At 47.0% G+C, this 62,974-nt stretch overlaps 1 protein-coding gene and 1 non-coding gene across 3 annotated transcripts; one reads left to right on the top strand and one right to left on the bottom strand.

The window, feature by feature from the left end:
- The first annotated feature begins 8,960 nt into the window (after positions 1–8,960).
- Positions 8,961–47,505, top strand: GALNT12 (polypeptide N-acetylgalactosaminyltransferase 12). 2 transcript variants are annotated; one of them, XM_059411207.1, is made up of 10 exons: positions 8,961–9,340; positions 22,139–22,308; positions 27,203–27,392; positions 30,696–30,881; positions 33,805–33,922; positions 35,478–35,654; positions 37,729–37,860; positions 43,630–43,743; positions 44,712–44,858; positions 47,082–47,505. In XM_059411207.1, exons 1-10 carry the CDS (start codon positions 8,976–8,978, stop codon positions 47,220–47,222), a joined length of 1,740 nt encoding a protein of 579 aa, XP_059267190.1. In that variant the 5' UTR covers positions 8,961–8,975; the 3' UTR covers positions 47,223–47,505. The 2 variants fall into 2 exon arrangements, with proteins under 2 accessions (XP_059267190.1, XP_059267191.1); XM_059411208.1 differs by lacking the exon at positions 30,696–30,881.
- Positions 40,515–40,621, bottom strand: LOC132025247 (U6 spliceosomal RNA). The gene has a single exon (XR_009406507.1). It is a non-coding gene; the product is annotated as a U6 spliceosomal RNA (small nuclear RNA).
- Positions 47,506–62,974: the final 15,469 nt, after the last annotated feature.

Here is a 62,974-nt window from a genome sequence, read left to right as displayed (position 1 = left end):
TGTTCCTTCTTGGCCAAACCCAACTGTTAGCCAGAGGTTTGACCCTGCTGCTAAGGTCCCCCCAGTCATCCTCTCACAGTTCAGGGCAGGGAGGAGAGACTCAGTGGTGCATATAAACATTCCAGCGCCTTGCTACTCAAAATGGGGTCCTTGGACCGGCAGCCTTGGTACTACCCCAGAGCTTCTTAGAAACACAGCGTCTTCCAGACCTACTGGACCAGAATTGACATTTCAGCATGACCCCCCGGTGGTTCACGTGCACATAGTTTTCAAAGCATGAATCTGGGACATCTTTGTACACAAATCTCTTATACAAGTGTATCTGTAGTCTTATTATATGAACTCTCTTCCAATATTTTTTTATTCCCTGTGTTGTTTTGGGTCCTCTGAGAACCAAATGCCAAGGTGTCTCCCCCCCACCTGACCCCCACCAGGAGAGATGCTTGGATGAAGGAGGAAGGAGGAGGAAAAGGGAGGGAGGGCCTTCGGAACCTAATGCAGATGCTACCGCTGGGAAAAGAGAGTGGGAGGGAGGAGGCTGGGGTAGGAAGTCTCCAGAGTGCTCTGCAGTTCTGGAAATGTCTCAGCCAAGCCAATGGGGAGTCCCCAGGCAAAGGTGGCCTGCTAGGGTGTCCTGCATCAGAGAGAAGTAGCTGGGTTCTTATATCCCCCATCCTTAGTCATTGACTGGGAGAAACCAGGCGAAACAACCTCAGCAAGAACTTCATAGAAGATTGGAAAGCATAGAAGCTGGAGGCTCTCAGCCAGCCGTGCTCCCCGCAGTGGGTTCTCTTGAAGGGTGGTCTGAGCAGTGTGCTTCCATCACCAACACAGCCCTCATCCAACCAACATCTATTGGATACCTTCTATGTGCCAGGCATGGTGTATGTGATGGCATATTATGGATGAAAGTGATGGCCCCTGGCTCCCACGGAATCCCCACATGCTTGTGGAGAGGGTTGTCAATGAGTTTTCACTGTCAATTTAGAGGAAGGCATCACAGTTTGGGGATATCACTGACAGCTTCATGGGAGAGCTTGGCCACAGGTTGAGCAGAAAAACTGGGGAAGATCTGGGTAGGAAAAGCAAGGAAACAGGTTGGAAAGAGGGAACAAGGGGACTAGATTCCAGAGACCCACGCAGTGGCTTAGGGAGGAGGTAGGGAAGGCCTGGAAGTAAAATCATCTCCAGAGTATTTACTTACTTTTAAAGGTCTAACCTCTTTTCCCTAATATGATAATAATGTTTGTTGAAAAGAAATACAATGTTGTGCAAATATAGAATGCGAGGGCCTTGAGATCAATGATCGAAAGGTGGTAGGTAATCAATAAATATTTGTTGAAAAAAATGAATAAATTGAATGAAAAGAAAAGACCCACAGAATCTCATGCACCAGAAATAAATATAATAGTTAATACTTTGGTGAATATTTCTTTAGAGATTTTTCCTTTGTATATATATTAACATACCAAAACAGGATCATACCATCCATACAGTTCTACTAGCTTGCTTTTCTTAATAATGCATCGTAAGCACATTTGTATGGTAAACACCTAGAACTAGTGTCATTCTTGTTAACAAAACTGTGGTATATTAGTGTATGATGCACAATATTTTATCTTATAATCTCCTATTAATGGGCATTTGGGTTAACAACTTTTTGCTTTTATACACAATGCTCCAAAAAGCTTCTTGTAAGTGTTGGGCTGGCGGAAAGGGCTACTTAAGATGGCGGAAGTTCCCGCCACCAGACCTGAACTTGGGCAGGTGAACACAAAGACCCAAGATGGCGAAAGTTCCCGCCACAAGACCTGAGCTCAGACAGGAGAACAAAGACCCAAGCAGGAATCTGAAAACCCTCCTGCCCGGGATCCCATGGACCAATGGGACCCTGACAAGCAGGAATCTGAGACCCCCGCCCCAGGCTCCTGTGGACCAGTGGGATCCCGACGAGTAGGCGAGATATCTGAATAAGGGAAACTTGCCAAAAGATCCCTAAGCTTTCCCCAAGACCCCTTAAAAGCCCCCTCCTCCTGCCTTGGGAGCGACTTCCGCCACTCTGCTTTCCAAAGTCAGGGAACCTCGCGGGAGGGTGCCCACCTCCTCCCGGCACAACTTTCCTGGCTCCCCTTCTCTTGAGCCCTGAAACTTTGCTGGAGAGTGTTTTTAATAAATCTTGCCTTGCACCCACTTTGCCTGGTGTTGTGTTTATCTCGCCGGAAAAAACTTTACAGTAAGCTCATCTCTGAGCACTTGTGAATCTTTTTCTGTGGTTGTGACATTGCAGAATCAAAAGGATATTAACATTAACATTAACATTTCTAATAAATGTTGCCTAATTGCTTTCCAAAAGGTTATACCAGTTTGCCTTCCTACCAACAGTGGTAGGAATAAACAGCCTATTTATTCATATCCTTGCCAGCACTGGAATGAATAACCTTTTAAGTCTTTGCCAATCTGATAGATGAGAAAATATTTCAGAAAAAGTTTAATTTGCATGCCTTTTACATAGAGAAACTGAACACATCTTAATACATTTCTAGACCATTTATATTTCTTTACTGGGGAGCGGTCTCTCCAGATCTTTCAGCTATTTTTATTTTTGTTCTTTTTAGGTCCCTGTTGACTTAACTACTGGGTAGATGTCATCTGCAAATATCTCTTTCTGATTTGTCTTTTGTCTTCATCTTATTTTGGACCTTATAAAATACTAAAATTTTTATTAAGTCAACTTTATAAATCTTTTCTATAATGGTGCCTAGGTTTTCTTGATCCAATACTTATATTGTTGGATTTTTAAAATTATTTTAATCTTACATCTTTAGATCATTTGGAACTTATCTTGGTGTAAGGGTGAGGATAGTCAACAGCTATCAAGTTGCTCCAGTCATTGATTGAATCAGCCATCTTTTCCCCACTGATGTTTGAGATACCACATCTACCATATATCACATTAAACTCCATAAGGGATGAAATGATCCCTGTGAAGAGAGCTAATATGACAAATCAAAAGTGCCTTCTAGAGTGATCTGTCTGTTGGTTGAACAGTTGAGGACATGAGATGGTGTGGTAAAAGAACAAATAAGCTCCCCAAACAAACAACACACCCAAGGGAGGATAAGGTACAAAAAAGATTAAGGTCCTGGCTGAATTTGCCCTCTGTGGGTGCCAGCTTGTCATTGTTAATAATGATTCCTTGTGCTTTTCCTCTGCTAATGAGCTCTTGTATTTCCAATAGCTCCCAGGTGGTCCCAATGCTGCCGGTCCTTACACCACACTGAGTAGCAAGACACCTTCCCTTTGCCCTTGTAGAAACTCTTCCCAACCTGCTTTGAGCCTGGAGAGGCTGGCTCTGTGGACTCCATCACTCAGTCCTCCCAAAAACCCTACTCCGGAGGTACCATTATGATCACCACCATTTTACAGATAAGCAAATGGCCTAGGGCCACAGAGCCGTCTGTGACATCAAGCAAGCAGGCTCCGAGGCTATGCCCCTACATAAGCTGAGTTGACTTTTGCCCTGACAGCAGTTTGCCAGCCAACTGTGTGTGTGGAAAATCCTGAATTCAGTCAAGTGACCTGGACTCAGACTATTGCTCTGCCATGGCCATGTCCCTCGACCCTGGCTAAATAAATCCCTCCCTTCTCTGAGCCAAACTTTCCTCCTCTGTCTGCCTTGCAAGGTTGTCAGGAGAGTGAAATGAGAATGGGACATGAAGAGTGAAGTCGGGCGGTTTACGGCACACACGGATGCTCCGTAAACGACAGCTCTTACCATTAGCCGGGAACTGAACCCTGTGTTGTGCCAGGCTGACACTCCCTTCTCTGCCACTGAGCCTGTATCAGGAAGCATTCCAGTGTGGTAAGCTGATTCAAGACATTATGAGTTGTAATCCTTGTCTGTTTTCTAATCTGACCGCAGATCTTAATTGTGTTGAGCGTCTGGACAGAGGCCAGACGGCACAGCTCCAGGCCTTTCCTCTCACACCTGCCTTCTAGTACCAGCCGGCAGAATCTGTTCCTTGAGTTAAGTCATCTCCCACCAGGATGGTCTCCGTAGACGGTCGTCCTGTGTGGGAGCTGCTTTGCAGGTTCACCCCAAGCCCTTCACCTCCTCGAGCCAGTGGGGAGGGGTCCAGACCAGGGCAACTGTGAATCTATAAGGGCGACAGGTGAGAGCTTACATGTCGCTGAGACACCAGCTTGTTCAAAGGCCCTTTCCCTACTCTGTGTCTAGGGCTTCCCACCTATAAAGTGAGAGAATCAGACCAGAAATATGTCTCTTAACTTTTTTGGGCCATGGTCCCCTTGAGAATAGAGAAAAATTGATAAAAAGCTTTCGAGTAGTTTCCCAGAATGTAAAAAGTTAAAAAAAAAAAATACAGCTTACTTACTCTATCCTTCTATGGGCGATGCAAAACTATTCCTTGCTCTGAGCTGGGAACCAGCAGAGGGAGTTCCATATTCACCTAGAAGATGTTTTCAAACCTCTGGTATCACTTTAACATTCAGATATCCACGTAAACATTATTTCCTCAGTGAAGCCTTTCTAAACCCCTCAACTAAAGCACCCTGTAATTTGTCTTCAACACACTAACCACAACTCTGGTAAGTTACCTTTTTAATATCTGTCTGTTCCATTGCCCTGTAAGCACCATGATGTCAAAAATACCTCTTGCTACAAAGACTCTCTCCTTGATCAAACCCTAGCCCAGGCTCCTCTGAGCCTCCTTCTCAACTAGGGCTCAACCTTGGCCTGTAATGAGGACAGAGTCTGAACATAGATACTTCCCTTCACATTAAAGATGTAAACACTGACAGTTTTTAACAGCTCAAGGCTGCACTGGTAGGATATCCCTAGCTCCCTTACCTGCTAGAGGAAGCTCATGGCTGTCCAAAGAATTCACTGTTTATCATAGCTAACACCTAACTGTCGGCCCCTAACCATGCTTTCTTAGACAGTTTGCTAAGAAGGGCTTATAATTATAAGTCCTTTCTCTGTCCCTTTAAGATGTATGTGTATCTCCTACAAGTCAAGAGTGTCTTTCCCAAGGACTGAAAGCCATTCCTTTACAATATCATCAGGAAGGATAGGGGCTCTGCCTTACAAGCCTCTGGGAGGGTAGAATCCTCACTCTGATCCTTGCCAACCACAGATACAGCAGGCATCATCAGCATTTACGCTGATCACGCTTTTGTAATTTTTCACTTCCCTGACTCTATTTAAAATGCCCAGTCATTGTGGTCAAATCAAAGTGAATCTGTTCATGCTGGACCCTCTTCCCTAGTGCAGTCGTCCATTACTGATTAAGATCTGTCCTTACCACTTCAACTGGTGTCTGGTTTGTTTCTCTTTGACATTTGGTCATTATAGCATGCCTAGACCCTAGACCCTGGCACATAGTAGATGCTCAACAAATATTTCCTGAATTAAAAATATTGTTGACTAAAATCATCCATTAGTTCTAGCTATCTATTGCTGAGTGATGGACCATCGCAAAACTTCACAGTCTAAAATGCGAACCACCTTGGATTCTGCGCAATTTATCCTGCATATCATTTAGGATTAGATTTGGCTGCATAGGACAGAAGACCCATAGGAACAGTGGTGCAAACAAGACAGAAGCTTATTTCTCCCTCACACAAGCGAAGCCTGGAAGAAGCCCATTGGGACTAGTTCAATGTCTACAACGACCGGGACCTGGTTCCTAATGCCCTATGTTTTCACCACCCTCAGTGCACGCCTTTGACCTCAAAACCTGAGGTGGTTGCTTGAGCTCTAGTCTTTATATCCACAGTCCAGCCAGCAGGAAGAAGGAAGGGTAAGGAAGTTTCCTTTAAGGACATTCCTTAGAAGCACAGTCTGACAACTGCACTGACAGCCCATTGGCTGAACACTCAGTCACATGGCCATGCCTACCCATGAAGTAGGCTGGGGATGCTAGGCTGTAGAATGCCTGATCTTTACAGCATGGGGCCAGAGAAACAAAAAAGCAAAAATCAAGAGTTCTACTCTTAAGTAAAGAGAGGAGGGTGGATGTTGGCAGACATCCACTGGTGTCAGCCTCCTTTTTACATCGTTTTATTTCCTGTTCTGCCACTGACCTGCTGTGGGCTTACGCAACACACTTTCTCTGGTTGTTATTACCAGTTCCTCTGGTCATTAGGGAGGAGGGTACTATAATCTGAGAAGGAAGCTCAAAGTATTAAGCAGATAAGCATCAATGTTCTGATTTTAGGGAAGGGAACGGGGGTTCCACCCAGCCAGCCTCTTTTTATTTTCTTGGGTGGTTCCCTCAGATCTCTGGGAGCAGATTTTTGAAAACTCCCATACTGAGTTACCACTGAGGACTTTCTAGTAACAAGACCTCAAGAATTCATGTTTGTTACATTTTGGGAGTAACTCCCCTGCCCTTAACCAGGTTGTGCCTTCTGTCAGATACCTCCCCAGGGAGTTCAAAGAGATGCCAACAGAAGGCAGTATAAGAAACAAAGCCAGACATTAACTGAGCGTTCCTGTGTGTCTGACACTACTCAACTCTGCGATCATGAAGTGATCACCACTCATTTGTCCCTTACATTTGTTGTTGTTGTCATCGTCGTTCTAGGCTAGGGTTAAATAAAACACGATCCAATGCACCAAGCGTTTTAACAAAGTTTGATGGTGTTATGGAGTGAATTGAGCCCCCACAACAAGATACGCTGAAGTCCTAATCCTTGGTACCTATAAATGTGAATTTCTTTATTTGGGAAATAAGGTCTTCACAGACATAATCCAGTTAAGATGAGGTCATTAGAGTGGGCCCAAATCCAATTTGCCTGGTGTCCTTAGAAGAAGAGTAGAAGAGATGTAGACAGATGCACATCAGAAGAATGACAATGGGGCCAGAGGTTGGAGGGACACATGAGTAAGCCAAGCACTGACAAGGATTTCAAGCAACATCAGAAACTAAGAGAAAAGTATGAAATGGTTTCCCCCCACAGAGCCTTCTGAGAAAACAGGACCTTGGTGATAGGACTAATTGATTTTGGGTTTCTAGCCTCCAGAACTGAGAGGGAATATACATTTCTGTTGTTTTCAGCCACCCAGAGTGTAGTCCTTTGTTATGGCAGCCTCAGGAAACTGATAGAGATGGTCAGTTTGATGTGTCAGCTTAGCGAGGTTTTAAAAATCCCCAGTGTGTTCAACCAAACATTAACTTGGGTGTCACCGGGAAGATATTTTGTAGACATAACTAATGTCTATAATAAATTGACTGTAGCTAAAGGAAATTATCAAGGTGGGTCTGGTTCAATCTGTTGAAAGTCTTCAAGAGCAGAACTGAGGTTGCCTTAAAAAAGAAGAAACTCTGCCTGTGGACTGTAGCTTCAGCTCAAGCCAGAGTTTCAGCCTTCCCTTCCTGATGGCCCGCCCTAAGGATTTTGGACCTGCTTAACCAGCCCCTGCAATTGTGTAGATCAATTCCTTTCCGTAAATCTCTTAATATATCTCCTGGTTCTGTTTCTCTGGTGGAACCCTGACTAATACACAAAAGGAGGTCGCCATCTTGAAATGCATTTGCCTAAAAGGCTGTGGAGTTGCCCAAGTCTTCGTGGAAGAGGTGGCTTTTGGTAGGGCCTTAAAGGGTAGAGGGGTGTTTGCCAGGCGGAGCAGGGCATTGCAAGTAGGGAGAACAGCATATGCAAAGGTTTGGAATGGGAGACCCTGCTCCCCTTTGCCCCAGTGGCATGGTGGTAGGCCTTGCAGAGTATGGAGTCACATTCTGAGGACTCCTTCCTGTCAAGTTGAAGACTTGAGCGTTGGTGCAAGAGACAAGAGCTGCTCTCTCTCTCTCTCTTTTTAATTTCTCTTAGTTCTTTTTATTTATTTTTTGTTTTGAATTGAGATATAAGTTTCACAAGTCAAGTGCATATTTTTAAAAGAAGAAATTGATGATTTTTTTTATGTCAATCTCCATGTAATCCCCACTAAGATGGAGACATGGAAGCAAGGCTGGGGTTAGGGGGAATGAGGCCAGTGAGGTGAGCCGTGCAAGCACAGGGTCAGATTCTGTTTTTCTTTAAGATTTTGGTGTTTTGTTCAGGGATTTTTTGCTTTCATTTTGATTTTTTAAAAGTATTGTTTATTTTTGATTACTGATTTTGTTTTGTTTTGCCCATCCCTATAATTTTCTGTCTTGGAGACAGCCTCATGCCTCACTCTAGTTTTGACCCTGTTAAATATTTCCAGCACCCCCATGGCTCCTTCATTTCTTCAGCCCCCTTAAAGGAAGCCTCTGGCCAAGGTCAGGGGAACGCATGGCCTGGGGTGTATGCCATCATAGTTGGGGTGCCTATGCATGTGTGTCTCTGAAGGGGTTAATTCCTTTGATCAGTTTCTTGAAGGCTTTTGCCTAGTGAGGGCTAAGAAACGCAGAGTTTGAGAAACAGGAAGGCGGGGGGAAGGTTTGCTCTTGAGGGGATCTAAGCAGTATTACGTCTCTGGTAGGCCTGCAGGCCTCAGTGACACAGTCCGGTGTGTATTAGCCTCACTGTGCCTCAGGCCCCTCCTCTGTTAAATGGGTTGATAATCCTCCTATCCCTGTTATTGGACTGCTTAAGGGTCAGATGAGATAAGGGAGTAAAATTCACAGCACTCCTGCAGGGCTCACTCTGCCACTATTTACTGAGCGCTTAGGATGTGCCAGGCGCTGAGCTGAGGCTTTTACGGCTGTCACCTTGATCCTAATGCACCCAGCCCAACGAGGAAGGTGCGAGTCTCGGCAAGCCCGCGCGTGTGCCCAGTGAAGATCAGCCACCCTCCGCGGCTTGGGGGCCGCGCTCCTGCGGGGCGGGTGGGCGGGAAGGGGGCGGGGCGCAGGTGGGGCGGGCCGGGGGCGGGGCGGCGCGGCGCGGCGCGGCGGTTCCGGGATCCGGGTCCGGGTCTGCGCCGCCGCCTCCGGGCGAGCCGAGCGCTGGCCCCAGCTGCCGGGCGCATGTGGGGGCGCGCGGCCTGGAGGCGCTGCCCGCGGGGGCGGCGGCGCGGCCGGGAGGCGCTGCTGGCGCTGCTGGCGCTGCTGGCTCTGGCAGGGCTGGGCTCCGTGCTGCGAGAGCGGCGCGGGGCCAAGGCGGCCGAGCCGGGACCCCTGCGAACCCCGCGCCCGGGGCGGCGCGACCCGGTCCTGCCGCGGCCGCCGGTGCCCGACGACGCTCTGGGCGCGCGGGGTGAGGCGGTGCGGTTGCAGCTGCAGGGCGAGGAGCTGCGGCTGCAGGAGGAGAGTGTGAGGCTGCACCAGATCAACATCTACCTTAGCGACCGCATCTCGCTGCACCGCCGCCTGCCCGAGCGCTGGAACCCGCTGTGAGTCCTCAGGTGGCCGGGGGAACACTGCCCGCGGGGTCCCCGGTCCTCAGTTTCTGCATCTATGAAGAGGCGGGGTGGAACCTGGGTCTCGAAATACCTGGGGATCGCGCGTCTTACGCAGTCTTTCTCAGAAGTGGGCAGTGGCAGGGGGTCATGTGGAATGGGGAGACGCATGAAAGTTAAAAAAAAATGACAACAGAAAAAAAAATTCAGAAATTGATGAATCTTTTACTGGGTGGTCTCTTGTCTCTGCCCCTCTTGAGGAGGTCTGTCATTCGGCTCTGAAGAAGTGGCGGCGGGAGGGTCAGGGCTAAGCAGACAGGTATAAGATGAGACCCCCTTTGGGTGCTCTTCCTGGTTTCACAGCACCCCCTGTCCAGCTCTGCCGGTATGGCCCTACCTGGGTGAAACTAAGGACTGTTAGAGTTTGAGATAGGGTCCACTTTGTCACTTATCTGTGTGCCAGGCCCTTGAATGAACCAGGAGGAGAGGGCGCTCCAGCAGGAGAGAGAAAAGGTCGCCAGAAGGCCAAGTCGGAGATTTCCCCCTCACTGGGAGCTGGATTCCTCAGCATTAGGCAGAGGAAAGCCGGAAGGAGGTGGTGGGAAAGGCTCCTACTGGCCGAGGTTCAGCTCAGCTCACTCTTGTGGATGGTGCAGGCCCTGAGCAGGTGTAGAGGCCTAATTTCTATGGGAGCTGCTGGCTGGGTGGGCTGTGCCCACCGCCTAAGTGAGAAGGGAGCAAGCTGGTAAAAGGACAGAACTTCTGGCCTTCTCTCTCCTTCGTTCCATTAGTGGGGATCTTCCAGGTCCCCACTTGAGCCCCGTTCTTAAAGACTTTGAGGAAGAGGACTCATAGAGGGGTTTCCTGGGAGTAACCGGTGGGGAGGCCTCCTCTGTGCACTGTGCACTTTCCGCTCCTTCCTGTTCCCTGGCGTGCCTGCTTTAGAGGTGTGGCAAAGGTCTCAGGGAGGACAGGTGACTCACCTAGGGCCCACAGCTGGAAAGAGGTGGAACTGGCTATGGGGGATGGGACCCTCCTGGCCCCCTTGGCATTGTGCTGATTTCAGAATTTGGGGATCCTTGAATCCTTGGGTAGAGAAAGCACGAGTACCTGCTCCAGGGAGTGATCCCCACCTCACTTCGGCAGAGCGGCAGAGCGGGGAAGGACTTGGGATTCACCATCTGCCCTGTTTTCCAGCGTCTGTTCGTGTCTAGCCTCATGCTTTTGCCTGAGGCATTCTCTGTTCATCTTTTTAGTAGAACTTTGTTAGTGCTGGTCACAGTTCCCTCCACTTTCCCTATCTGCAGAATAAGGAATGAGTAGAAATAACACAGCCTAGGAATTAATACAACGTCGAACACACTGTGTACTCAATTCTTACTAGTGTTCCCCCCTTCCCTGTTGCCAACGGGGTACTCAGGAGGCCGCTTTTAAGAGTCACCAAGGGATTGGTTGTAAGCTTTTTCTTTTCCGGGTTCCAGCTTCCTTTATTGTCCCAGGTTGAGAAATCTCTTTCAAGCACTGTGGATAACCTGTGGGGCTTATGGCATCCGGTTTCCATGGTGACACAGCTGCCCTGTGTCCTATCAGGATTTGCTTATAGATCCTGCTGTTGCATTGACTCTGGGAAGTTAATCCAGACCCAGCGTGATAAGAAGTATGAATGCCTCCTGCCTTTAATTCCCGCAACAGGGCCTAATGGATTATTGTTGCCTCGCTGGAGAGAAAGGTGAGCCTGATCTGGGTCGCTCTCAGCCAGACCAGGCCGTGAGGCGTAACTTCAGCGTGGCCCGTAAGGTTGGGGCCTTTAACACAGTTCATACAAAGGTGAGCGCCTAATCAGGTCTGGGAAACCAGAATGGCAGAATATAAATTTATAATTGGAGTGGCGCTGCGTGCCAGGAGTTGGTGGGGGTGGGGAGGGAGGGTGGATGTCTCTTGGGACTTTAATCGATAAGCAGAGGGATGGTTAAAATCCTTGAATGTCACAAAGGGAAAGGCCCTAAGGGAGATCCAGTCTAACCAGAGAGGAAAAGCCATGCCCCCAAAGTAACATGCAGATCCCGGGCAGAGCTGATCCAAAACCCAGATCTTTGATTATCTCCTCCCTTTTGTTATGCAGGCAATTATTTATCCATTTATTTTATTTTGTTTTTTCATTTGTTTTTAAAGATTTTATTTGTTATTTGACAGACAGAGATCACAAGTAGGCAGAGAGGCAGGCAGAGAGAGAGGGGGGAAAGCAGGCTCCCCACTGAGCAGAGAGCCTGATGCGGGACTCCATCCCAGGACCCTGGGATCACGACCTGAGCTGAAGGCAAAGGCTTTAACCCACTGAGCTATCCAGGCACCCCAATCTGTTTATTTTAATTATAAAAGCAATACATGTTCACTCTAGAAATTTTAGCATATGCAGAGAAGCAAAATATTAATAAATAAAAATCATCTGTAAACTCACTCCCCCAGGAGAACCACTGTTAACATTTTTCTGTGTATTCTTTTAGACTTTTCCAGGTATAGAAATAGATTTTGAAAAATATGCCTATGGGTATGTGAATGAGAACATATTCAAACATGAGTATGTACATGGGTTCATACATGTATTTAACTGGTCTTTACACTACAGTGGATGAACCTGTTACCATAGGCAAGGAGCTGGGAATTACCAAGGGACTCTGGCTTCTTCTTCTTCTTGGTGTCTGCAAGACTGCATCCACTCTCTTGGACCGGCCAGACCCATAAAGATGCTTCAGTGTTGGCTCTAATTCCTTGAAACTTGGTGTTAGACCCCCGCTCTTCTGTGAGTCTGATAATTCACATGCCAGTGGACTAGAGCACAGCTTTACTTCTGTTATTTCTGTTTCTGTTATTTGTTTCTGTTTATTTCTGTTGCATAACAAACACCATCTCCTCTGAGCTGGACGAGGAGATGGAACTCTCACTCTGAGATGGCAGTAGGCCAAAGTGAGGAGCCAGAAAGCCGGATTTGTGGCCTAGGGGAGCTTTGAGACATACCGATGCCAAGGACTTTCCCCAGAATTTCTGTACGTAGGGCCCAGGCTGAGGCTGATGTTCATCTATGGCTGAAATGTACTGTCGTGGGGTCTCTGGGGTTTAAATGACTCAGAAGATGAAGGGTCGGTGCTTTTAATGCAAGTGGGAGAATACCAGAATTAGACAAAGGAGGTATTCAAAACAGATCACCTGTTGTTGAAACTAGCAATGACATCACAGCCAGTTTAAGGTGTGTCACGAGGAAACGGTGGCTAATGTTGTACCAATATTTGCAGAGTTTGTTTTTATAGATCCATGAAAATCCTTGAGATAATCACAATAATGTCATTCTTGTTTGTATTCTGACCTATGTAGCCAGTGAGAAAGACGCTGTGGAGTGACTGTGTGCCCTTGGGGCTGTGCATTTCCACAGCCACGTGGTTGGAGATGGCACCTCTGACCATCAGACATTCTCTGCCATAGCAGAGGGATTTTGAACAGCTGTTTAGGAAAGTGTGCCAACAATACATAGGTGTTCCTTGAATCCTTGCCTCAAGGTGTTAGCCTCCCTAATGCTAATATTGCAAATGTGTATCCGAGTTCGGGGATCAGGACTTGGGTGCTGGGATGGTGAAGAATTTCCGAATAGCTCTAAGTATGTAATTTAGCAAAAGAAAGCATGTCTTGCTGGGGTTAGCAGGAGGGTGGGGATTGGTTAGGATTTCCCTTCTTGCAAAGAGGTGGCCTACTTGACTGTTCTCGTAACAACAGTATCTTTGGAACAACATCACGCATCGTGTGGAAATGAGACTGATATTTCTTGGCTTCCCCAGCAAGGTTGTAAACTGCAGGTTAATTTTTTTTAAATTTTTATTTTTCTTTTCAGTGTTCCAGAATTCGTTGTTTATGCACCACACCCAGTGCTCCATGCAATATATGTCCTCCATAATACCCACCACCAGGCTCACCAAACCTCCCACCCCTTTCCCCTCCAAAACCCTCAGTTTGTTTCTCAGAGTCCACAGTCTTTCATGGTTCATCGCCCTCTCCAATTTCCCCTAACTCACTTCTGTCCATCTCCCCATGTCCTCCATGTTATTCCTTATGCTCAACAAATAAGTGAAACCATATGATAATTGACTCTCTCTGCTTGACTTATTTCACTCCGTATAATCTCTTCCAGTCCCATCCATGTTGATACAAAAGTTGGGTATTCATCTTTTCTGATGGAGGCATAATATTCCATAGTATATATAGACCATATCTTTTTTTATCCATTTGTCCATTGAAGGACATCTTGGTTCTTTCCACAGTTTGGCAACTGTGGCCGTTGCTGTTATGAACATTGGGGTACAGATGGCCCCTATTTTTTTCACTACATCTCTATCTTTGGAGTGAATATCTAATAGTGCAATGGCAGGATCATAAGGAAGCTCTATTTTTAATTCCTTAAGGAATCTCCACATACTTATCCAAATTTGACCCCTCTGTATCTTTCCCATGTGTGATATAGTTTTCCTACTGAAAAAACAAACAAACAAAAAAACTCAGTATATATTTCCTTCCTTCCCTTTCAAGTGAGAGTACATTTAAGGAAAGATATTATCCTGTATAATGGTACTTATATTGATAACAGCAAATCCTTCAAATAGATTTTTCAATAGCGCATTTCTAGATTCTAACTCAACCTCCCCCTAAATACCCAGTGTATTAATGACCCAATTTTAAAATGTTGCCCGAATGAAGAAAAAATACAGATGTGGTTTGGCGGCTTCAAACATGGTGCCTTTAGACTGACCCATATTTCCATTAATGAAGCCAACTCATTAGTTTTTTAATAAAGATTTTATTTATTTATTTGACATACAGAGATCACAAGTAGGCAGAGAGGCAGGCGGGGGGTGGGGGAGCAGGCTCCCTGCTGAGCGGAGAGCTGGATGCGGGGCTCAATGCCAGGACCCTGGGATCGTGACCTGAGCCAAAGGCAGAGGCTTTAACTCACTGAGCCACCCAGGTGTCCTTATTTTATTAATTTTTACCAGACCCATCTATGGTTGTCAGAGTAGCATCTTTTCTTTGAATCAGTGCTTTCAGCCTGCAAAACATAATCAGGTTTAGTTAGTGTTTTCCTGATACCATTCTCCATCCTTTTACTCTCATTCATTCTGTGTCCTTATGTTGTGGGCGTATCTTTAAGTAGCATGTCACTTGATTTTGTGTGGTCGTTAAAGAAAACATCCAGGCTGACAATCTTTGATTTTTAACTAGTAGGTCCATATACATATATTTTTTTCCTCATGCTTACAAGATACTTGGGGTTTGATTATTTTGATTATGCCATCTTATTTTATACTTTCTAATTGTTTTTGCCTTTTCCCTTTTATTTTTTTCATGTTGCTTTTTGAGTCTATAGAAGTTTTTCTCTCCCTCTCTTATTCCACTTTTTCTTCTGTACTAATTTGGCAGTACTGTTGTTCATTCCTAACTTTAGCGGTCAGTTTGAAAGTACATATTCAAGTCCGCAGGATCTAAAGTTAATCACTCGCGGTGGGCCTACAGATGATGCTTTAACATTGGTCGGTTTCCTTCCCGATTTCTGTGCCATTTTACTCCAGGGTTTTAATTCTTTCTTTTAAACCAAGACATTAAAACGTTTAAAAAATATGGGTTTTTGTTGTTGTTGTTGTTGTTACATTTACCCGCAAAGTTACCTTTTTTTTCTCTGTCCTTCATTCATTCCTAAACTCTGGGTGGTCTTTGGATCTCAGAGAACTTCCTGGGGTTCTTTTCCTTCTTGAAGCATGTCATGTATTCATTACCGTAGAGAAATTCAGTTTCATGAATTCAGTTTTACCCATCTGAAATGTTCTTATTTTGCTCTTGTTCTTAAAAGATAATTTTATTTGGGTATGTAATTCCAGATTGGTAGTTTGGCATTTGAAGATAATATTCTGTTGCCCCCTCACATGTACTATGGCTGTGAGATGTCAGTCTTGAATGAGATTTGCCTATCATTCTTGTTTTTTTTGTTATTCATTCAAGGGCATCTTTTATTTATTTAAGCATCTTAAGCATACTTATGCTCTGTGTCTCATAACTCTAGTTATTTTCTTGTTGTTCCTGGACTCTGAGGGCTTTTTTTCCTTTTCAGTAAGCTGAGGCATGCATTTAAAAGGTTTTTCTAAAAAGTATTTTATCAAGAATTTTTTCCAACAGGGTTTTCCCAGGCATTGTAGGCCTCCATATTGCCAGAAGCGGAAGTCCTATATTCACTTAAAAAAAAAAAAAAAAAAAAAAAAGACCCATTTTTCTATTAGTCGTATTGCTATTGTAGGTTGAAAGTGACTGAAAACCCAATACAAACTGACTTGAATATAAAAGAAAATATATTAACTTCTATCACAGAAAAGTCTAGGGTGAGGATTAGGTTCAGATTATTCTGGGCCCCAGATTCAGTGACTCACCTGATGTCATCATGATGGAAAATGTTCATTGGTCAGACCTGGGGAGCATGTGACCTTCTCAGAGGAGTGTGCGTACGTGTGTGTGTGTATGTGTGTGTGTGTGTGTAGCCTTGCACAGACCATGTGCACTGAGAGTCCAGGAGACATGGTTCCTGAAAGAGATACCAAAATGCAGTAATGTGGAGAAAGGAGAAAGGATTTTGGGTGGGCAAACACACCAAGGTACATTTTGACCTTGCTGGCCCGTTCTGCAAAGGATATGGGTTTTCCTTTTTTTTTTTTTTTTTTTTAAAGATTATTTATTTATTTATTTGACAGAGAGAAATCACAAGTAGATGGAGAGGCAGGCAGAGAGAGAGAGAGGGAAGCAGGCTCCCTGCCGAGCAGAGAGCCCGATGCGGGACTCGATCCCAGGACCCTGAGATCATGACCTGAGCCGAAGGCAGCGGCTTAACCACTGAGCCACCCAGGCGCCCGGGTTTTCCTTTTTTTAAAGGACATTTATATGATAACTTGAATATAAACGCAAAAGAAGATTAGGAGGCATTCATCTGCAGAATATCCCATTCATCCACACCCTTATAATACCTATATTCATATTGTGCTGGTGGAGATTATGGTCCCCACCCAACAGGGTTGGGAGGGAGAGTGGAGTAATGTAGGTGAGATGCTTAGCAACACTCACTGTCCATGATGTGGGCAGCACGCAATACATGTTATTATTACCAGGTACAATACAGAGCATGCAGAAAGTACAGCAGAAACCAGAATTCAGCCGCTGCCCTTACAAAACACATGAATTATACCAGAAAGTTAAGGAGAGGACGACCCACTATGATTTAGCAGTGGATTTGGCTCTGAGCTCCCTTTTGTCCCCTAGGCAAAAGTGGAACCCTGAGTGATGCATGTGTAGCTGTTCTTGTCTAATTAGAGGCTGCACCGCATTTTATCAGTCAGGAGAGTGAGAATGGGCAGTGCCATATAATGATTTTATATTTCATCATAGTGCCTAGGATAGGGATAAGCATATAAGCATTGTTAATAATTTTTTCAGTTAATTGATTCAGACTGAAGAGTTGGATAATTGAATAAAAGACAGTTAATTCACAATTCTAGAAGGTTAGACTTGTACATTGTACCTTTCAACTTGTATTGGTCATGCAATGAAAGTAAATTGCATATTTTTTTTCAGGAGAGCATTTGTTTTGCAATCTGAACTTTTGGGAACTTGCTTTAAAAAAAAAAAGGAAAAGGAGAAAGTGTTTTTTCCTGAAAATAAACTTAGACATTCCAGAAGGAATTCTGGAATTGAACTTCATGAAAGAGAATGCCTTTAAGATATGTTTAAAGAAAGAAGAGGAAACTCTATCAGGCCAAGAGAAAAGGAGTGGTCAAAATGTGATATTATTGTCCAATGAGGACATTTGCTATGGGAAGCTAAAGAAATAGGTTCCAGCCTTTTAAAAATAATCTTTCTTTGTGATTATAAAAATAATGCATGTTCAGTGTAGAATAATCTTAGAATGCAGAAAACTGCAAAGGGAACGAAGAATCCCACTGCTCAGAGATCTCCATTGTTAACATTTTTGGCATATTTCTTTCTACTGTGTATTGTTTGTGTGGGAGCGCGCTCGCGCACACCCACTGCTGCTTATAGATTTGTACCCTGCTTTTTTGATTTACCATTACAGTAATTGTTTTCCTTTACTTTTGGTCTCTGAAAATGTGGTTTTGGATGGTCTCAGAGCGTTTCTTCACCCAGCTGCCCCGCGTGTCACATTTTCTTGTTGGACTCTTGGAATTGTTTATAGCTTTTTGCTGTTTTAAATAATGTTACAAAGAAAAATTGCTACTGTGGGCTCCCTTCGGGGTATCTCTGATGGTTCCCTTAGGTGAGAAGTTCTTCAATATATTGAGAAGAGATTAAAGAGAAGAGGAACGTTTTGAAGCTCGGTATAGGTTTGCTAGCTGGTACCCAGAACTTTTGCGATTTAAAGGGACACAAATAGAGAAAGAACCTAGACATTCTAGAACAGTGGCCTTGAGCTTTGGGGTTTTGCAGAGCAGTGAAAACACATAAACAAAAACATTGAGGAGAGACAGACATCTGGTCCTGGCGTTATTTGGTCAAGCAGAGCTTTTTCTGCCCTCCTCCTTATTCTGGAAGAAATACATTTTAATACCAAACAGTAAGGATGTGGTTTCACACGAAAAGACAGTTGTTTAAACTGAATAAAACTTCATTTTTGAAAACCTCGGTTTACTGTCCTTATTTCCATTCATTTCTCCTTGGACCTGTGTACATTTGGATCTAAATTTTTGCTTTTTTTCTTAAATAAAAAAGTCTTTATTTTTAGGTTGCCCAGAAACACATTTTTTTTTTCATGGAGTATAAGCAATTAATTCTTTCCAAAGCTTCTAGTGGGCTCTGGCTCAGCGTTACATAGCTTTTCCGTGCACCCTGGCTACGAGTCAGGGGCTTTTAAAATGCAGATACACTTATTAATATGTTTATATATCTATATATTTTCCATTTTTCATAACATGTATTTGGAGGAGGGCCGTGATTTTGGAGGAAATGGGAAAGAGTGAGGTAGGAGAGGGACTTAGGGCCACTAAGCTTGAGATACATATTTTGAGAATCAGAATTGGCTTGGTGTTTGGACACACCATTGGCAACATTAACATTTTTTCCTTCTTACTGTATTACACGTTTGATTTTGAAAAAATTCAAAGCCAGAGAAAATTTAAGAATAGCATAAGAAACTCTGTTCGTCCTTCACTGAGATCCATTCATTATATTGTTCCATTTACTTAATTTCTCTCTCTCTCTCTGTGCTACAGTATTATATACATTTGAGTGTAAATTTCAGCAGTAAACACCCTATAACCTTTGTTACTTCTGCATGCATTTTCTAGGGATGGGTTCATTCTCTCGTGATATCATGACGTAATAATCAAATTGCGGAAGTTTATACAATACTGCATTTTTTCAACTGTGCCCATTTTTGGAGCATCTTTTTCTTCCTGACCGAGTATCTAATCAAGAATCGAGGGTGATGTTTAGTTCTTGTGTCTGTTTATGCCTCTGTCTGTCTCTTAGGACACTGGCATTTTTTAAGAGCACAAGGCCTGTTGGTTTATAAAACATCTCTCAGTTTGGGCTTAGCTGGGAGATTCCTTGTGATTTATTTCAGCAGATGCAGTACCATAAACTTAGTGAGTTAAAGCAACAATAAACATACGTGATTTCACATAATCTTTGTGGGTCAAGAATTTGGGAGTGGCTTGGCTGGGTGGTTCTGGCTCCGGATCTCTCATGAGATCACAGTTGAAAAAATGCTGCCCGGGCCTTTCATCATCTCAAGGCTTAACTGGGGCTGGAGGATCTGCTTTCAAGAGGACTCATCCCAGGGAGGTTGGACAGTTGGGACTGGCTGTTGGCCAGAGGCCCTTGCCGCAGAGATGTCCCTATAGGATGCTTGAGTCTTCTTGCTTCATTGCATGGAGCTGGCTTCCCCCAGAAAGGGTGGTCCATAGGCAGGAACAAAGAGGAAACCTCAGTGCCTTAGGACCTGACCTTGGAAGACTCATATTCTCACTTCTGCATTCTGCACAGTGGCTTTAAACATATCACAAAGTCTTTGCTCTCCTTTCCTTCAAAGGATGGAGCCTCCTTCTCCTCCCCTAGAGTATGGACTGGACTCCCCTCAGAGGGAGCTGTGCTTAGCGCTGTGCTAAGTGACGGCTTCTGTGCATTGGGCTGGAAGTCTGTGGTGTCCAAGGACTCAGGTTCTGCTGCTGGGGCTGCTGGGGATGCCCTCTTGCTTCACCACATGAGAGCTGCCATGCTTCCAGCCTCGGCTGACTTTTCCTCAGGTGTCCAGAGCCGGGCCTGCAAACACAGCAGGAATAAGAATGTGAAGGGGGTTGAGAAGAGCCAGCCTCCCACAGAGTCTCCCGGAGAAGCCTATGCAAGAGCCATCCCAGTGACAGCCGCGCTCTCTGCAGAAACTGCCCTGATGTGTAGGAAGAGAACTTGCGGTGGGACCCAGAGAGGAAGCACAGGAGAAATGGCCTATGGCATGTCAGAAGGAGGGCTAGGCAGGGAGGGATGGTGTTGGGATCTTTAGCTGAGCGTCCTGGGGGGCAGGAGCAAGCCAGAATCCTCGGACAAGGGCCCTGGGCCCAAGGACCTCAACCAGGTACAGACCCTCAGGCGTTCTGTGAACTGCCCAAGTTATTCACCTCGCTGAGCCTAGTCTCAATGAATGCCAACGTAGCAAGTGTTTTTGAGTTCAGGTATTACATGTCATTAATTATAAGTCATTTTTTCATATTTAAACATTTCTGAGATTTGTAGACATCTTAAAATCAAGACATCCTGCAGGTAGGCAACATGTGTCTTAGAGATTCTTTAAAGAATGCTGTGTCTTCCAACCATGGGCATCTTAATTTTTATGAAATATTGTAGATTGGAGATCTACAATCTATGGTAGCAATAAGGAATCACTTGTTTTTTAAGGGTTTTCAGTTTTATTATTTAAAAAAAAGAGTCCCTATCCCTTAGGTCTGTTGAAATATTTATGGATGCTGTGCTGTGCTGGGTTTTGCTTAGCACTAGTCGGGATGGAGGGAATGAGGCAGAGCTTAGATGAAGCAAGATGGACTGTGCATTGAGAATTGTTGGTGTCAGGCAAAAGGTCCTGGGAGTTTCTTACAATATTCTCTCTACTGTTGGTATGTTTGAAAATGTTGATAATGAAATAAAAGGAGAAAACCCACAAAGAAACAAAGTGTATATGTAAAGGGCTTTTTCTCTGCTTTTTGCAGGACTGGGTCCCTCATTATTCAGGTCCCATCCTCAATGTCACCTCCTCTAAGAGGCCCTCCCTGATTACCTCTTCGGCGGTTACTCCCCTCCCCCCTTCCCACTCCCCGCAACAGTTGCTCTGTTTCACATCTTGCTTTTCTTCCCATCACCATCGCCTCCTGAAATTATTGATATGTTTGCTTACTTGATTATTGTCCCCTTGCATGTAAGCTCTGTGGGAGCAGGGGAGTTGTTGTTGTTGTTTTAAATCCAGCACATAGTAGGCAGTCAGGAAATATTTGGTGACTGACTGGTAAGGGCCCACTGGTATATCGCCTGGACCCTGGTGGACAGCCCACACAGCTGGCTTCACTCCTCACCCTGCTAGCTTCTGCGTCTCTTGGATGTGCCCACGGCCTGTCTTTGAGGCCTTCCCTTTCTGCCCAGGCCGCCTGACTGGTCTTCAGCCTGCATGCCCTTCTTGCATTGCCAGCGGCCCCGCCATCCCCCCTTCCAGCCCCGGGGTCCTGCGGGTGCCCCTTTTGGGCTTCTGTTCCTCCCCTCTCACTTCTTGCTGATGAGTTCCAGGCACAGCCCAATCCCTGGGATGATCTGGAAGTTTATCATTAGCTACTCTGAGGAGAGAATTCTCTGTCAAGTAGGGTAACTTCCCTGTAAAGTAACAGGAAACCCTACTAAAGAAAGAGGAAGGAAGCTTATTGGTTCCTATCACTGCCAGTCAGGCAGGGCATATCCCCTCACTTGTACCCTCGAGGCCGCCACAGAGTGGACTGAGGGGTGACATGGGTACTAGATGGGGAGTAGTCAGGGTCCTCTCCGGAACCCTTCCAGACTGTTCTAGCATTCTAGCGGTGGCTCCAGTTTCTGCGTTCCGCACAGGGCCTATGGGAGCAGAGGTGCGGCCGGGGTGTGGGAGGGTGCTGGGGAGAGCAGTGAGACTCCAGCCAGCAGCCAGAATGCGGTGACACCTGCTGAAAGGGATGCCTGGCTGAGGCCCCTCTTGCAGCCAGCAGCTGCCTGCACCCACGGGTCTGGGGAACAGAAGGAGGACAGAGAATTTGCCAGGTAGAGAAATGAGGGAAGGATGTTCCAGGCAGAGGGCACGGTCTGAGCACAGGCCTGGCAGTTAGCCATGGGGTTGGAAGGGAGCAGACAGGCAAGAGAGTGGTTGAAGAGGGGGAGGTGGCAGTCTCCCTCTCTTCTGGTCTGCTTAGCTTGTGTGTCGCTCAAATCTGAAAATTGCTCTAAAGCTTAAGAACAGAGTCCCACAGTTCGAGCTTATAGGGTATCATTTTTGAACCTTTCTTAGAATCTGTTAAAGCTCCTAGTGGAACACGGGGGGCTCTGGAAGATGGTAGCAGATGATTTTCCATTCCCGGAAGGAGACCTTGAGACCGTGACCCGTGTCCCCTTGGCGCCTCCCTCCCCATCACCCCTGGTATGCAGTGTGTTCTTGATTGTTCTGGATTGTTCTTGATACAAGCTGTCTTGTATCTGCAGGTGCAAAGAGAAGAAATATGATTATGATCACCTTCCCACGACATCTGTCATCATAGCGTTTTATAACGAAGCCTGGTCAACCCTCCTCCGGACAGTCTATAGTGTCCTCGAGACATCCCCGGACATCCTGCTGGAAGAAGTCATTCTTGTAGATGACTACAGTGATAGAGGTAAGCTCCTGCCACGGGCTCCTGGAGGGGCCTGGCATTCTGTGGTGGCGCCTGGGAGGCCAAAGCGTGACTTCAGAGGGGGTGGGGGCTTCCTGTGTCCCCCTGGACCTGGCTCTTGCCCTCAGGGGGCTCAGAGCCTGCTGGGGCTAGAGGGGTGGTGACATCTCTGCCACATGGTGCTGCAGGAGATAGGGCACTTGGGAAGAGGGCCAACCTTACGTCTTGAAGAGTGAGCAGTTTGTGGGCAGCAAAGGTGGAGGGAGGAGGTTCTGAGTAGAGGCACAGAAGGTAGAAAGCCTCGGAGGCATGGCGTCGCCTGGGTTGTATGGCACCTGCCACTCATTCAGGAAGGCTGGAGGAGCAGCTGCTTCATGGGGAACAGGCAAAGGAGGAATGTGAGATGTGGGGAAGGATGCAGGCATTAGACCTGAGGTCAGATCGGGACTTTGTCCTGAGAGCAGGGAGAGCAAAGGTGGGATTTTAAGCAGGAGAGCAGTTTTGCCCTTTGAGGGATCCCTCTAGGCCCGAGATACCTGTGGGTGGAGAATGGTGTGCAGTGGAGCTCTGCAGGGAGGCCAGGGGCTATCGGGCTGGCCCAGGGGAGAGAGGGAGGCTGGGAGTCAAGTGGGAGTAGAGGGGAGGGGCAGGAGGGACATTTGAGACATGACGTCTGCAGATCTCTGGGTGAGTGGTGGTGCTGTCCCAGAGCTGGAAAAGCCACCCAAGGCAGGAGAGACAGGCCTGGGAGAGGAAGAGGGGCATTTGGCTTTGTATGTGTTGAGTTTGAGATGAGATAAAAAAACGGTCAGCCCTGGGGATGCTTAGGTGGCTCAGTCGGTTGGGCGTCTGACTCTTGATTTCAGTTCAAGTCATGATCTCAGAGTCCTGAGATGAAGTCTGGCATGAGGCTCCGTGCTCTGCAGGGAGTCTGCTTGGGATTCTGTCTCTCCCTCTCCCCCACGCGCCTCTCTCTCTTTCTCTCAAATAAATAAATAAATAAGTCTTAAAAAGGTGTGTGGGGGGGTGCAGCCCAAACAAGAGAAGAACTGAGAGGCTGCCGGCATCCCTACCAATGACCTGGGGTCCATAATTTACATGCAATCCAGGGCTGGCCCTTATTTAATCAGTGAACACTTTTTGAGTTTCTCCTGTGTGCAAGGCACTGTTCGAGGCACCAGAGATTCTGTGGGAAACACAAGTCCCTGCTCTCATAAACTCACATTCTGGTGGGTGGAGATGGTCCGGGAATGTGTAAAGAATAACATAAGACAACACAATGTAAAATAGCATAGCGTGACATAATAATATAGCAAATGTAATGCAGCCAGGTGGAGAGTGCTGCGAAACAAAAGTGGGAGCAGGAGAGGAAGTGGAGCTTGGGCACAGGCCCTCCTCCAGCTGGTGGAAGCCAAGAAGCCTCCTGGAGGAGGTGGTCTTAAGCCAAAAGCTAGGATGTAGAGGAGGCAGCCCAGAAGCCGCAGGTGCAGGCAGGAGCTGGGGTGAGCAGGCATTCCTCGGGGTGACCATTGGCCAGTGGGGAGGCGACATGGGAGATGTGGTTGCAAGGGTGGGCGAGACCAGGCCAGTTGGGCTCTTGAAGCCACCATAAGGGTTTCAGGCTTCAATATGAGGCTGATGGGAGCTGTCCGAGGGCTGTTGGGGGAACAGGAAGGTCACTGGGTCTTGGGCTGTTCTGCCCTGTGGGGCATCGCCGATGGATGGTTGGTGTGGAGAGGCTGTGGTCATGCCACGTGCCACATGATGAGGTGAATGAGGGCCCCTAAGTTCAGCTGAGGGGAAATGTCAAGGCCGTAGCCCATTTCAAGCCAAATGACCATCCCTGGGCCAGGCAGAAGGGCATCCTGCTCCTGCTTCCTGGGCATCGGCTGCCTTGGGCTCTGGGCCGGGGCTGTCTGACTTCAAAGCCTGGAGTATGTGTCCTAACTGGTGGGTGTGTTTGGCTGCTCGCATAGAGACTCAAAATAACAGTAATTTTCATGGGATAAAAATTGACGTCTCTCATATCACACATCTGCATAACGGTCGAGGGCTGGTGTGGTGGGCTTGGTGGGCTTTACAGTGTCAGGGCCCCAGCTGCTTCCGTCCTGTCGCTCCACTTTCTCAAGGGTGTTGTGTGGTCTTGTCTGCATGCCCCCTGCTGGCTCTTCACCTTCTGCTCTCTCTCACTAGCAGAAGGGTTTCCAGGGGCTGGGGAGCCAGGCCTGGAAGCTGTCCTCATATCCCACCGAGCAGAACGGGCTCACTTGGCCATACCTAGCTGCAAGGGAGGCTGGGGACAGTAGCCTATGTGATGCGTGGCTGTGTGCACCCACGGGGACAGTGTGTGTCAGGCCTCAGCTGGCCTTCTCCGTGACAGCATGCAGGCCAGGCTGGGGCTTCATACTGAGTGATGCCCACTGGGCACTGAGCTCTGGAGTCAGGGTACCTGGGACTGAGGTGAGCTTTACCAAGAACCTCTCATGATACCTTAGACGAGCCACTTGTCTTTTCTGAGCCTCAGTTTCTTATCTGTTAATGGGTTTTTCCACGCTTATATCAGAGAGCGGCAAAGAATAAATGAGATTGTGAACAGAGCAGAACCCCGTGTCAGCCGGCACATAGTAGGTACGCATCTCCGTTTCCTCTGGTCCTTTCCTCCCAGGGCTGTTTTAAATCTGCATTGGTTCTGGTTCTGGGTCTCACTCCTAGCTCCAACACCTTGCAGCTACGCAGCTTTGAGCAAGTCCAGTGTCAACCTTGGCCTCAGCCCCAGTCAAGTGGGGTAACAGTTCTGACCTCTTCATGGGGTCATTTCGAGGACTGAGATAAGGATGGGTCACGGGCTAGGTCAGCACCTGGCGTATTCTTAGTGTTTGTTAAATGGTACCTTGTAATTTTATGAAATATTAAAAAACTGTGGGGTGGCGAAAACATTTCAGAAAGGTATTCATTCAGAAGCAAAAATCAGATTATTTATTTTATCCTCATGGGATGGAACAGCTCCTCAGGGGGCCGGGGTGTGGGATGAAGCCCTCCCCGTGCGGTTCCGTTCTCTCGCAGTTGCCAGCGAGGGTGCCCTGGGGCTGAGGCTTCCCTCCCCATCCTGGTGACTTGTAGAGTGGGCATCTTGCCCCCCAGCCTGTAATGTGATAGGAGCCCTGCCCTGCCCCTCCTCTCCCTCCTGCTGCCCTCTCTGCAGGTTCTTCTTAGCGGGAGGAAGGGGTGTCTGCCCTCCAGGGCGTGGGAAGACACTTCAGACAGTCGTAATCCATAAAGGTGCAGGGAGGCTACACATGCATTTTCTTCCTTTCGCTCTCTCTCTCTCTCTTTCTCTCTCCTTCCTTCCTTCCTTCCCCTTTTTATTGCACCTGCGATTTCGAGTTTTTCGTGTGATTTTATTGCACCTGTGATTTTCATGTGTTTCCAATTAGCTTTGCTTAGAAGTCACCTCCCTTATTTGTGCTGGCAGCTTATTTGCAGTTGTATTTAGGATTTTTTTTTAAAAAAAAATCAACCATTGAATGCTTTATTTATTTATTTATTTTTACGTGTCAGGAATATTTAGAGAAACATTTTTACAAACTGAAGCAACCTAGAACAGTTCATAAAATTTTCCCTTTTGATGATGATTGAGGACTTTCAGACAAAGTCCACATTCATGTGGGATTTTCTTATTTTTCGTTTGCCCAACGGGTTCCCACCTACCTCCAACGTGACCCATGGAGGGGTGTGAACCAGGGCCTCCAGCCCCTGATGTGTGTGGAGTCACAAGTCCGGGGGCCAGTCCTCGCTGTGGGCACAACCTATTGAGTTTTAATTTTTTAAAAACATTTTATTTATTTGACAGAGAGAGAGAGAACACAAGCAGTAGAAACCATAGGCAGAGAGACAGGGAGAAGCAGGGAGCCCAATGCAGGACTCGATCGCAGGACCCTGGGATCATGACCTTAGGTGAAGGCAGATGCTTAACCAACTGAGCCACCCAGACACTCCACGACTTTTCAACTTCTAAAGCCTTCTTTCCTCTTCTGTAGAATGCAATGAACATGTCCTCCTAACAAATTCTGGATTTGTTTCACAAGGACGAGAGAGTATAGAAGAAAGCTCTGGGAGGCAGCGTTAAGCCTGTGGATTCAAGCCAGGGCCACCGGGTTAAAATCCTGGTTCCTTAGCTCACATGTTCTGGGAATTTGACACATTACTTAGCCTCTCTGGCCTCAGTGTTCTCATCTATAAATGGGGATCATTGTAGTACCTACCTCATGGGAAAGTTAGAAGACTTGCGTGACTTGAAGAGAAATCCCCTAGATGGTAATTAGCACAGGAGACCCTCTGCTGTGAACTGCTGTTATTACTCCTATTACTGTGTCCAGGGAAATGTGCTCCTGAGAAAATTTATGTTAACAGAAATATAAATAAGATTTGTTAACACAATTCCATATAAATTAAAATTTTATAACATATTACATAATTAACATAAGGAAACCAAATTTATATTGAACCAGTTTTTCTGAAAAATTGTGGTTGGGCAGTTTTTTTGTTCTTTATTTTTAAATGTTCACAAGTCAGGGTGTGATGTGTTCTTGAGGGGGTAACGACTTTGCTGAGACACATCCACATAACACATGCACCCATTTCAAGCACATAGCTCAGTGTGCATGGTGCTGAAGGGGAGCATTGGGGAGTTCTGGACTTCTTCTGCCTCGTTCTCTCTCAGCCTCCCCTGGCCTTGCTGTGCGTCCAGCCTCTGTTCTGGGTGAGCTGAGGGCATCCCAGGTGCAGGGCAAAGGAGGCTTCTGTCTGAACTGTTCAGTTTTCTTTTTTGGGATAGCAGGGCCCTGGAAGGGTATGGGTTGTGTGGGGGTGACCCTGCTTCTCTGGCTTGCCTCCCCAGAGCACCTGAAGGAGCGCTTGGCCAATGAGCTGTCCAGCCTGCCCAAGGTGCGTCTGATCCGCGCCAACAAGAGGGAGGGCCTGGTGCGAGCCCGGCTTCTGGGCGCTTCTGCGGCGAAGGGTGAAGTGCTGACCTTCCTGGACTGCCACTGTGAGTGCCACGAGGGTTGGCTCGAGCCGCTGCTGCAGAGGTGAGCGGTGTGAGTGGGGGCTGCACATGGTGCAGAAGCAGAAACTTCTTACCTGGGCATAAGGGGCTGCCGGGCACCTGGGTTCAGAAGGCCCTTGGGCAGTCCTCTGTTACTGTGCGTGATAACAGCCCTTGCCCCACAGGGCTGCAGAGGCCATTCAATGAATTAATACATATACACAGTCCTTTGAACATGCTAGCATGTAGGAGGCCTTATTAGTGTTTCTTTTATTCCTACTTATTTTATATGTTTACTGTGGAAGAAAAAAAAATATCAATCACATAGAATCACATGGTTTAAGAATATATATTTTGGCATATTTCCTTCAAGCAAGGCTGTCTTATCCATTATACCCCATGCCTACAATGCTTAGGACCCATGAACCTTTAACAGACACCCAAAATGTTTTTACATTAATTTTTTTTCATTCAGAAGGAAAAAAAATGAGTATCAATAATGACTGCAGGGCGCCTGGGTGGCTCAGTGGGTTAAGCCGCTGCCTTCGGCTCAGGTCATGATCTCAGGGTGCTGGGATCGAGTCCCACATCGGGCTCTCTGCTCAGCAGGGAGCCTGCTTCCTCCTCTCTCTCTGCCTGCCTCTCTGCCTGCTTGTGATCTCTCTCTGTCAAATAAATAAATAAAATCTTTAAAAAAAAAAAAAAATAATGACTGCACATTAATGAATTTAGCCTGGATGGTGTTTGTCCTTATATCAGCATAGTCATAAAATAGAGTTTTATATATATATATAAGTATATATATTTTATATATATATATATATATATATATATATTTATGGAGCTATGAAAAGTCATAATACAGCCCTATCTTCAAGGACATGTCTCCTGTTGTCCCACGGCATGTTCCCCTGACCGTCCCAATCTGCCTATCCTCCAAAACTACTGTCACCAGGCCTCCACTTTTGTTCTCATCCCTCTTTCTCTCCCCGTGCTCCCGATTCTGTATCATAGCAGTCAGGAGCTGGACTGGCTGACTCGGAGCTCTGCCAGGTTGAGGAGGAAGGGTCAAGGTCAAGGTGGGGGGGGTCTGCCTCCGGTCCCTCCCTGTGGAGCAGGTGAAGGGTTGGGAGGACCGGGGTCTCCGCAGTTGGCAGACTGTTTTCCTGTGGGCTCAAGTGCTTTGGAGCCAGAGTCTGCTGGAAGAACTGGGGACCCACTGACCTCTCTTCCTGTGTAAGACCAGGCTCCCCACTATTCTGCTACTTCTGCTGTCCTTGGTCCTGTCTTCTGTGGGTGCCACAGCTGCCTATTTCTCCTCCTCAGCTCTGCTGAGCTTCACTAGCAGCAGGAACCCAGGGTTTCCCTGGCCTGTGATGGAGTCTGAGGGTGTTTAGAACATGGTGACAGCTAAGAGTTTCCTCTGGAACCTGGACTGGTGGGTTTGGCCTTCACCTCCTCCCCACCGTGCACACAGATGGCTACCTTGAGGCCAGTCTAAAGGCAGCAATGTGCTAATGCTTCCCAGAATTCTGCTCCCGCCCATCCCCGGGAGGCAGCAAGGCAGCCCTCCCCATAGATAAGTCCTTGTTCCATATCTCTATACAAAAGCACCCCACCTGGGGAATTTGTAAAACATTCCAGCTCCTGTTCTCACGGCAGACTCTTTGGATCTGAATCTCTGGCTTCTGGGTGTTTCTGAAGCTCCCAGGGGCCTACGCGGGCCCCAGAGTTGGCACACACTGGTCCCTTAGACTGTCCAACAAGAACAGTAACCCTGTTCCTCTGGGGCTTTTGGAATAGATCTTTGGTTCCCAAGCTCCTGGTAATTTTTGAGCTGTGGACTAGGGATACCGGACAGCCCACGGTGTGCTGCTCAGCCCTACAACAAAGAATGGTTTAGCCCCAGATGCCAGTAGCACACCCCCTTGTTCCTCCCCCTTCCCCCACCGTGGTACATACTGCTACTGGGCCTGCTCATTGTACGACTCTGCTCCAGGGGCCTTTCTGCCAATGCTGGCTCTCCCCAGTTTTCCTTTTCCTATAAAAATTTGGCTCCCCTTGGCTCCAACCAGCTTGATTGCAAGTCACAAGTTCTTGTCTGTGCCAGGGGCTAAGCAGCTTCTTTGAACCTGCCCAGTGGGTCTGCCATTGGTCCCTTCAAACCTTTTAAGAGCACCCTCAGTTTCTTGAAAGAATTGGGTATTAGTAGTACCTGGTCTGCGTCTTCCTCGCTTTAGAGAATTCGCAGATTTTATTCATACTGTCTATCCCGAACAGTGCAATTTCACCTAATACTATAATTCTTACCAAAGTGTGGTATTCACACTACTAACTTTCTGGTATTATTCTAAGGACTCTTAAAGCTCGAGTCTGCTTTATCTCTGTTTCTTCACACCATTATTCTGTGGGACTTAGGATTTTTAGGTCTCAGACACCAGAGAAAACCCCCCGAAATGGAACCCAGAGAAATCCAGTGTTCACACACAGCTCAGTCTCAACTCCTCTTACCTGGATGTGTCATCAAATACAGAGTACCCACACGATGTGGCAGCGTGCTGAAGGACGCTTGGGTCTGCAGTCATGACTGGGGAGAGCAGCTGAAGCAGACACGTGGGCTGATACCCTCAGTGGAAAGTCAGTGTTTCTCGCTTTAATACCATGTAACATTTCACAGTAACAAGAATTAAAAGAATAGCACTAGATCCAGGATCTCTGTCAGTCATCTTTTACAAACATTCCCTCAGGGAGTCCTTCCATTAACCCCCTGAGTAGGTATTGATGCGGCTGTGTTACCTATGGGCAATAGGCTCAGAGAGGTTAGGTGACTTGGCTAAGGTCACATAGCAAATAAGAGACAGGATTCAAATTTTTTTTCTAACTCCAAAGCTGATCCCCTGGTCTGGACGCATCTCTGTTCTGAAGTGGGATAATTATTTCTTAACATGAAGATGTTTCATTGTGATTACATGAAGAAACTTCTTGCTGTCTTTAGACACTGGAAGTCTATTTTCTGTTCTAAAAGTGATCTTTGGTTTTCACATGTCTCGACTTTCATGGAGGGACTCGAGTTTATGCAGCAGAGCCATAGACAGAATCAGAACATGAAAGCTGTGGCATCTTCCGTCTTCAGACCAGAATCCTTCCTTCCTCAGCTTCCTCCGTCACCCGAGCAATCCCTCTGATGAACACCTTTCAGGGTGGGATGTGGCCGCAGGCCATTCTCACACAGGTGTTCCTCCTTCCTCGTGGAAGGGGGAAGTGATCTCATCCCCAAGCTCCCTTCTCATTCCCTGGCCACCTGTCTGCACGGAGAGGCACACGGGGCGCGTCCTGATGTTCACAGGATTGGCGAAGAAGAGTCAGCGGTGGTGTGCCCTGTGATCGATGTGATTGACTGGAACACGTTTGAGTACCTGGGCAACCCTGGGGAGCCTCAGATTGGCGGCTTCGACTGGAGGCTGGTGTTCACGTGGCATGTGGTCCCCGAGAGGGAGAGGGTGCGGATGCGGTCCCCCATTGATGTCATCAGGTGAGGGGGGACTTCTGGGCGCTCACTCTTGGAGCGGGCCTTGTTGCGTCCGGCTGTCATGTCAGGGAGGGCCTCTGGGAGGGCAGGTTGGCTCTTGCTCCCTCGTTTTCTCCAGAGCAGTTGTTTACTTTTATTAAAAAGCTTTGCCACAGGTCACCTGGGTGACTCAGTTGGTTAAGCGACTGTTTTTGGCTCGGGTCATGGTCCTGGAGTCCTGGCATCGAGTCCCTCGTTAGGCTTCCAGCTCCACAGGGAGTCTGCTTCTCCCTCTGACCCTTTCCCCTCTCATGCTCTCTCTCACTCTCTCTCTCTCAAATAAATAAATAAATAAATAAATCTTAAAAAAAAAAAGTTTTGCTCCACACATGAATTTTATATTGGTATACTTTATTGATTGATTTACTTATTTAAAAAACTGTGGTAAAATGTGTATAATATAAAATTTCCCACTTTTCACTGTTTTTAAGTGTCAGTTTAGTGTCATCAAGCACATTCACGATATTGTACAACCATCACCTCTATATACTTCCAGGACATTTTCATTGTCCTGTTCAGAAACTCTATATCCATCAAGCAATGGCTTCCCTTTCTCTTCTCTAACCCCTGGTGACTACTATTCTACTTTTTGTCCCTATGGATTTCTCTAGTCTAGATTGCTCATATAAGTGGGATCACACAACACTTGTCCTTTTGTGTCCGGCTTCCTTTACTTAACATCACATTTTCAAGGTTCTTCTAGAACTCCACTTCTTCTTCATGGCTGAATAATATTCCACTGTACATACACCCATGTTTGATTATCCACCCACCTGCTGACAGACCCTTGGGTTGTTTCTACCTTTTGGTTATTGTAAATAGGGCTGCTGTGGATGTTGGGATACTGTTATCTGTTTGAGTCCTTATTATCAGTTTTTTGGGGTGTATACCTAGGAGTGCAATTGGTGGGTCATATGATAATTTCAAGCTTAACATTTTGAGGACATGGTGTCAGGCGCTTTTTCAACTGGGTAGACCTGGGACTGAATGGGCCACCTTTGACGAGTGAGTAAGTCTGGCTCTGAGTAGAGTGGGCTTAAAGGGGGCTCAGTTGCTCTCTCCTTCATTGAGGTCTTGATGTGATAGCATGGCTTCTTCCTCCCCTTCCTAGTTCAGGACCAAATGGGAGGCAGATATGGGAATGAGGGGGATGGAGGGCAAACATCAGCTTTATTGCTGGTGAACGGAGCTGGAAATGGTGTCTTAGATCAGCACCCTATCAGCACCTTGTTTGGTAAGTGGGCTTCTGGATCTTCTACCTGAGCTCTGACCCTGAGATGACTCACTGCTGAGCAGAGGGAAACACCTGTGGGAATGGTGTTGAGAGATGGGGGAAGAGAGATGAATGGGGCCAAGTCATGTCCAGCCTGGAAGGCCAAGAACAGGGCTTTGGACTTTACCCTGAGAGGGTAGAAGCTGCTGGAAGGATTTGAACTGGAAATGACCATTGCCTGTTGCATTCTTTAAAGGTTGCTGGATGCCACGTGGTGAGGGGCCTGCAGGGGGTGGGGCAGAGGGCAGCAACATCATTAGGAGGCACCGTAGTCTTCCAGTCAGAAGGGATGGTGCAGGAGAAGATGGAAGGAAGTGAAGGACTCTGGGGATGTTGCAGTGGAAGTTTGCAAGAGACTGAAGGAGAATGGGGGAGGGAGAGATTAGGTGATGCCCAAGCTTCGGGAGTCCTGAGGGACATCCTACCCAAACTTTCACTGAACAGATTTGTAAACTGAGGCTCAGAGTAGGAAGGATCCTATCTAGGTTCACCTAAACAGCTTGGGACGCTGACCTGAACTCCCATGGTCCCCTCCCCAACCCCATTACACACACACGGGTACTCAGGGATGTCATGGCCAACTCCCCTTCCCTTCCTATAATATCCCTGGGCCTCAGTTTCCTCACCTATGAAATAGATACCAGCATGTCCACTCTGCCTCCTTCTCAGACTTTTAGGATGAACACACTTGGAAAAGCCGTGTAGTCTAGAGCCTTCCCTTCTACAAGGAATCTTGCTGTCCTTTTCCCGTTGGGCCAGCACAGAGAGCACAGGGAAAGCCAATACTGTGTCAGGGGCCAGGATTGCAGGGGCCAGGATTGCAGGAAGATCTTAACATCTGTAGACAGTCAGGCTCTTAATGAAGTTTAGTTCTCCATTTCTGAATGTGTCCTTTTGTATCTGCGTCTCCTGGTGTGTTGACCCTACAGCTTTCTGCTGTGGTAGGACGGAAGCCTTGGGCCCTTTCTGGAACATCAGGCCTGGGTGAAGAAGCAGGCCAGTGCTGGCCATCTGGGTCCTGGAGAGGAGGCCACTCATGCAGGAGAGGAACAGGCCCTGGGGAGCTTTAAGATGACAGCGTTGCCTTCCATGGTCTTCCATAGCCCTAAGGGCAGCTGTGCTTGCCCTCCCTGTGACTGTACGGCCAAGTCCACTGAAGCAAGGCACTAGCCATCTTCTTGGGGAGCACTTCTCTCTCCTTGACTCTCCTTGTCTGTTCTTCTAGAAGGATGAGGTTTTCTCTCACCCTCAGGCCTCTGCTCATGCTGGTGTCTTCTTGAAGAACCATTCCATTCCTCTTCGCCATCTCCCCTGTGTTCCTCAGGCTGGGCCCTACCCATCTGCCCCAGGCCTCCCTCTGTGTGCCCCCGGGACTCTGGCTTGATCAGGGTGCTCTCACACAGTGCTGGTTGAGATGTCCATGAGCTTCCCCAGAGCAGGGACTGTGAGGTACATCTCTGCCTCCAGGCTCAGCTTAGCGCCTGGCACAGAGCATGAACTCAGGGTGTGCTTAGAGACAGATGGACAGCCAAAGGGCTTGGGGCGGGCAGGAGTTCAACTGTGCTGGCTTCCTGCCATCATTCACATCGCAATATGGTTCTCACACTCTTCTAGGTCTCCAACGATGGCCGGAGGGCTGTTTGCTGTGAGTAAGAAATATTTTGAGTATCTGGGGTCTTATGATACAGGAATGGAAGTTTGGGGCGGAGAAAACCTGGAATTCTCCTTTAGGGTAAGTATTCCAGTTTTCTCTTTGGACTCATTCTTAACCTATTCTCTCTCTCTCTCTCTCTCTCTCTCTCTCTCCATCTCTCTCTCGGGGAATGATGGGATTTGCTAGGAGACCCTGGTGGACTTTTCCTTCATGTTGGCAAATTTTATCTACCAGTCCTGAAATATGATAGTAGTGGCATAGACATCCTATAAATATGCTTGTCTTCTTGTTTGAACCTTAAAAAAAAAAGTACTTTTCATAGATTTGGGGCAAGGAAACCTCTCCCTTGAGAAGTCACCCAGTTCTTTTCTCCCACTATAACAGGGAGGAACTGGGGCCCAGATGGGGGAGGTGATGGGGTCAGGGTCACCCAAACAGTGAGTGCAAACACAGGCCCCTGCCTCCCGACCCCATCTTTGGGAACCTTGATTTGCTTAATTACTCATGAAGTACCCTGTTTGGTGCAGTAACTTTCCAGCTTGGCCACACATGAAAATTGTCAGGGAGACTTGCTAAAAAGGCAGATTTATATGTACAGTCCCCAGAAAGTCAGCTTTGACGGATTTTCAGTTGGGACCAGGAATCTGCTTTTTGGAACAAGCCCACCTACTAGTTCTGCTGCATGTGACCCCTAGATGCCCCTTAGAGAGACCGCTAACATTTCAATGTGATTTCCAGTTCACCAAATCCTGCATTTTAAAGTATCAAAAGTTTATGTCAGTGTCTGTACTTTTTAACAGAAAAAAGTCATTTTTCTGTAGATTTTATTTATTTGATAGAGAGATCACAAGTGGGGGGGGGCAGAAAGCAGGCTCCCTGCTGAGCAGAGAGCCTGATATAGGGCTCAATGCCAGAATCCTGAAATCATGACCTGAGCCGAAGGCAGAGGCTTAACGCACTGAGTATCCCAGGTGCTCCTAATAGAAAAATTTTAAGTTTCAATAATGTCTCCTGCTTTGAAAGAGTTTCATAAGAATTGGCCCGCCCCCAGAGACTCACATCCCACATTTTAAGTACCAGATCCTATCCCTGGTCAAACATCCTGGGGACAGTGGGGTATTCCCAACCATCTGTCCCTGGCATGAAATGCTCTCAGACAAGGCAGCCTGGTGAGGTGTTGGGTGTGCTTTTAATGGTCTTTCTGCCTCTTCCCTAGGTGTCAGGCTGCTCTGCCTACTTCTAGAAGTTCTTCCTTTCTCCCTTCCAAACCTCTCTTCTTACTTGCTGCTTTCCTATCTTCTGTGGCTAGGAGACCAGGTAAAGAGCCTGTGTTTTACATGATGAGTAAATGGGTTCCTGGTGAGGTCAGCTATGGGGGCTCCTTGGGTCAAGTGCATGAGCTCTAGTGCATGGACTGCAGGGGCTCGCTTCTGATGGCCTATTCATCTTCAGGGCTATGTTCTTGCTCTTTGACTGTGTTCTGCATGAGCTGGGGAGGTGGCCTCCTGTCCAGGGTGAGGCCCTGGCTGTGTTCATCGTGACATCTATGTGCCTGGCCTCCTGGCTACGGGCATTGTGGACCCACAGCCCGCCCCCCAGTCACCCGCCGGCCTCCTCCCTGCTCTGTGCACAGATCTGGCAGTGCGGTGGGACCCTGGAAACACACCCCTGCTCGCACGTTGGCCACGTTTTCCCCAAGCAAGCTCCCTACTCCCGCAACAAGGCTCTGGCCAACTGCGTCCGAGCCGCCGAAGTGTGGATGGATGAATTTAAAGAGCTCTACTACCATCGCAACCCGCACGCCCGCTTGGTGAGTTCCCCTGCCCGCCTGTGGCCCCCCCACCCCGGCTGGCCATCTCCAAACCAAAGCAGCTGATTCTGGCTTCCCCGCCCCCAGTGAACTGGCTCCAGAAATAGAGACTGACTCAAACACCCATGATACAAGTCTGGGAACCCCTTATTCCTCCCACTTAGAATAATACCGGCTGTTGCTTCTCATTAGTCACAGTGATGATGGTCTGTGCAGTCATCACCAACCCTGATTTCCAGACTACTGAACCACACTGCTCCCGGGGGACTGTGGGGCTAGGTTCCTGCATGCCTCCCATGGCTTGACGTTTTTGCCCGCTGATCAACGCCTAACTGGGTTTCATGTGTATTTCTGTTGAAAGACATTATGACCTACATATTGTTGATTCTTTACAACCAGACTCATGGCCAAACAGCTGTAACATGTGCCCGAGCGAAGCCCATCTCACCCATGTAATTTCTCTGTCAGGCCCAGCGTGGCCTTCTTGAACCTAGGAATGCTAGCCAGCCCTCCAGCATGGTGCTTGGCAGGGCTTTTGAACAGTGATGTCACCAAACCAGAGTGGCAAAACCTGGAAGATGTGGCACTAGGCAGATCCCAAACGGGACACTTGTTGACAGTACGGGAACTGAGACGTGACCTCGGCTAGGAACGTCCCGTGGGGTGATTGTGATTTCTGGCCACTCTGCTCATGTCTGCGAGTGACACAGAAGGTGTGGAACCACAAATAGTGATATTAGGGTTGCAAAGACATTTCAGCAAATAGGTCTACTGCCTCTGCACGGGCCAGCTCTCCATAGGCCCCGGCACAGGGTGCCCACCTGTGTCAGCGTAACTCAGGGGGCTGCTTGGCAAGATGAGATGTGTTATAAGCACTCTCGATTCTGGCCACTTGAGGAAAATCTCTTCTTCTGAATTCTTAGCGAGCCCTTCAGGATAGTTGTGAAACTCTCATTTTTTAGATGACAGAAGGGAAGCTCAGAGAACTTGCCCAAGGCCTTGGGGGCGATGCAGACAGATCTGGGCCTGGGGTGTGTGCCTTCCCATGGATCCCTCTCCCTGCTCTGCTGAGCCCTGTGAAGCTGCCCCGATCCCGCCCCCCCTCCTTGGCCGTTCTCCGCCTCTGGACGCCAGGGTCATGGCTTCCTCTGTCCTACCCACGGCCACAGGATGGAAACATTAGCTCCTTCCTCTAACCCAGGCTGGAAGCCCCAGTTCCCTCTTCCTGAGGATTCCCAAAGAATAACATAGGGTCACGGCATATCCCTTTGGTCTGGATGCCTGGGACCCAGCATTAAAATGGGCATCTGGTTGAAGGGGAGGACCCTGTGACTCACCAAAGAAAGAACCGCTGGGAAATAAGTAAAAATCTGAAATTTTACTCAGCCAGTTTTCTATCATTACCATCTTGCTATCTAGCTTGTCACATTTTGATACTCTAGCATCATGGGGCAGGGACGGTAACATGTCAGCCCTCGGCTTTGTGCCTCTGGCCGTGCTCAGTAGACGCTTACTTTTATTCAGTTACAGGGAAGTTCTCAATCCTTGGTCTGGTGCAGAAAACTGACCTCCCGCCAGTATTTATCATCGCGACGCTTTGCGCTCGCCACTCCAAGTATATGTTCCAACGTCAGTATGTTGAGCACACGAGGTCTTTGAGCGTGATGACATGGAGGATGCTTGACCTGTGTTTGAAAGTGCACGCTCAGGTATCAGTCGTCCGGAAGGTCCTGGTGTAGGTGCTCTGCAGATGGTCGCTGGTCTGGGATCACGCGCTCACTGACGTGCAGGCCCAGAACCCAGCGTGGCCCCAGGACCTGGAGGCTCCCTGACTTCATCACCAGGCGCTTTGTGTTATGTAGCTGGCTGCGCCTCCCTCAAGCGAGGACCCCTGAGAAGGCAGTCATTTGTGGGACCGTCTCGGCTGCCGGGGAGCGGCAGCTGTGTCTGAGGCTGGTCTGAGCCTCTGAGCCTGTGTGGGGCCTGGCGCTCCGGAGGTGCTCAGTGCTGCCAAGGAAGGGAGCGTCCGTGGAGAGGGGGCCGCAGGGACTCACTGTCTTTGCTGTTTTCTCAGGAACCCTTTGGGGATGTGACAGAGAGGAAGCAGCTCCGTGCAAAGCTCCAGTGTAAGGACTTTAGGTGGTTCTTGGAGAACGTGTACCCAGAACTGCACGTGCCTGAGGACCGGCCTGGCTTCTTCGGGATGGTGAGCGAGGCGGGCGTGTGGCGGGCTGGGAGTTTCTTGATCAACAAATCCTGGCCAAGAAAGGCCCCTTTACGGGGACTGCTGCCTCCCTCTCCCTACCCTCCTGCATTCAGGCACTGTCTTTCCTTCTCCCCATGTCTGGGCCTCGGGTCCAAAATGGCAGTACTAGAAGCCACCTCCAAACTGGTGAGTATAAGCTTCCCATTTTATAGATGAGGAGACGGAGGCTCACTTAGTGCTTCCATGTCCAGGGGCAGTCACCTCGCTTCAGTGTTCAGTGGCTGGACCAGTTAATAATGTCCTACTCAGGGATTCATAAAGGCAGTAATGGAGGGAGATGTGTCACTTCTGTTATTTTAAAGAACCTGAAAGAAATGTTTCTGGGATGAAGTCAACTAAAATGTCCAGTGCCTTTGGCTTTTGGGAGGAAATACACCAACTTAGGGAGGTCTCCTGTGTCATGTTGATCAGAAGTGCCTGTGTTCTATTCTGGAAGTCTTTGATAAATGCAAAGCAGGATACCCATGACCAACTAATCTTAGACAAAATAGGAAAGAATATCCAGTGGAGAAAAAGCTATTCTCTTCAACAAATGGTGTTGGGAAAATTGGACAGCCACATGCAGAAGAATGAAACGGGATCGTTTTCCTATACCATACATAAAGATAAACTTAAAATGGATGAAAGACTTCAATGTGAGACAGGAATCCATCAAAATCCTAGGAAACAACAGGTGTTGGCAAGGATGTGGAGAAAGGGGAACCCTCCTACACTGTTGGTGGGAATGCAAGCTTGTGCAGCCACTTTGGAAAACAGTATGGAGGTTCCGCAGAAGTTTAAAAACAGGAAAAAGTTAAAAACAGAGGCGCCTGGGGGTGCCTGGGTGGCTCAGTGGGTTAAAGCCTCTGCCTTTGGCTCAGTTCATGATCCCAGGGTCCTGGGATCAAGCCCTGCATCAGGCTCTCTGCTCCTCGGGGAGCCTGCTTTCTCTCTCTCTCTCTGCCTGCCTCTCTGCCTACTTGTGATCTCTGTCTGTCAAATAAATAAATAAAATCTTAAAAAAAAAAACAAACAAATGGGCGCCTGGGTGGTTCAGTGGGTTAAAGCCTCTGCCTTCGGCTCAGGTCATGATCTCAGGGTCCTGGGATCGAGCCCCATCGGGCTCTCTGCTCAGCAGGGAGCCTGCTTTCTCCTCTTTCTCTGCCTACTTGTGATTGCTGTCTATTAAATAAATAAAATATTTTTTAAAAAAGTTAAAAACAGAGCTACCCTATGACCCAGCAATTGCACTACTATTTATCTGAAGGATACAAACATAGTGATTCGAAGGGGCACATGTCCACAAAGCAGCAACAATGTCCACAACAGCCAAACTATGGAAAGAGCCCAGATGTCCATTGATAGCTGAATGGATAAAGCATATGTGGTGTGTGCATATATATATTGATTGGAATATTACTCGGCCATCAAAAATAGTGAAATCTTGACTTCTGCAATGAACTAGAAGGTATTAAGCTAAGTGAAATAAATTAATCAGAGAAAGACAATTATATCATTTCACTCATACGTGGAATTTAAGAAACAAGATGAACTTGGGGAAGAAAAGGAAAAATAAAGTAAGATGAAAACAGAAAGGGAGGCAAACTGTAAGAGACTCTTAACTCTAGAAAACAAACTGCGGGTTGCTGGAGGGGAGGAGGGTTGGGGGATGGGGCTTTTGGGTGATGGACATCAAGGAGGGCACATGATATAATGAGCACTGGGTCTTATAAGAGACTGATGAATCACTAAATTCTACCTCTGAAACTAAAAAGAGAGAGAGAATTGCAAGCACATTGCATGGAATGTGAGTTCTCAGTAACTGAGCTAAATCAGAACCAATTACATCTTCAGTCACCTAAAAAACATAAAAGCAAACACCGTGAACAACTATCTCCCTAATAGGTGGGGTCTCTTGACTGTTTCTAAATCTCTGGCTCTTTTGATGAAATTTTCATTCACCCAATGTATTTGTATTTCTCAAGAGTGTCTGTAACTTTCAGAATACCCCAACTTTAACATTTACATGGAGTTTACCCTGTGCTAGGCACTGCTCTGGGCATCGGGGTTTGATGGTGGAAGGACAACCACTACCCCACCTTCAAGAAGTGTATTGTCTATGAGGGAGGTGGACATTAAATAAATAATCACACATAAAAAATAAATACAGAGCAGGCCATTAATGCATTAAATTCAATTTTCATTGTGAAAATGAAAATCCTTTAGCTGTTAACTGTTAAAAAACAAAACAAAACAAAACAAAAACCAAAAAAACCCCAGCATCTGTTTTCCTGTAGAAAGTCTCACCCTTGGGGTTACCTCATTATCTCCCTGTGGGGATCTTTTAAATGGTGCCTCTCTCACCCACCCTTCTTAAACTAAAAATGACGTCTAAAGCCTTGACTGGAGTGGGAATCGACCTTTTATGGCAAGGACACTTCCTGGATGCACTCTGGGTTCCAACTGCGTCAACAGTGGGAGCACCTCACCTCTGGTCTCCTGCCTCTAGTGACAAGGGAGGCCCCCCCGGACCAGCTGCTCTCAGGGGCCATTCAGCCTTCTGTCTCATGTTTCTGGTGGCTGTTGATAGTCATGGCCTAGGCTCATATTTATTCTTAAATATGGAAGGTTTCACAAATTTGCTTGTCATCCTGAAGCAGGGCCCACCGTGATCTTCTCCACATCATTCTAATTTTAGCATATGTGCTGCGCAAGTGAGCCCTAGACTCGTATTGCAAATGGCATTGCCAATCGGGGCTTTTTCTGGTGTTTTCGTTCCTTCTGCACCATGAGCTGAGATTCTTCTGTAAAGAAGAATGTTCCCTCGCTAACCAGGAAAGTTTGGTGTCTACGAAATTTAGAGTTCATTCAGAAAAGGCGTAAACCATTTTTCAGTCTTTCTCTTTATTTGCCTGTTTTCAGGGTAAGAGTTAGCGCTCCAGTTTGCTCCAGTGGTGCAGACGGAATGGAATGGGTTGTTTTTGTCTGTTTGTTGGCTCATTTGCATTTTGGCTTTTTTTCTTTAGCAACATTGTAAACCAACGGGCTTTTATACGGCCAATGGGCTTCTGTCAATTAGTCTGGTGGGTGTGTGCGCGCGCGCATGTGTGTGTGTGTGTGTGCTTGTGTGTGTGTTTTCTTTCAACTGCTCAGGTTGCCTGTCTTTGGCTAGTGAGAATCTCTTTCTTTTGGCTTCTAGAATCTTGACCCCTTCTGTTGGTTTGATCGCCTCCTTGATTCTGGCCACACTTGTCTTCTCCATCCCTGCTGCCGTCCTTCCCAGAAGCCCCAACACTTTCTGTGGGGGCAGTGGTCAGAGCCCACAGTCTGGATGCCAGTGAAGGCCTTTGTCTCAAGAGCACACACCACAACCGAAACCCAATGCTAGCCACATAAATAATGGGACATTTTTTAGTAGCCATGTTTTAAAAAAAGGAGCAAGTAAAGCTTATAATGTATTTTCATTCAGTATACCCCCAATATTATTAGTTTTAACACTTGTTTTCACACTGAGTCTTGAAATCTGTGGTGTATTTTATCTTTACAGCGTGTCTCAGTGTGGACTTAGCCCCATCAGGTGCCCTGGGCCACATGCCGCCAGTGGGTACCATGTGGGACAACCCAGCACTATAGCTTTTCAGTAGGCAGAGAAAGGAAATGTGTATTTTTGAGAAACAAATTGTGAGCTCATACTGATATCTCAAATTCAAATGTAATCTTACAGGATCTTTTTCTTCTTTGATATTACACTTGTATTTCTTCTTCTTTTTTAAGATTTTATTTATTTATTTGACAGAGAGAGAGAGAGAGAGAGCACAAGCACAAGCAGGGAGAGGGGCAGAGAGAGAGGGAGAAGCAGGCTCCCCACTGAGCAGGGAGCCTGATGTGAGGCTCGATCCCAGGACTCTGGGATCATGATCTGAATCGAAGGCAGATGCTTAACCAACTGAACTACCAGGTACCCCAATACTTGTATTTCTTTTTTCTTACACTGAAAATCTAATTTTTAAGAAATATCCACATATAACTTATTTGCTTTATCTTAAACTTTTTTTATTTTTTATTTTTAAAGATTTTATTTGACAGACAGAGATCACAAGTAGGCAGAGAGGCAGGCAGAGAGAGGGTGGGGAACAGGCTCCCTGCTGAGCAAAGAGCCTGATGCAGGGGCTCTATCCCAGGGCCCGCAGATCATGACCTGAGGCTTAACCCTCTGAGCCACCCAGGCACCCCTATCTTAAACTTTTATTTAAAGTAGTTTCAAAATAATAACACACTGACAGTGTGATACTGAATGAGGTTTAAGATTTCTTTGCAGATCTATTTGTTTGCAGAATATAGTTCACTAAGGAAATGTAATCAAATACGAGATAGTCTAAAAAAATGGTATGTTCTAAAGTCACTTAATATCATTTTTTCTATGTCTCATCAACAGGATACAGCTGGCTTATTTAATCTCAGTTTTAATCATTAGAGGCTCCCAACCTCCTTTAGTGTTTTTGTAGTTTCTTCCAAATCTTTCTGAACATAGGGAATTCATTTGAGGTCAATGTCCTATGGTGGTCAAGACATAGCTAGATGACATTTGAACCCTTCCAAGCCTAAGATGCTCTGATTATTCTAAACATCTCCTATTCCCAGATTCCTTCACAAAGCAAAGAGTCTCCAAGAACATGGAAGTCTGTGATTTATAAGCTGGTGGATTGTGGAAACTTCTTTCTTTCTTTCTTTCTTTTTTTTTTTTAGATTTTTATTTATTTATTTGAGAGAGAGACAGTGAGAGAGAACATGAGAGGCGAGAAGGTCAGAGGGAGAAGCAGACTCCCCATGGAGCTGGGAGCCTGATGCAGGACTCGATCCCGGGACTCCAGGACCCAGGACCGTGACCTGAGCCGAAGGCAGTTGCTCAACCAACTGAGCCACCCAGGCGCCCCTGGAAACTTCTTTCTATATGGCTGAGTCTTGTCTTCGGAAACAGCCTAGTCAAGGGTGGACAAGGGCCAGGGCAGGGGTGGGGTTCACAAGGAGTTCATTGAGGGGTCTTTGAACTCTCCAGAAAGGGGTTTAGAAAGGTGTGTGTCTTTCCCTAGAGGCTCCTGAAAGGGAAGAGGGAGCTTGGTTTTTTGCTCTTAGAATGTTTGAAGGGTTTTAGATCTAAGAGGTACCTCAGAGATGACATTAGATAGACTGCGTCGAGTGATGGAGAGAGCACTGGACTTGGGAGCTGAGGTCCCGGATTCAGACTTGGATGTCTATACTTGCGTGACTTTGGGCAAGTCATCAGCTCTGTATTATGCTGTTTCTTGTAGCCTAGAATCGTGTGCTTCTAATCTGGGGGCTGTTGAGTCTCTCAATCAGGGTATCTTTTTGCAGATGCATTCTTGCAGGAGTCCTTGGTACATGTGTGAGGCAACAACCCAGCTATGCTTGGACTAGTGTAGCCAAAAGGCTGCACTAACAAGAACTGGAGAGATAGGAGCTTTCAGGCCATAAAGAGTTAAACTGTCTGCAACTCAGATCTAGCATCTTAAAACGGGGGTTATGCTTCTTGCCTATGGCATAGAATGGGAAGGCACTTTCAGACCTCGAAATGTCAGGGACTCTTCCCATTAAATCCAGTTCTCGAGGCAGAAACTGCTTTCTAATGGGGTCATTACTCTCAGAACTTTGGGTGGGATCTGTTGTTGCATATAAATCTGGACCAAAATGCCACCTTTGTGTTTTGTTTAGCTGCAGAACAAAGGACTGAAAGACTACTGCTTTGACTATAACCCTCCCAACGAAAACCAGATCATGGGACACCAGGTCCTTCTATATCTCTGTCACGGAATGGGTCAGAACCAGGTAGGTGCTGCTTCTATCTAGCTGAACATCCCAGGGCCAGCAGGCAGCAGACAGCAGGAGGCGCTGTGCTCAAGGGACTCTCTCTGTTTTAAAAAAATTAAAAGTTTGATAACAAAGATCAGAGTAAAAAAAATAAAATAAACTAAAAAATTAAACATTTGATTTTTTTGCATGATCCAGGTAATATAGGCTTATTGCAGAACGTTTGAAAAAAAAAAAAAAACCCAAAAGCCAAAAAACAAAAAACCCAACCCAGAAGCAGTAAGTGAATGACAGGACCCAGCAACCACCATTAGAATGAAGACATATTTATTTCCCATCTCTTTGAATGCAAGGCCTTTGGATTATTGTTTGAAATAGTTATTATCATCATGTCTATGTGTTTTCTATCTCATTATTTCCACTTACTTTATCATACTTTTCTTGTGTTACTAGACATCCTTTGAGAATATCATTCCCAAGGGCCTCTTGATAACCCTTCACACAGGTAGATTACTATTTAGTTATATCTGAGTCCCTGCCTGCCTGTCTTTGTGGTTGTAAGTGCTTCTGCCACTAACTTCTTGTCAGAAAAAAAAAAAGGAAAAAAAAAAAAACCCAACAGATCTGCATTTTGGATGAGTTCCTTGGAATTAATGCTTAAATGGAATTACACGTTTTGATGCACAGTGCCACACAAAGGAGTGTTTAGAGTAACTACCAGGGGCCTGGGCAGGGCTGTCTGGGTGATGTCTGAGTTTCAGGGTGGGCAGGTGGAGACCAGGAAGGTGTGTGGCCTGGACCAGGATCCCAGCCCAAGCAGGCAGATACACCAGCAGGGCGGGTCCTGTGGAGGAGGGAGGAGACGAGGTGTCAGACATCTGGAGACGAAGTGGTGGGATTAGAATTTCTTCCAACCTGGAGTCCCCCCAGGTTCCCTCCTTCCACATCAGACAGTAACTTGTGCATGTTGGCTGCTCCGTTTTTAGTTCTTCGAGTACACGTCCCAGAAGGAAATACGCTATAACACCCACCAGCCAGAGGCCTGCATCGCCGTGGAGGCAGGAACGGACATTCTCACCATGCATCTCTGCCAGGACACTGTCCCGGAGAATCAGAAGTTCATCTTGCAGGAGGTAAGCGAGTTGTCTCCTGCCTTCCTTGCTGTCGGTCCGGGGGCTGCCAATGGGGGGAGTAGAGGGAGAGTTCTCGGGCCTAGTCCTCGCGGGCCTCAGGGTGGCAGCCACATACCGGAGACTGGGGGCTTCCCTCAAACTGCTGGCAGTGTGGTGGGGGTCTGGCATTCAGCGTCAGCACCCAGCATCGGTAGCATTATGGCTCCCCTCCAGTCGTCCTGCCCTCCTCCAACCTGTGGCCATGGCCATGCAAAGAGGAGCTGTGCAAACACAGTTGAAGATGAAAGGGCGTTTAAATGAGTGGAGCAAATAGCCAAAGTGTAAGGGTGTAAGGTTAGGCTAGACCCAGGTCGAAGCTACTCCATGTCTTTAAGCCTCATTTTCCCCAGCTGTAGAATGGGAACCATAACACTGGACCAGATGTATGGCAGAAATAGTCCTTGGAAACCATGAAGTTCTACAGAGATCAGCTGTTACTTGTAGGATAAGAATGAACATCAAGAAACACAGGATAAGAAAACACTCCTCGGGGGGAGTTGGTGCTCCTTCGGAATAGTTACTGGGGGCTGGGAACTGGGTATTATTTCAGGACTGAAAGGCTCCAGCCACACTGCACAGCCACAACGGGACCCGTGAATCAGTCAAATCCTTTGAGTCTCGAAAAAGCACTTGAGGGAATAAATCCAAAGCAAATAATTCAAAAGAAAAAAATCAGTTCTCTTTTATCTCCACGGGAGGCTTTCTTTCCCCGCCTGACCCCAGGGATGGAAAGATTGGTCTCTGTAGCTTATAAATGGGTTAATTCTAGGTATGATTAGAAGGTGGCATCCATTTTCCCATGACAATGTTGTGATTAGCAGTGAAACCCGCAGGCTCCCTAGACAAGCCCTGCGCTGTGGCACTATGCATCTGATACAAAAAATAAGACAGAAGACACCCCCGGTCTGTGGTTCTCTACAGCGCCTGCCCCCGCCTCCTTCTCTTCTCTCTTCTTTTTTTTTTTTAAAGATTTTATTTATTTATTTGAGAGAGAGACAGTGAGAGAGAGCATGAGCAAGGAGAAAGTCAGAGGAAGAAGCAGACTCCCCATGTTGCTGAGAGCCCGATGCGGGACTTGATCCCGGGACTCCGGGATCATGACCTGAGCTGAAGGCAGTCGTCCAACCAACTGAGCCACCCAGGGGTCCCTCTTCTCTCTTCTCACTGAAACCTGTTTATAAGCCCTCGAGGAAGAGTCATGCAAGCGAGAAATCATAAAATTGGTTTGAAATGTCATGACAGTTTTATCTTAAATTTCAGTGACCATTTAAGGAAAAAATAAGTTTCCTTAGAAGGGTGGGAGGAGCGTGGCTATATTTAATCATTTCCTTTCCTGGTGCTCTGAGGGCAACTTGGGAGCTCTCTTAAGGGTTTTAAAGGTGAATATTTTTTGCGATTCTTCTTCATATAATTCCGTTTCCAAGGTTGGTCTTTCCCTAGAACGGATGCACCACTTGTTCTGCCCTTCTGGTCCTCAGACACGATGATGGTTCCTTGGGCTGTACAGCTTATGACGGAGAGAGGTGGAGGGAAAAAACAAACTCCGGGGCCAGAGGAGAGGGTTGCTGAGCTAACTCAGCAACAGTTGGGAAAAAGAAGAGAAGGGGGGAAGCATTAAAGAGGACCGTGATTTTGGGGGCTGGGGAAATGGTCATGGTCCCGTAGAACCGATGTCTTCGCAGGTGACTTACCCTCTCATCCTGCTGTTCTTTGGCTGAGCTGGGATTACAGCCAAGGTTCCTGAGTCTGCCTTTAAAAACCTGAGAGAAAGAGGTCGCCAGGGATGGAATTAGTTGACCTGAGAGACGTGAAAGAGGTTAATAAGGGATCTTTGATCCTAATTTCCCTGAAAGAAAAGAATAGCGAGCGGTAGGGAAGGAGGCAGAGTCTGATAGATCCCTAGAGCGGCCAGCAGGTGGCACCACCAGCCCTGACGGTGGAGTTGTGGACCCTGGTGCCAAGCTTCCGGGGACAGGGGATCCACACCTGTCCACACCTGGCCCTTCCTATGCGCACACAGTCCCCCGTTGCCTTAGCACAGGGCAGACACTCCATGCTCAGTAACTGCTTCTGAAATGATAAAAAGTCCCCTGAGCTCTGAAGAATACATTGTAAGGAAAAAGATACTTTCTGGGGAATTATTTGGGTTTCTCTTAAATATCCGTAGTTTATCATCTCTTGTAGGATGGTTCTTTATTCCACACACAGTCCAATAAGTGCGTTCAGGCTGAGAGGAAGCCGTTCAGTGACAGTTTCGTACCCCTCTTGCGGGACTGCACCGACTCAGAACATCAGAAATGGCTCTTCAAGGAACACATGGGATAAATGGTCACTGTACGAGGAGCTCATGGAAGGAGCAGGAAGGCCCTGGACTGTGCCCGACAGAGACTGAGCTATATCCAGTGACAGATCCGCCCCCAAGCCAGCTGCTGTCCTTTGATAAGGAAGTCACTTTACAACCTGTGCAGGTGATGTTGGATTTAATAAGCTTTGTACTGATTTTGAAAACCTCAAAATTGCTCCCATATACCCTATTTCCAAAGGGTAGTCATAAATTGTTAACTCTTGATATTCAGAGAATTAAAACCTTTAAGTATTTTTCTATCAAGATGTGTGTTCTACTGTCATGCCTTTCTACGACAATCCCTAGCAAAAAGGTGAAGGTTCTATTTTTGGTGTTTGCAGGGATTACCAGCCATTAAGATGTTTGCATGGGTGGAAATCAGACTCATGCAGCGTGCTCTATGTAAACTGACAACACCTCAGACATTGGGTTAGTTTTTCTCAGTGTAGACAGATGAACACTAGGATTGTTGTGTTGATGATCACCCAGAACAACTCCAGCTGTCCTGGCAACCATCAATCTGATGCCACTCTGAACTTCGGTTTCTTCTTCTGTAGAATGAGAATAATGAAACCAAGCATGGAGGGGAGTCACGAGAATGAAATAACAGAGCAGATGTGGGGTTAGTTCAGTCCCGGGCATGTACGGGCTCATTAAATTTCTGGTTTCATAAATAACATGTTATAATATGTGAAGCACAATAAATTCATCAGTGGGTGTTCATCCAAAAATAAATACTAAGTAATCTGGTTATTTTATCTTTATGGGATTAAATAGCCCATCGGGAGGCGGGACTATGGTATGAACTCCTTCCAGCACAGCTCAGTTCTCTTGTAAATGGTTCAAGCGAGAACTTTTATGTTCTCCATCTTTTCCCCTTTCTGTGTGTCTCTCTGAGCTGGATGAAGGGGTGTCAGCCCCCTTCCCCTACCCCCCGGGGCATGGGAGGCAGTTCAGGCAGATGTAAAACGGATGCTGACCAAGTCCATAGGGAGTGCGAGGAGGCGTTTGTGCGCGTTCACAGGCCACTGCCACTAATCTGTTTGGCCTGTGAGTCATCCTCTTACTCCTGCAATCAACTGACACGTGGTCATTTTTAGGGTAGAGAACTAATAAGACATTTTTTAGGTGTCAAGGGAAATATTTTTATGGACTGGGAGGCAATTTACATTTTGAGGAACACTCCCATTCTCCGAGGGTTGGGGAATCTGAGCCTGGGTGTCTCCCCCTGGCCCACTGGAAGGTGTGAGTTGGCCGCCAGCCCCAGGACGTGGAGCCAGGAGCCCGTCCGCTGGCCTTAGCTAAGCCATGGTATGTCATCCCACCTTCCAGGACTCATTTCCTCATCTGCGTCACGGGGATAAGAATGTCCTTCAGATTGTTGATTTCTTAACTGCATTTTTTCATTACCCTAAGGATTACAGTATGCTTCCTGAATTTATCACACTGTTTTTCAGCAGAGTATCGAGTGAATTCCAGTAAAATCTGGCAAGTTTGTATTAGTGTAGCTCTCCTTCCTACCCCCTCCTCTGGGCTATTGTGGGTGTACGTGTATGTTATAAACTCAATTGAATGGTATAAATTATTACTTTAAATCATTTTAATTATTTAAAGAGTAACAGCAGAGAAAAAGCATATATAGGTGTGTATATATATGTGTGTGTGACAAACACACAGTCTGATATATTTACCCACGTCTGCATCATTTCCACGCTGTTCCGTGTATCCTGTGACTCGGAGTCCCCTCTGGTGTCATCCTCTTTCAGTGTAAAGAGTTTCTGGCATTTCATCTAGGATGGATCTGTTAGCAACACAATCTCAGTTTTTATTTATTTGGGAATGTTTCTATTCTACCTTCAGTTTTTTGGAAGATAGCCTGGTTGAATAGAAAATGCTAATTGATAGGGACACACACACCCCCACCCCTGCCACCTTCAGCTCTGTGAATCTGAGATCACACCCCCTTAGTGTCACCTTTGTTTTGAGTGAGAGCTTATCTGATAACCATTGGGTTACCTATATGTGGTGAGCGGTTTTTCTCTTGCTGCCTTTGAGATTTTTCTCTTAGACCTTAAATTCTCTTTCTCTTCAATCTGTCTCTGGCTTTCAGCAGTTTAACATATGTCTAGATGTGGTCTGTGTTTATCATACTTAGGGTATGTTGAGCTTTGGAAAATGTTAATGTTTTTAAAATAAGTTTGGAAAGGTCTACAGCCGTTATTTCTTCATTATTTTTCCTGCCCCTTGGTCCTTCAAGTTGGATAACGACTATTTGCCTTCTTTAAGTTCATCTGTCTTCTTCTGTCATCTCAAACCTGCTGCTGGGCTTATTTATAGTCACTTTACTTCGGTTATGAGACTTCTCACTGCTGAATACTATTTGGTTCTTTTTCGTAGTACCCATCTCTGTTTGAAATTAGATTCATCATTACAAGCACATTTTCATTTAGTTGTTTGAATATAGTTTTTAAAAATTCTTTGAATATATTTGTAATAACTGCTTTGAAGCCTTTGTACCATAGCAGTTTAAAACATTAAAGACATCACCTTACAGTCTCTGTAGGTCCGATCTGGGGCATGGCTTCACTAGCGTCTCTGTCAGGGGCTACCAAGGCTGCAGCAAGGGGTCCACCTGGGCTGTGATCTCTTCTGAGACTCAGGTCCTCCTCCAAGCCCCCTGGCTGTTGGTGGTATTCAATTCCCTGGGGCCACAGAACAGAGGATCTCAGCTCTAAAAGGTCACTGTCTGCTCCCTGCCATCTGGCTCTCTCCACAATGTGATAGTTTGCTTCTCGAGGGCCAGTGGGAGAGTGTCTGTTGCTGATTCTTGGCTCTTTTTAGGGCTCACTTGATTAGGTCCCGTTGACCCAGGATAATCTCCTTACTCAAAAGTCATCTGACTCGACATGAAATTCTTCAGGGCAGCGGTATCCCATCACATTCCCAAGTCTTGCCCCCACTCCAGGAGAGGGGAGAAGACTGTCCAGAGCATGTTCACCAGGAGGCAGGAAACTCAGAGCTCATCTAAAATTCTGTCTACCGTAGCCCGCCCTCTGGCCCCCAAGTAGTTTTTGCCCCTTCCATGTGAAATATACATTCACTCCTTCCCCGGGTTCCCGAGTCTCATCTCACTACAGTATGAGTTCAGAGCCCCAAATTGCATCATCTGAATCTAAAACTCATCAGCTGAAAGTTCAAAACCTAAGTCAGGTCCTGGTCCAGATGAGGCTTCTGGGTGTCCCCCAACAGGTGCGGCAGCCATGACACAGTTCCCCTCCAGCCGCGGGCCTGATAAGCCAAGGGGACAGGTTCTTAGCCCTGCCGTGGCCAGCACACAGAAGTGGGAAGCTGCGGATAATGGTTACAGACATTATATCTCAGGGGGAAATGAAGGTTAGAAGGAGCCATGGGTCCATAAGACTTTTAAAATTGAGCTAGGTAATGTGAAAATTCTCACCCAAATACTAGCCAGTAGGATCCAAGAGTACCTTAAAAGGATTATTCACCATGACCAAGTGGGTTTTATTCCTGGGCTGCAAGGTTGGTTCAACATCCACAAATCAATCACTGTGATATAATACATTAATAAAAGAAAGAACAAGCGCCTTATGATAACTCTCAATAGATGCTAAAAAAGCATATGACAAAGTACAGCATCCTTTCTTGATCAAAACTCTTCACAGTGTAGGGATAAGGGGTACGTACCTCAATATCATCAAAGCCATCTATGAAAAACCCACAGCGAATATCATTCTCAATGGGGAAAAACTGAGAGTTTTCCCCCTAAGGTCAGGTACATGGCAGGGATGTCCACTATCATCGCTGCTATTCAACATAGTACTAGAAGTCCTAGCCTCAGCAATCAGACAACAAAAAGAAATAAAAGGCATCCGAATCAGCGAAGAAGTCAAACTCTCACTCTTTTGCAGATAATATGATACTTTATGTGGAAAACCCAAAAGACCCCACCCCAAAACTCCTAGAACTCATACAGGAATTCAATAAAGTGTCAGGATATAAAATCAATGCACAGAAATCTGTTGCATATCTATACACCAACAATAAGACAAAAGAAAGAGAAATTAGAGTCAATCCCATTTACAATTGCTCCCAAACCCATAAAATTCCTAGGAATAAATTTAACCAAAGAGGCAAAGAATCTTTACTCAGAAAACTATAGAATACTCATGAAAGAAATTGAGGAAGACACAAAGAAATGGAAAAACGTTCCATGCTCATGGATTGGAAGAACAAATACTGTGACAATGTCTATGCTACCTAAAGCAATCTACACATTTAGTGCAATCCCTATAAAAATACCATCAATTTTTTTTGAAGAAATGGAACAAATAATCCTAAAATTTATATGGAGCCAGAAAAGACCCCGAATAGCCAGAGGAGTGTTGAGAAAGAAAGCCAAAGTTGGTGGCATCACAATTCCAGACATTAAGCTCTATTACAAAGCTTTAATCATCAAGATAGTATGGTACTGGCACAAAAACAGACACATAGATCAATGGAACAGAATAGAGAGCCCAGAAATGGACCCTCAACTCTATGGTCAACAAAGCAGGAAAGAATGTCCAACCGGAAAAAAGACAGTCTCTTCAGCAAATAGTGTTGGGAAAATTGGACAGCCATATGCAGAAAAATGAAACTGGACCATTTCCTTATACCAGACACAAAAATACACTCAAAATGGATGAAAGACCTCCATATGTCAGAGGAATCCGTCAAAATCCTTGAGGAGAACACAGGCAGCAACCACTTCAACCTCAGCCACAACTTCTTCCTAGGAACATCGCCTAAGGCAAGGGAAGCAAGGGCAAAAATAAACCTTTGGGACTTCATCAAGATCAAAATCTTTTGCATAGCAAAGCAAACAGTCAACAAATTCTAAAGACAACTGACAGAATGGGAGAAGATATTCACAAAAGACCTATCAGATAAAGGGCTAGTGTCCAAAATCTATAAACTTATCAAACTCAACACCCAAAGAACAAATATTCCAATCAAGAAATGGGCAGAAGGGGTGCCTGGGTGGGTTAAAGCCTCTGCCTTTGGCTCAGGTCATGATCTCAGGGTCCTGGGATCAAGCCCCGCATCAGACTCTGCTCCACAGGAAGCCTGCTTCCTCCTCTCTCTCTCTCTGCCTGCCTCTTTGCCTACTTGTGATCTCTGTCTGTCATATAAATAAATAAAATAAATAAAATCTTAAAAAAAGGAAAAGAAGACATCCAAATGGCCAACAGACACATGAAAAAGTGTTCAACATAACTTGGCATCAGGGAAATACAAATCACAACCACAGTGAGATCCCCCCTTACACCAGTCAAAATAGCTAAAATGAACAAGTCAGGAAATGACAGATGTTGGTGAGGATGCAGAGAAAGAGGAACACTCCTACACTGTTGGTGGGCATGCAAGCTGGTGCAGGCACTCTGGAAAACAGTATGGAGGTTCTTCAAAAATTTGAAAACAGAGCTACCACACGACCCAACAATGTAGTGATCTGAAGGGGCACGTGCACCCAAATGTTCATAGCAGCAATGTCCACAATAGCCAAACTATGAGAAGAACCTAGATGTCCATCAACAGATGAATGGATAAAGAAGATCTGGCATGTGTGCAGACATACACACACTGGAATACTATGCAGCCATCAAAAGAAATGCAATCTTGCCATTTGCAACGACGTGGATGGAACTAGAGGGTACTATGCTGAGCAAAATAAGTCGATCAGAGAAAGATAATTATCATATGATCTCTCTGATATGAGGAATTGGAGAGACAGGGTGGGGGGTTTGGGGGCCAGGGAAGGAAAAAAAATGAAACAAGATGGGATCAGGAGGGAGACAAACCATGAGCGACTCAATCTCACAAACAAATGGAGGGTTGCTAGGGGCGTGGGGGGTAGGAAGAGGGTGGTTGGGTTATGGGCATTGGGGAGGGTATGTGCTATGGTGAGTGCTGTGAAATGTGTAGGCCTGATAATTCACAGACCTGTACCCCTGGGGCAAATAATACATTATATGCTAATAAAAATAATTTTTAAAAATTGAGCTAGGTAAATGTTTTGCTTCTCTGGATTCAGTTTCAAGACCTGGGGAGAATCCTCTGGAACTCTTGCCTCTTTCTTCTGGGCACACAGCTCCCCAACTCTTGCCTTCCTCCCTTTTTAATGAAAGGTAACATGGTTGCAATGGAGGAGTTTTACCAAAGTGCTCCCCCCTGTGGAATTCTGGGGGGTCCAAGAGTCTCATTTTGTACTCTCACTGTCCCTTTTTAGTCCAAGCTGGCAGGATTTCTGCTGAAATAATTTTCTCAGAACTTTGGGCATCTTGTATGAGTTCATTGCTTTTCACACGGCTAGACAGAAGCCACATGCACAGATCTCTGTTTTTCTCTGCAAGCTTTCTAGGAACCCCTGGCTCAACTGAGAAGACCTTTGAGGTGCCCACACCCGTAATCTCTTGAAAGGGCCTTTGGCGGGGCTGAACGTCCTGACCTTTCAATCGCTTTGAGGTTCTAGCAAAAGGTGGTACAGTCACACACTCAGCCTTCTCTCTGGGCCACATGTTCTGCAGCCCTACTGAGTTTTAGCATCTTTTGCCATCTGAAGAGACTGAGAATTTTAATCCTACTTCATTCTTGTGTCACTCTATTTCTCTTTTTTCTCTTGGGTTCTACTCTGAGCAGCAGGAAGAGAGCAGGCAGCACCTTCAGAACTGCCTGGAAATCTTCGCTACGTAACAGGCTCATCCCTTAGCAATTCTGCATACCTGTGGGTAGTTTTGCTAAGCTTTCTGCCACATATAACAGGGGTCCCCTCACTCCTGTTTCCGTTGTCCTCACTCTCTTCTGATCAATCCTAATGCTTCACCAACAGTGTCCTGAACATCCGTATTTCTACAGACTGCTCAAGGAAATTGAGCCTTTCCTATCGCTTTCTGCAAATTCCCTCCAACGTTCTCCTGCTCTTTCGTTGCCAAAGCTGGGCCCCATGCAAGGTATTTGTTACAATGGCATCTCACTTCCAGGTACCAAAATCCGTGTTAGTTTCCTATTGTTGTGTAACACATCGCCAGAGACTTAGTGGCTTATGATAGCCCTTATTTACCTGTGGGTCATTAGCCTGGTTGTCACTTGGCTGGCTTCTCTGTTCTGAGCTCGTGGGCTCAAATCAAGCTGTCGGGGGGGGGGGGGTTGCTGTCTCTCCCGAGGCCTGGGGTCTTCTTCTAAGCCCACTCTTTATGGGCAGAATTTGGGTCTTTGTGATCACAGGACTGAGATCCTCAGCCCCTAGAGGTCGTTTGCTGAGAGATTTTCCGGCAGCCTCTGAAGAAGTCAGCCACCCTGTCGTGATGGGGCCAGGCGGCTAGGACTGAGACCAAGGAGCTGAGGATTAAGCCTCTGGGAACTCAGAGGGGCAGAGTTCATGTTAAATTTCTAGAAGCATGCTCCTCAGTGGGATTAGTATCCCAATGACAATGTAGATAATGCACGTACATCTGAAAAATCAATTTCAGGGATGCCATTCTTGTGATCAGAGGCCTACTTACCATTCAAGAAAGCTCCTTTCTGGGGAACCTGCGTGGCTCAGTCGTTTAAGCATCTGCCTTCAGCTGAGGTGTGATCCCAAGGTCCTGGGATGGAGGCTTACGTTGGGCTCCCTGCTCAACGGGGAACCTGCTTCTTTCTCTCCCTCTGCCCCTCCCCCAGCTTGTACTCTTGCTCTATCTCAAATAAAGAAAGTTTCCTTTTTGAAAACTTCTAAAAATTCCCCAGAAACTAAACCTTCATCACGTGAAGAGCTTCTTAGATATCAGCTGGGAAGGGCTTGTTTTATTTATAGGCATCAATTTTGAATTTCCTTACAGGCTGAGTATGTGTTAAACTTAAATTGCTTGCACCAACTAGCTTCCTTTTTCCCTCCTATGAAAGCAACGCTTCTCACACTCGAATGTGCACAGGGTCACTTGGCATCTAGCTAAGAGCCTGATGCATGTTTACTAGGCCTGGGATGGGCCTTGAGAGTCTGCATTTCTCCGAGTTCCCAGATGATGCCAGCGCTGCTGGTCTGTGGGCCATATTTTGAGTAGCCGGATATCCAACTGAGAAAAAGGAGAGAAGAAAGCTCCAGGTTGGCTAGCTACCAGTGTCTTACCCTCACACACACACCAGATGGTGTTGTCAGCTCAGGAAACGTAACAGGACTTTCTCTGAGGCCCAGTCTATTGGTCTAAACCATCCTCCACATCCTGGGTCCTTAGGAGGCAGAGCTGGAAGACACCCAGAGATCACCCCCTGCCCAACGTCGCTGATGGGGGAACTGAGGCCGGGGAGGAAAGGGGTTTGGCTGAGGTCACACTGCAAGTTAGGGACAGCATTTTCTTTGTCAATCCCTGTCATTCCATCTGGCCACCCGTATTCTAAATTTGTTTTGGGTGTGTTTTCCTTGAAGTGTTCAGCTGGGACTCTTTTTTTAAAAAAAACATTATATCTTCAAAAACTGGCCTTGCCATATTCTGTTAAATTATAAAATAAGATGAGTTACTAATCTTCATAGAAAGTTCTGAAGACCTTGCCACATGGCTCGTCACAATATTTATTTAACAAGTGGGGCTGGAAATACTGGCCTCCTCAGTCTCCTGATGTCTATGAGCGTTAGTGCGCTACACACTACATCTCTCACACTTCTACACAACTTCAGAGTTTTGTTTTCAAGGGTTTTATTTTGTTTGATCTTATGAAGTCAACCGGATGAGTGTGGCTATCTCCTGTTGCTACAGCTGTTGCTGCTAATAATAATAATTATGATTATGATTATTCCATGAGTTGGGCAGTGCTCTAGGCATTCCTGTACATGATCTAATTTAATTCTCAAAACAGCCAGTGAGGAAGGTGTTAGTCCTTCCCTCCCCACCCCTCACCCCCCCAACCTCAGGTGGGAACACTGAGCCTCACAGAGAGGAGGGAACTTGTCTAAGGTCACACAGCTAGTGGATGGCGGTTCTGGCATCTGAATGCAGATGGTCTTAGGCCAGATCTCAGCGATAAAGGCTCTGTCCTGGAGGGTGTCTCCTGGAGGGTGGGGGACGACCAGCCCAAATCTGCAGCCCATACTACCCCCCCCCTCCCCCGTCATGCCCCTTCACTCTTGATCTGGTTACGCCACACTGCCACTTATGGCCTGAGGATGACTGAGTCTGTCCCTCTTGGAGAACTCAGGAGGTCACAGTGGATGCCTGTCTCTGGGCAAACTCATTTCTTTCGAAAGCACCACGTCTGGGAGCAGAACCAAGTAGAGAGTGGCCAAGGGTTCCGGCCTGCTCTTTCATGGGCAGCTGTCCAGGGACCATCCCCTCTTGCCCACACCCAAAGCCTGCTCTCTCTCTTCTCCAGATGAGGCAGGAATGGGAAGCTAGGATTTGGGAGGTATCTCTGAAGCTTCTCCCTTGAGCTTCTCACTGCGGAGCAGGGAGACCCGAGCAGTCCATGGCCAGGTCAACTGTGATGACTCGGTCCAGCACCAATCTGCCCTCAGAGAGTTTCAGACCCGTGGGATGGAGAGTTTTGTCCCATCTGCTGTGTCGTTATTCCTCTGTGAATCATCTTGAATCTTCTTTTATGAGGCAAGGGTCAATGGAACTGATTGCTCATTAGAATTAAGATGGTTATTTTAGTATCTCAAAAAGAAATTGCCAGAGGGGTGTGTCTATTGGGCAGCTCTGGTTATTAACTCAAGAGTGATTGCACAACAGCACTGGAGTCTCATTGGCAACTGTCAGAAACGGAGGTGAACTACTGGGTTATGGGATTTGAAGGGACTTTAGAAGTCATAGGTTCAACTCACTCACGATGCAGGACTCCCTCCTGGTCCCCAGTCTGTGGTCAGCGACCCTAGCTTGTCCACTGCTGCTGGGAGGGAGGCTCCTCCCTTTCCAGGCGGTCTTTTCTGTTCTCGAATGGCTCTTGAAGCCGAAATCCGTTTCCCTGAAGTTTCCCATATTGCTCTGGATCCCCTAGGAGGCCACCCAGCGTGTCTGCTCTCTTTGCCCCTCAGAGATTGGGGGAGAGAGAAGATGCGTCTGAGTCTTCTCTGCTCCAGGCCAGCCAGCCTCATTTCTTCAAACCATTCTGGGATGTGGTTTTCACTGGAGTTCTGAGAGCAGAGCAGAGAGATGTTTGCTTTAAATCCGCTACATTTAACCAAAAGTCGAGTGTCCATTCTCCATTACTGTAGGCTAGCTTAAGCTAGCTTAGGCTGCCCCAGATGTCCTGAGGGCAATAGAAGGACACGAGGGAGCCTGTGGGTAGGAAGGGACAGTGTGTGTGTGTATGTGCACGTATGGTCCGTGTGTGTCTGTGTGCGTGGGGGGGGGGCAGCAAGACTGGGAGAGATGGTGTAAGTGAACCTTCCTTTTCCATAACGGGAAGTCAGTAATAATGATCTAAAACAGAAAACTCAGGAGGAAAGCAGGGCTGATATATTATCTGAAATACAGGGGCAAATAGCTTGAAAGAAGAAATAGCTTGAAACGTTGCATAGAGGCTCTCTTGGGATCCAGATCTAGATGGGGTGGGGACGGGTGGAGCAAGGGACGGCTGATTTTATTATAAACCTGGAGGACTATGAGGCTTTTTCAACAAAGTACATGTGCTCAAGCTAACTGAGTACATTTGGTAAAAATTATCTTTAAAAAATTTCCCAATTGGAGTCTCAGTCCAAGCTCTTGTTCGTAGGGAAATAATTAGGGACCTAGATTTGGCTTTATTTAGCAGGCCAGATTTAAAAGATGTTGGAATTTGCGAAAGGACAGATCTGGATATAAATTCTGATGGGTCATTCGCCAGCTGTGTGACATTGGGCAAGTGACCCGACGCCTCTGAACCACAAGTCCTCATCTGTAAGATAGAGGCAGTGCTGGGACATCACTCTTAGGGGGTCGTGAACATTCCGTGAGATGAGGTGGGCAAAGCTGGGAGCCTAGAGCACCCAGCAGAACAGGTACTCAGGGACCACTTACTGGCCAAATATTCGGAGTTGCTTGCATCCAGAGATCTCCTGGGTGCCAGGGCGGCCATCAGAAACAAGGAGTATCTGGGACCTCTGCCCATGGAACAGTTGCTCTTCATAAAAGTCAGTTTCTGTGTTGTTTTCTGCCTTGTGGCTGAACAAATGAGCAAAAGTCCTTGGAGCCCCGCCCCCCCCCACCAGCTTCCTTCCCTCTCCATTTGTAGAGAAGTTAACTTTTCAACTTGTCTCTTCTTGTAATTATTCATCTGTGGGAAAACTTTGAACTCAAGAACCGCAGGGGACTTGGAGGTGGGGCGTGGTCATTTTAGTCCAGTCTTTTCGCCGTCCAGTGAGAACACCGCTTCCTACCTAGGAGGGGCTGGGAAGGGGGGCTCCCAGGTTGGTTCATCCTCTGTGCCCACAGGTAGGGAGGGGGATGGGAGTATGAGCCTGGGCCACTCTGCAAAACCCCAGCCGGCCATGGGACTGGGGAGACCTGGGGAGCCTGCCGGGACATGGAATGGGCTCCGCAAACTCCTTTTGGAGCCAGAAGCTGAAGGGAAATAAAACTGCCCTCTCTGGGTAAGTTCTGGAGAGTTCTGGGAACTGGTCTGCAGAACAAATTGATTTATGGGGATCCAGCTGTGAAGAACTGTACAAAACAGGGATCAGAGGAGATACACTCCAGATGTGGCTTTATTAAAGGCAGGGATAGAACAGTGGGATTGAAAGACTTTCTGAGGTCCAGTGGACCGTGGAGACTTCGAGAAAGTATGGCCAAGAGCTTGTAGCTTCTAGCTGCCAATCCTGAGCTGGAAAGCACCTTAGAACCCGTTGTGTCCAGCCTCTTGAAGCTGTAGGTAGGGGCCCCAAGGTCCAGGGAGGGGAGGGGCTTAGCCTGCATCATACAGTGAGGGGAGATGAGACTAGGGCCAAAACTCACATCTGTTACTGTCAGTTCTGATGTCTGTCCCATCGGCAGCACTTGCTCACCTGCCTTTTAGCTCCAACTCAGGCTGTTTTCTGAATTGCAAGTGGAGGGAAGGCTCTACCCTGCCCGTCTGATGGTGATTTACACTGAGAGGGAGACCCCTAAGGCTGGGGTGCAGAGCTCCCTCCCCAACTCACGGACCTTTGAGACCTTCTCTTAGAGCCTTTGGTCCCTGAGCTCCCGGAGCCGGAGCTGGGCTCAGTGGTACTTCCTTTGCTCTCTGCTCTCAGTCTCTGAGGGAAGGGCGGGCCTGTCCAGTGCAAGGAGGGCCCTCCCCTGCTGCACGGCCTCTGCTGGGAAAGGACTTCAGGGTTTTGCGCCTGGGGATGAGATTCGTATTTGGTAGAATCTCAAATGAATTCAAGACTCCCTTCTCTGCTCTCGTGTACCTGACACGTACTGTCTCTTCCCCCCAGCACTTCCCTTTTTTTCCAGATTATTAGAAAGATACATGCTTAGCTGGATATTTAGAAACTATGCAAGAATCTAAAGAAATCACTTAAATTCTCACTACCCAGAGACAGCACCATTTGGAATGATTTCCTTCCAGTTCTTTTTTTGTTACCACCATCCCTTTTACTAGTTTGGAACTGGCTCAGTGTGTTAGCTTTTGCCAAGTGAACATGGTCCTGTCCTTCGGGGAAATGCAAAATTAGTATCCTTCTTTGGCCCATACCAGGACTCAGATGTGTGAAGACAATATGTATCCACAGATTCTTCCCACCTCGGGGAGAAAACCTAAACTCCACTTTTAAATGCCGGGGTTTGTCATTACAAGTAGGATCGCCATTTATTAAGTGTGCACTGCTTGCAAGGTATTGCACTAGCTGTTTTTCATACATTCCTTCGTTTAATATTTACAACAACCTTTCTAAGGAGATATCTTCTAGCTCCAATTTATAGGGGAAGAAACTGTGGCTCAGAGATTACGGATCTCATTTGGGCTGATGGGAACTGAGTTCAGAAGATTATCACCTCCCTTCATCTGGCCTCTTTATCTTTATTAATATATCCAGAGGACACAGTACCTTTCCTGGCAACCTTACTAAAGCTGCTTATTGAATGCTGTACATGCAAAGCAAGCCTTTATGGTCGTCCCTGACAAATCCATCTCCTTTATTCTGTCTCACAAAGACCTTGTTTTCCTTATAGCAGTCATGCTGAGGCAACATAACATGTAGAATTCCTGGCAACAGTGTTTAAAAACAAAAAACCACCAATCAAGCTCCTAGCTCAGCTCCTAGCACACAGTACTCACCGAGTACCTGGTTGCTATGATTATTATATGAGGTGGGTGATACTATTTGTTTGGTTCCCTGGGTTTCCCCCTCTGTTCCCCATAAAACACAGCAGAAAAATGTGCTAAAAGTAGCATTTTGCTAAGGAGGGGCCCATCCACTGTGGTTGGTCTCTGAGGTGGCTTCCAGAAGCATCCTTCCTCCCCAGCGACTGGCAGAAATAAGAAGCCAAGAAGATGCTTCCTTGAGTAGGGGTGCTTCTGCCCCATACCCAGCCCCACCTTCCCTGGAGGTCTCTCCATCCCAGGCGTGTGCTGGTGGGGCAGGCCTATGTGTCTTTGGTGGGAAGACCCTCCACTCCCCGGCAGCCTCCAAGCCTGTGACATCCCAGCCCGCCTCCCTGCTGTTTCTGAGGCTGGTCCCTCATGCACGTGGCTCTGAAGAGACACTCCTTTGAGTGGGGTGGAGCTGTCAGAATGGATTTTAAAATATGGGTTGTATTTTATTTTAATTTTTGGTTATTTTCTAAATTTGGTCACAATCACATCTTTTTGTTCTAAAATGAGAGAGGATGCAGCTGCCCTCTGGGAAATCTCCAGAGAGGAGAAGGGAAGAAGGCCCGTGTGTATCTCTGCTGAATGCTCCTGCTTCCTTCCTGAGCTCTCCAAAGTCAGCTTGGTGTTGTCAAGCTGACTTTGGAGTGGAAGGGACCGATGTGGACCTGAGAATGCCTACATATTCCCCTTGAACCTGGGAACTCCATGGAAGGCAACCTGTCACTGGCCCAGGACCACTCAGCAAGGCTCCTGACCCCCACAGGTGCCAGACAACCAGACCCCATCCCCACCCCAGGGAGCAAAGCCTATTCAGACCCCAGCAATTATGATTCAAGGTGGACAGAGGGAGATGGGAAGAGCCTAAAAAAATAATAATAATAAAATAAAAGGGATTGATCTTGTTGTCATCATGGAAGGGTGACATCTGTGCCATCTTGGAAGGCTGAGTAGGCCATGGATTGGCAGGAGAAGGTGGTCCAAGGGGAAGGTGGCAGGGCCAGGAAGGGCGGCTGGTGGTGTTGCCGGAATGTGGGGAAGGGAGGCTGTGAGGGCGCGCCAAGTCCTGGGTGGGTCCCTATCTCTGTGGGCTCAGATGCTGAGCTGAAGACTTAAGACTCCATCCTGGAGGCAAGGAGGGGAAATGGTCTTTGCAGCAGGACAGGAGGGACAGGATGGCTGAGGAACTACTTCCCCACATTGCATCATCCTCCAAGCACCATCCCCCACGAGTGAGCTGCCGAGGGCTGGGAGTCTATCACACTGTGCGGTTTGGCGTCTTTCCCAACCCGGCACTGAACCTCTTCTGCCAAGGTCAAGGGCCTCTCATATACAAAATCCTTTGAAAAGTGACTTCCGCATGTCCCTGTGTCCCAGCACTGCATTTGGCCTGCTCTAGCCCTGTCCCCTGTTGGAATTCTCTCCTCAGTGGTTCTGGCCACCCCGCCGTGTTTCTTAGCTCGCCACGCACCCCAGACTCATCCCGGTCACTTCTATGACTTTCTTATGGCTTTCCTCTCCACATTCTTGAGCCACATTTCTCAGGACCCTGTGGGGCCCTCTTGCTACCCTTCCTGTTCCCCCCTGGGAGACCTCAAACATGGGCGTGCCTTTAATGCCACAGTTCCTTGCGTCTATGAGTTAGGACTTCTATTCAGCCGCAAGCTGAGAAACAGTGACTTAATAAAATTCAAGGCCTTATTCTTCTCATGTAGGAAGATGTCCAGAGTTAGGCATTTTAGGACTGCTATGACAGCTTCACGGTGCCCCGAGGGAGGGAGGCTCATTTGTCCTTCCATACACTCTCGTCACATTGATTACGAGATGGCTGTCCCCACGGCCCCCATAAGCATTCTGTTCATCTTCATTCAAGGAGGAGGAGAAAAGGCAAGAGCGAAAGGCCTGCTGGCTGGAGAGAGGCAAGAGAAATCATCACCATGGTCCGCCTTTGGAGTTATTTGTCGCTCTGACTCTCAGTGAGATGTCGCCCTGGGATTCCCAGCACGCACTCGTCAGCTTGGAGGGTCACGGGCTCTGTCACGTCATGGCCTGGCACCAAGGCCTGGCAGGGATCTCGTGCCTTTGCGGCCTCGGGGCTCATGTTGCTGTTAGATAGACTCACGTCCTGTTAACAACTAAGGGAGAGGAAGGTGCAAAGCAATCTAGTGTTGGAAGATGGCGCTGGGGTGTTGCCCAGCACAGGAGGGCAGGGGCTGCTCGGCTGCCCAATCCTGGCATCCAAAGGAAGGAAGAGGCTCTCATACAGCTGGACTTGCTGTTCCTGAGGCAGGGAGTCCAGGATGACTCCAGAGTCCGCAGGATTATCTGCCTCTTAAGCTTTTCCTTCATCCCTTGCACACTGGCAATGTGCAGTTCTCTGCCCGGGGCTTCCCCCACCCTGCTGCCGGCTGAACATTTCCCTCTAGTTGTG

Source organism: Mustela nigripes, chromosome 9 (genome assembly GCF_022355385.1).
Source record: "Mustela nigripes isolate SB6536 chromosome 9, MUSNIG.SB6536, whole genome shotgun sequence".
Classification (NCBI taxonomy): domain Eukaryota; kingdom Metazoa; phylum Chordata; class Mammalia; order Carnivora; family Mustelidae; genus Mustela; species Mustela nigripes.
Note: the sequence above shows the minus strand (reverse complement) of the source record. Positions and strands in the feature narration are given on the sequence as shown.

Bases quoted from the DNA above. Each gene is read 5' to 3' on its own strand.
- GALNT12 (XM_059411207.1), top strand. From the start codon at position 8,976: ATGTGGGGGCGCGCGGCCTGGAGGCGCTGCCCGCGGGGGCGGCGGCGC. The intron at 9,341-22,138 runs GTGAGTCCTCAG...TTGTATCTGCAG, and splicing joins CCCGAGCGCTGGAACCCGCT to GTGCAAAGAGAAGAAATATG. The intron at 44,859-47,081 runs GTAAGCGAGTTG...CATCTCTTGTAG, and splicing joins AGAAGTTCATCTTGCAGGAG to GATGGTTCTTTATTCCACAC.